The 66,769-nt window shown below is 31.5% G+C and overlaps 8 protein-coding genes across 12 annotated transcripts in view; 6 read left to right on the top strand and 2 right to left on the bottom strand.

Annotated features, from left to right (window-relative positions):
• Positions 1-11,508: 11,508 nt before the first annotated feature.
• On the top strand, positions 11,509-15,777 carry LOC101220707 (polygalacturonase). Its single transcript, XM_011653471.2, has 9 exons — positions 11,509-12,179; positions 12,363-12,491; positions 12,592-12,762; positions 12,865-12,885; positions 12,974-13,181; positions 13,262-13,343; positions 13,454-13,562; positions 15,129-15,245; positions 15,362-15,777. The coding sequence occupies exons 1-9, from the start codon at positions 11,889-11,891 to the stop codon at positions 15,578-15,580; spliced, it is 1,347 nt and encodes a 448-aa protein (XP_011651773.1). The 5' UTR covers positions 11,509-11,888; the 3' UTR covers positions 15,581-15,777.
• A 702-nt stretch (positions 15,778-16,479) lies between these two features.
• Positions 16,480-23,059, bottom strand: LOC101215708 (tRNA-dihydrouridine(20/20a) synthase). 2 transcript variants are annotated; one of them, XM_004149667.3, is made up of 13 exons: positions 22,839-23,059; positions 22,141-22,380; positions 21,920-22,046; positions 20,952-21,079; positions 20,785-20,854; positions 20,579-20,681; positions 19,644-19,761; positions 19,425-19,506; positions 18,970-19,031; positions 18,241-18,313; positions 18,072-18,152; positions 17,107-17,187; positions 16,480-16,821 (listed from the first exon to the last, which is right to left on the bottom strand). In XM_004149667.3, exons 2-13 carry the CDS (start codon positions 22,341-22,343, stop codon positions 16,654-16,656), a joined length of 1,296 nt encoding a protein of 431 aa, XP_004149715.1. In that variant the 5' UTR covers positions 22,344-22,380; positions 22,839-23,059; the 3' UTR covers positions 16,480-16,653. The 2 variants fall into 2 exon arrangements, with proteins under 2 accessions (XP_004149715.1, XP_011651772.1); XM_011653470.2 differs by having other exon boundaries at positions 22,141-22,312; positions 22,839-23,044.
• A 1,241-nt stretch (positions 23,060-24,300) lies between these two features.
• On the top strand, positions 24,301-29,018 carry LOC101216683 (DNA-directed RNA polymerases II, IV and V subunit 11). 3 transcript variants are annotated; one of them, XR_004215200.1, is made up of 7 exons: positions 24,304-24,467; positions 24,548-24,637; positions 24,727-24,805; positions 26,485-26,580; positions 28,084-28,158; positions 28,450-28,519; positions 28,790-29,018. XR_004215200.1 is itself a non-coding variant. In XM_011653469.2 (6 exons), exons 1-5 carry the CDS (start codon positions 24,415-24,417, stop codon positions 28,114-28,116), a joined length of 351 nt encoding a protein of 116 aa, XP_011651771.1. In that variant the 5' UTR covers positions 24,304-24,414; the 3' UTR covers positions 28,117-28,158; positions 28,450-28,746. The 3 variants fall into 3 exon arrangements, 2 of the variants coding, with proteins under 2 accessions (XP_031738335.1, XP_011651771.1); XM_011653469.2 differs by lacking the exon at positions 28,790-29,018 and having other exon boundaries at positions 28,450-28,746; XM_031882475.1 differs by lacking the exons at positions 28,084-28,158; positions 28,450-28,519; positions 28,790-29,018 and adding an exon at positions 27,947-28,077 and having other exon boundaries at positions 24,301-24,467.
• A 3,307-nt stretch (positions 29,019-32,325) lies between these two features.
• On the top strand, positions 32,326-36,855 carry LOC101216193 (peptidyl-prolyl cis-trans isomerase FKBP42). The gene is made up of 8 exons (XM_004149669.3): positions 32,326-32,521; positions 32,898-32,971; positions 34,195-34,377; positions 34,890-34,979; positions 35,065-35,249; positions 35,355-35,477; positions 35,585-35,737; positions 36,279-36,855. Exons 2-8 carry the CDS (start codon positions 32,935-32,937, stop codon positions 36,615-36,617), a joined length of 1,110 nt encoding a protein of 369 aa, XP_004149717.1. The 5' UTR covers positions 32,326-32,521; positions 32,898-32,934; the 3' UTR covers positions 36,618-36,855.
• Positions 36,856-38,430: 1,575 nt separating this feature from the next.
• Positions 38,431-45,609, bottom strand: LOC101215950 (DNA topoisomerase 2). Its single transcript, XM_011653467.2, has 19 exons — positions 44,919-45,609; positions 44,104-44,396; positions 43,948-44,014; positions 43,592-43,862; positions 43,299-43,501; positions 42,999-43,208; positions 42,781-42,894; positions 42,585-42,695; positions 42,305-42,469; positions 41,864-42,205; positions 41,652-41,785; positions 41,131-41,512; positions 40,852-41,038; positions 40,714-40,763; positions 40,201-40,623; positions 39,926-40,115; positions 39,754-39,818; positions 39,536-39,647; positions 38,431-39,363 (listed from the first exon to the last, which is right to left on the bottom strand). The coding sequence occupies exons 1-19, from the start codon at positions 45,483-45,485 to the stop codon at positions 38,753-38,755; spliced, it is 4,497 nt and encodes a 1,498-aa protein (XP_011651769.2). The 5' UTR covers positions 45,486-45,609; the 3' UTR covers positions 38,431-38,752.
• A 9,023-nt stretch (positions 45,610-54,632) lies between these two features.
• On the top strand, positions 54,633-57,380 carry LOC101216438. Its single transcript, XM_004149670.3, has 3 exons — positions 54,633-54,858; positions 55,509-56,006; positions 56,507-57,380. Exons 1-3 carry the CDS (start codon positions 54,771-54,773, stop codon positions 57,025-57,027), a joined length of 1,107 nt encoding a protein of 368 aa, XP_004149718.1. The 5' UTR covers positions 54,633-54,770; the 3' UTR covers positions 57,028-57,380.
• Positions 57,381-59,425: 2,045 nt separating this feature from the next.
• LOC101216913 lies at positions 59,426-62,101 on the top strand. The gene is made up of 2 exons (XM_004149672.3): positions 59,426-59,941; positions 61,705-62,101. Exons 1-2 carry the CDS (start codon positions 59,640-59,642, stop codon positions 61,712-61,714), a joined length of 312 nt encoding a protein of 103 aa, XP_004149720.1. The 5' UTR covers positions 59,426-59,639; the 3' UTR covers positions 61,715-62,101.
• Positions 62,102-66,357: 4,256 nt separating this feature from the next.
• LOC101217389 (cycloartenol-C-24-methyltransferase) overlaps positions 66,358-66,769 on the top strand; it is an 8,379-nt gene continuing 7,967 nt past the window's right edge. For both annotated transcript variants that reach the window (XM_011653465.2, XM_011653466.2), the window contains exons 1-2: positions 66,358-66,551; positions 66,640-66,736. In XM_011653465.2, the coding sequence (XP_011651767.1) occupies positions 66,654-66,736 (83 nt within the window). In that variant the 5' untranslated portion in view covers positions 66,358-66,551; positions 66,640-66,653. The remainder of the gene's footprint in view (positions 66,552-66,639; positions 66,737-66,769) is intronic.

Raw genomic sequence — 66,769 nt, 5'->3', positions numbered from 1 at the left:
GACATGCATTGGGAACTTCTCTATATTTTGCAGGGGATAAAACCACGCACGTTGGAAGAGTTGGCGACTCGTGCCCATGATATGGAACTAAGTATCACACACAGAGGAGCAAACGATTTCTTGGTTCCAAAAATTAGGAGTGACAAGAATGAAATTGATGACACTAAAATGATTGCAAATAGTGTCAAAAACGAGTCTATGATTGTTCATACAATCACGTAAATACATTTCATAAAATAGGCTTTTAGCGACTCATTCAATAAAACATAAATCACACATTAGCCTTTCATATTCCTTTAACAAAGAACATGAACCATTCCCACACATAGACTACAATGATGACCTTTTCATCAACAACATCCCTTAGAGGATTTCTCGGTTCTTTTTTCATTGCTCAAGCTCCTAACTCAATACACATTGGTTAGCTTCTTACGACCATGTGGTCATTTCACCCCATGGTTATCTTGACTCAGTATGTGCAGATAATATCTAGCTTATTAATCGGCATAAGATTAGTGGTTTAGTCACACAAGAAACTCATACATTCAACAAACATGAAACTTTTACTTAAAGATTTCCTTATAAACAATGTTTTCTCATAAACATCAATCAGTTTGTACATGTGTTAAACATTAATATAACAATAAAAACTTAGAAAAAAAGCTTTTGAAATTCTGTTTTAACTTTAGGAACATCAAACACTACACTAAGTTTCCTTCCTCTCTCTGAACGCCTAATCCAAACCTTCGTCTCACTTGATAGCAACACAACACATTAACTTTTTCTCTTAACAAAATCTCATAATAACCTTATTCTCTTTTGTCCTCTTTTCCTATTTATACTAATCCCAATTTGGGATTAGTCACTCCTCAAATATATAATGTGATTAATGGAATATTATTCCACTTATTTTATGAGATCATTGTTTCGCATATTGAGTAATATAATTAGGGGTAAAAGAAGACATTAGTTTAAAAATAAATTAAAAATGTTTTCCATTCAAGATTTAAAATTTGACCACCATTTTTCTAAATAGGTGTTGTGGGGTGCTAATACGTTCCTCAAATACAAATGACTTCCGAATTCAACTCTATTTTTTGCAGACCATTTTTTTAAAAAAAAATTGTTTACTTCTCGATTATTTCCTAATAATTGTTGTACTTTACAAGTCACATTAATTTCTTTACCGACAATATCTTGACCTTTAACTATCAAAGCGTTGTAAATATTAGGCATTTTGCCCAGAGGAGAAGCCACATCCTGAACCAATGATTTGATCGATACGTCCCAAGTTGTTTTTTTCAAGCGTGGAAACTTCAGGACTAGAAGTCGTAGGATTTATTCTCATAATAAAATGAACTATGTCGAAATTTTTTTGTTTCGAAAATTATTGAAATCAAAAATAAATGTTCGATGGAAAAGCAAGTTGATCGGTTAATTCAATAAAAAATGAAATGAGAGTAGTGTTAACCTTATAAAATTAGAATTGAGGAGGAAGTAGTGTTAACCTTCGAGGAGCTTATGCTCCCGTATAGGCACAAAGATTAGATTTGAGGACGAAGTAGTGTTCACCTTCGAGAAGCTTATGCTTCCGTGTAGGCACACGAAAAATTCTCACTCAACTTGGTCAATTCGTCATGTATGACTTTGACCAAATTGGGAACCTTTATCATTTATGATCATTTTCGTGCACTTTTTTGTTTTCTTTTTGTTGTTATGTTGTGTGAAATTTTAATAAAGGAGTTGGATTTCTATTTTGATTATGTTGTGCATATTGGTATTTCTTGGTTTACTCTTTTCGCTAAGGATACAGGATCTGGTTCATCCGGGTATGCAAGTTTCATTTGTTGGTCCTTCCATACAAACAAAATTTTCCTTCCAGAGATGAGTGCACATGAAGATTTTGTGGATTTGGATAAAGAAGGTTTTTTTTTTAATGGTCCAGTAGCTGATAAATCGTTTGAGATACGAGAAAATGAAGAAGGATTTTAATCATTGGGGTTCTAATTTGGCTCTGAAGATGCTCCGTTGATTTTAATGCTTTTGAGAAAACTGAAATACCTATTCTTTAACTTGTATACTCATGATTTCGGAATGCTCCCACTTTCTATCTTAAATTAAATTTTAGTTAATTGTGAATGATGCTCAAGTATTCTGTTACTTTGTTTAATGTGATATATCCATTAGTTTCTTTATTATGATTTGGCCTTGACTTTTACAATTGAGACACCTTTCTTTAAGCTTTTTGACTGTTTGTTGATTGCATTACTCCCTTTTTTTGTGTCAATAGCATAAGTTTCTTTATTTGCTAGGTTGCTCCCTTCTAGACAAGTTAGTATGCTTGCAAATTTTGTAAAATTTCATTCATTCTAGAACTTCTCCATGCTAAATATAATATGTGTTTCGCCCCTTAGCTAGAAAAGGAAAAGAAGAAAGAAGCTGCTTTTTTTATTGTCACAATTGCAAAACGGGACCAGGAGATTGCGGAGTTGAAGGCAAGTTTTGCATTTCTTTCCTTTTAGACTTCATGATTTCAATGTTGTTATCACTCATCTCCTTGTTCAGTATGTTTTCATTTTAGTGTGCATGGTGGAGTGCATAATTCTATTCATCACAAATCTTTAGATGATAGCTACAATAGTTTTAAGATTGAACATATTATTAAACTGTAGGTATGTCCAGTATTTTATATTCTAGATCATGTCCGAGAGATACTAGAAATAACCATAATAACCAAATCCATGGTTCCTTATCCACTCTTGGGCTAATGCTTTTGAGAAATAGAAAACAAATTTGTTCTGGTCAATTTTGTACTGTCTTATGTACTATTTACTCCTATAAAGCTTGATAAATGCTATCACTATATAAGAAAAAATTTCACCCTCAACTAGATGAAAGAGCATATATATTTTTTTGTTTTGAATTAATTCAGTTCTTAATTAACGTTTGAGTTGTTTATTGTAAAAAGAAAAATTAGTTATTGATGAAGATGAAGGTGCTTTGCCAAACGTGATAGTTTACCTTATCTCTTTGCCAAACATGATAGTTTACCTTATCTCTTTACAGAATTGTTCAACCTGATTTAATTTTGAATTTTTGTTGATGATATAATCTTTTCTTCTAGGCTAAAGTTAGTATCCAGCACTTGCAAAAGAAGCAAGAGCAAAATGCATACATGCATCTCGAAAAACCTATATCAACTCATTTGGATGTGGCATCAAATGATTCTGCTGACAACCAAATCGACAGTAGAGACTTTGAAGAAACAATAGAGATTACTAAATGGGAATAATTTTCTAAAATGGTGTTTTCCTCCTTCCAATTTCATTGTTTTGTTCGTGTATTTTTACCCAAAATTAAAAAGTAGATTTTTTACATTGATACAATAATTCTTTATCTTTTTGGTGAAGTGAGAAGTCTTTTCTATTCCATTGTAGATTTGATGTGGATAGCAGAGCAACCATTTTCCATTTATTTCATCAATGGGCCAAAAAGAAGGCATTTCAAGATCTTAAGAGGTTGATTGATAAGGTGATGAATTTTATGAACACATACTCTAAAGTTTGATTGTTTCTAGATTATAGTTAAAAACTCAGGTCATGTTTATCACATTAGTAATTGCTCTAGCTAGTTTGAAACTTGAATAAGCCACCATGTGCAAAATTTGTAATCATTGTCTAGTGAAATTATCAGTGTTAACAAATGCTGATGTGTGAATAAAAGATCATAGCAAGCTCTTGGAATATTGGTCAATGATGTTGTTGTTTGAATATTTCTAAAGAAAGAGAACACTAGAGGGTTTACTTCCTTTCTCGTATTAGAAAACTATGCTTGAACTTAGAGCTTCTACCTTTTTGGTTATGTGTTGTGATGGCTAAATAAGCGTTATAGTTCTAAGGACATTATTGATTTTGGTTTAGGTTTTTTCAATAACATTGGATCAATGGTCTGACGTTGAGATCAATGCAATGAATGATAGATTTTGCCATAATTGTATTAATCTTGAGCGTTTTAATTTCTTTTCGTTTTCACTCTGGTCATGTGATTCTAGTGTACGTGTTGCATAGAACACTAACACAAAGCAAATTCACTTTATTTTTAATAGAGTGTAATTGATTTATTAACGTACTAAAACTTAATATTGAAACCTTAGAGTTTCTTGTTGTTTTTGGGATACCAGTCGAGCCATCCATGGATTGGATTGTCTATTATTGCTTGTTTTAAATCTTGACATGATGTCATGATTTTGTTTTTGTTTATCATTTATATGCTTTGTCATTGAAAGACTTGATGGTGAACATTGATGGAATCCTTAACTCGTACATATAGATAAAATCACTCCAACGAAAAATCCAAAGCTAGAGAATGGAGCTTCGACTTCAACCCATCATAATGAAGGAAAAGAATTGTACGAAGGTTTTGAAACTTACAACTACCGAGTCAAAGAAAGTTGCACTACTACCGTAAAGATTTTTTTTTTTCACTTTTTATTTCATTAGGTAGACAAAATTTTGGTGTTACTCTATCAGTCACTTGTGATAATTATGGGTTGAAATATACTAATTATGGATTGAAATATACATGGGCAAGTAAGCTCATTGAATCGACCATGTTTTCCAATTTTTCAAGTATTAATACTATAGAAAGTCCAAGTATGAAATATACATGGGCAATATTGCATGTCTAGGTCATTAGTTATATGTGACGTTTCTTTTTTAATTTTGTCTAGATCATGATGTTTCTTTTTAAATTTTTATTAGGTGATTGGTATGGGGAGAAACAACATATGATGTGTTTACAACTACAGAAATGCTATAGAAAGTCCATTAATATTAAAATTCATCCTCGTTACGATGAATAATGCTAATAAAAATAAGAAGCTTTCATAACGTATCTAAAATAGTTATAGAACAACCTTTATAACGTTTTTTTTTTATTTCTATAAAAAAATTATAGTACTATGTTTTTAAATATAATGGAATGTTTCTATGGTGCTATTAATAGCTCTACAAAAACGCTATGAAAAGTTGAATACTATCAATAACATTCATTACGACAACATGTACAAAATGCTACAAAATCAAATCTATAGCGTTTTCTCAATATCATTAAAAATACTAAATAAAAATTAAAAAATTTGAAAACGGTAGAATGTCAATCTAATGTTTACTGAGATGCACTTGAAAAACAAAAAAAACAACCAAAACAATCGGAAAATTTTAATATCTTAGGAAAATCGTTGGAGATTGAACAAGAAAAACAATTTTACAAGTTTTAAAAAAAGTGTATTACTTTTAAAAACGAAATTCAAAAGTGTGCTATTTTTGTCAATTTCTCTGTTACCTAATAAATAGGTATAATTACACCATTGTTTTGAATTCTTTTTATTTACTTTTGCCTAAATATTTTAATAGGTTATTATTTTATTGTGTGACCTAATTTATCTTTTAAATGTTCTATTTTTTACAAAGTTAAATATTTTGTTAAATGTTACCATTAACAATGAAAATTCTACCTAAATTAATAAATAACAAAAATAAAGTTAAAATTCGAAGAGGGTGTTAACAAGAAAATAATTAAATATTTCAAAAGTTCATCCATTAGAGATAACGTAAATGATATTTTAACAAATCGTTGTATAACATTAATATCAAAACTAAAAATGATATAAAAATGTTACCAAAATTAAAAGACGAGAGAAAATTTGTCGAAAAGTTGAAAATATCTAAAAGTGTTGCTAAAATCTAATTATCAAATATTTCCAAATTTTAAGTCATTTCTAAAAAATATTAGTTATATACGGATTGATTTTCTAAATTTCAACGATTGTAGCCATATATATCTATACGTATTTAATATTCTATAAGTTTTTTTTTACATCAAAATGTTATAGAGTTAAACATATATTCTACATTTTTTTTCTTGACACCTAAATTTATATTACCGATATTAAAGTTAAAAGTTTGAACCCCACCCAATTAGCATACAAATTCACATGCACATCATAATAAGTAAAATAAAATGACAAAGTCTACTTTCAGATTGAATGCTCTCTTCAAAGTTATTTGAAAATGTTCTAGTTTTAATTCTTCAACTTTCAAAATCCTTATTTGATACAATATTATTTTTTGTTATTTCAAAATCTTTACTTGTTACAATATTATTTTTTATTATTTATTACCACGTTTACTATTTTTTCTCCAAATTGAATTCTAATACATACGGTTATAATTTGACTGTAGTTTTGTTTTTGTTTCGAGGAAAGAAATTTAAATAGCCATATATTGAATGACTTTGTCAAAACTTAGTTATAGTTTAGTTATAATGTGGTTTTTCTTTTTTGGAGAATATAGTTATAAAAGTATGATAAAGTCAAGATTTTGAGGTTGAAATTGAAAGCTAAATGTTCAAAATTTGCTCCGCAAGAGGTGGATGAGAATATTGTTAGGTATTTGGATAAAATGGACAAATAAACCAACAAAAACACAAACCCTCTTTATCCTGAAATTTAACTCAACGGCTACGCTTATAACTTTATAAATCAATTCTCCTTTTTCCTTTCTCCACCATCAACTCCACATTTAATGGCTCATTTCTATGATTTTGTTCAACGTAGGTTTGAGGTTGGTTACGTTAATGCATCCTTTTTGTTATCTTACCTCAAACTCCTCTTCTTCAATTAATCTTCTTCCAAGTTTGAAGTTTGAATCTACAGGTTTCTAAATTTTGAAAAGTGTCTAAATATGTCTATCAACTTTTAATTTTACTTCTAATTTTGTGCTTAATCAATGCATAACCGTATTATAATTAAAGAGGATAAATTATGAAAAATATTTATGTCACAAGTACTTATATGAGTGTTTTTAATATATGTGTGTGTTTTGAGAATAATGGAAGAGGTGGGATCTCAATTATCATAACTAAGTTAGACACATTTTTAGCGTATTTGTCATGCTTCCACTATTCTAATATATTACTAATACCTTTTAATTAAAAAAATTTGAAAAATACCATTAACACTAGTATTCTAATATGAAGTTATATTGTTTGTGATGGAAGATGAAATTCCTTTGTCAGTTATCCTTGTATCTAGTAGATCTTCATTTTCCTATAAAGTATTATCAATCAAAACAAAATTATTTTATTATTGGATACAAATATTTTGATCGTCAAACACATTTATATATCAGTTGAGTTATTCTTATTATAACCCAAATTTTATTTTATTAAAGGTTGATTTTGTAACTAAAAAAACTCCCCTTCTTGTTTAGGAAGATGTCACCATATGTACTAAAAGGCTTCTTTTTTTATTTTTGTTCATTCAATCTATTATGGTATTGATTAGTTATTATATAAATATTAAAATGTATTCAAATATAGTTGCCAATATTTAAATATTAAAATATGTAAAGGTTGGGAATTGGTAGTTAAAAAACAATATTTTGATATTAAAGAAAATATTGTCAATCAAATAAGATTTGCAGATATCATTTCTTTCTAATTAGGGATAGTTGCAAATTTAACAATTAAATTCAAATTAATTAAGTATATAACACAATTTTTAAAAAATTGCAAATATAGCAAAATTTGTCAAATTCTATCAATGATATAAGTCTATCATTAGGTCATGTTGTAAATATTGGTATATCATTGATATACCATATGAAGACTATCATCGATACAAATCTATCAGTAATAATTTTGCTATATTTACAATTTTTTAAAATGTTATTATATCCTTAATTACTATTGCTAAAATAGCCATTCATTCCAATTTTCCTTCTAAATATGACTTCATGATGATTCTTATAGTTAATGGTGGAAAAAGCCTCAACTTTGACAAACTGAAAGAAAAGGAAGAAAAATACACACAATCTAAGTGGGCAAAAAGCCAATATGCCACATTGGAAGAAAAAACATCCACCCTCGTTTCCACTCCAAATATGTATACATATTCATGCTTATTTCAACAACGACAACGTCTAGATGTAACCTAACTTTTCTCTACCACCAAAAAGAATAGAAAAAATTATTCAAAAAAAATGTGCATAATATTTTGTTCATTAGTTGCAACTTCAATTGCAGTTTGATTAGAACTTAAATTTTTTTGGTACCAACTAGTTTAAATGAAAATGGGTTTAGAGTGCAATATACGAGTATTGCCAAACACAACCCTATTTTCTTTTCCTTTGACATATAAAAATCTTGTCCAGACTTTGGTTGATCTAAAAGGAATTATTTATTTCTTTCTTCCTTTGACACCGGCCCGTATATCTTTTGAAGTAAGGATTTAAATTTTTTAATATTTCAATCACCATATATGATTTAACTAGTGAAGTTGCGCTCAAGTTAACAATAAAAATTATTTTTGTCTTATAAATTCTTAAAGTATTTTTGGCAAAGTAATCAAATTCATAAGAGTTTTTGCCAATGTAATCAAGAGTACGTTGTAAATGCTTTATTCATTCCAAAATCGCTTCTTCATTTTACTCCATTTATTTTAAACTTATGCAAAAAGATAATTTGTTTTCATTTATATTTTTTTCTCTACTTTGTTATTTATAGCTAATTTTCACTCTCAAATTTTTGTAAAGGAAACATTTAGTGATTCAAAAAAATTATTTACAAAGTATAGCAAAAAAAAAATTAATACACGGTTAAAAAGTTTGATAGATTTTTCAAAAATAAAACATTTGACAAAATATTTCCACTTTATGTAATTAATTTTGCATTTTAGTTGTTTTTCAAGCATATCAAGTGTATTTAATCAATCAATTGTATAAGTGAAAAATATTAAATGTATCTGCAGTGTATCAGGTGTATCAAACATATGTAGTAATGTTTCAAGTATGTATCAAAAGATATCGAGTGTATCAAAGAGTATCAGGTGTATCAAAGAGTATTAAGTGCATCAAATGTATCAATCAAATACATCAGGTGTATTAAGAAGTAGCAAATGTATCGAGAGATGTATTAAGTGTATCAGACGTGTATAAGGTGTATCAAACGTATATTAGTAACGAAGACATCTGTGACATTTTACCTCTTGATACGTGGGTTGAGCTTTGTTTTTGCCATTTTCGCAAATAATAAAATGTTTATGCCACACGTTTAATTATTATAACTTATTTTATCATTTTTGGAAAGTGCCCTGGTTTTGAACTGTGCTTATCTTCAATGTTAGTCTGATTGCAAATAGCAATCATCCGTTTTATTTCTCTATCTTTAATTTCTCCTAATTTTTTCTCTTTTTATAACTTTTTTTCCCAAATAATTATAGTTTCATTCCCCATGTAGTATCCATTTTTGTAATTCGAAGACATTCTATCTATGAAAATACTTTACAATCAAACATAATTTACAAAAATAACTATAATCAATATGTTTGTGTTAATGTTTACTTTCAAGTCAAACGCTTCTATTAAGCATGTATTTAATCGTTTTAAGATTCATTTGGTTTGATGTTATACATATAGAGTTGTTTTTAAATATAGCAAAATATCAAAATTTATTTGAGCAAAATATCAAAATCTATTTATGATGGATCACGATAGATCACTATCATTTGGGTAGAGACAATTGTTTTAAATGATAGAAATGTTGTAAATATTTTTATGCCACTTTTATTAATGATAAACATGGATATCTATCTATAGTTAGCTCGTGAGATTAACTTCAGAAATATTATATAATTATTAAAATGTGTTGATCAATCAAACAATCAAAATTGATTTTAAAATCAAATAAAAATTGTGATATATTCAAATTGATTTCTGTGGTTCAAAACTTAATTTAGAGTTATCCCGTTAATTATTATATTTTTTTTATAAATAATTATTTAATTAAATAATTAGGGTAGAGATCTATTTCTATTTTGTTTATTGTTAAATTCTTATCAATTAGTTGGTATATTTTTATACATCCATATTCAAATAAAATTCAAAACATTTAAAATTGTTTGTTTTATTACCAATTTAATGATCAGCCATGTAAATTTTAAAAAAAAATCATAAATGGTTAACCAATAATATTTTACACAAAAATATTATTAAATAACTATCGTGAGAGTGATTGACCGAAAATCACCTATCACACAATTCCTCGAAAACCAATTTAAAATGGTTTTATATTTTTTTAAAATCAATTTTAGTTAAGGTCAAACACCATCATTTGAAAGAAAAGTGATTTCAACCAACTCAAAATCACTCCCAAACACATCCTAAATTTATTTGGTATGATTATAATATTTTTTATTTATAATAAAAACATAAACATCTTCCACATTTTATTGTTTACTATCATCCAAAGATAAAATGTGCTAACTAAAATGGAGTTTTAGCTAACTTTCCTGAACTTTTTTATACATATTTTTTCTTTGAAACTGAATTGACTGCTTTGTAATAGAATGCATTTGAATTTTATTTTATTAAATTTAATAAAAACAAGTGAATGTCACTAATGCTTTTCAAAGCACCCAAAATATCTAATATGTTCTTATGATTTGGAGCAACTCTATATAATCTAAGCTAAAACTCCTTTTAGATGAATCAACAATATTTTAAGACAATTAATGATGATTATATATGTAGAAAATAAATGGGCATGATTTAGTTGATTCTCTAAAAATACACATTTTATTCCCATCATTGTTCCAACACAAATCTTTTCATATATAATAAAAAATAATTCATCCTTTTTCAAACCCTTTTCAATTTAGAAACCAAAAAGGCTCTCCATAACAGCAACCTACAGAACAAAATTTAAATAATACAATAAAAGAAACACAAACAATATATAATACATACTTCACCTTTTAGTTGCTTGTTAGCCTAAAATTATCAAAATGAAACATTGTACATGTAGGAGGGTCGTTGATCTTCCTACTCTCGCTTTTTAAGATTTAAATTATCTCACTCTCAACTCTTTCTATTCTATTTTTCAATTGATTTTTACTTTTAGTCTCGATGTTTTTTAACAATACGTTTTATTCTCGACTCTCACTCTTTGTTTTAAAAGAAAGCGAATAACGAGAGTTCAGAGATTAAAAAGCGAGGGAGAAACGAGAGCAAGAGAAAACAACAATGAAGAGCAGGTAGTGTCAATATTTGAGGGATAGCAAGGGAAGTAGGCACAATAAGGTCATATGTAGATAATTTCCACCAATAATAACCCAAGCAAAAGGTATAAAAGAATAGTAATAATAAAAAGAAAAAAGCTTCCGTTTTAAAAAGTAAGGCAAATTCCATGTTTGGTTAAAAAACTGCAGATGAACAAATGACAAAAACCATTTGAATTTTGCAAGTAAAAAACAAACTAACTCACAAACAGCTGAAAAGAGAAAAGGCACATTCAGTTACAAGAACTCAAAAGCACAGTTTTTCGATCACTGCCATTGATTTGTAAATCAATGGCTCTGATTGAATCTGAAACCGCACCAAACAAGTTTGGAGGATGAAACACGTCTTGAAATGGCGATTTGTACACAAAAAAAACTAAAGCCATCGTGGACCGAAAATGGTGGAAAGAAACCATAGTTTGGCAATCAAGCAATAATAATAAGCTTCATTCAAACAAATTCCAACTGATTTTCTTCAATGTTTCAGTATGAAAATCAAGAGTTTTTGACTGCTGAATTCCCTTTTTTTTCCTTCCATTTCTCACTTTTAGGTGCTTTTGAATCAACCCATAACAAGTATTTTCAAATAAAAAATGCTTTTCAAAGTCAAAATCGTTTCTTTATACACATAAAGATTAAAAAAATTTGGTTCTAGTTCTTCTCTATATATACTCTCTAGTCTCTACCAAAAGACAAAGCAAATTGGAGTTTTAACTTCAGCAGTTCTCTCTTCTTTTGAAACTTTGTGTTTAGAAAGTGAAGAAGAAACAGTATGAAAATGCATCAACAAAACCGTTTGTTCATCTTTTTCATAGCATTTTCTCTGTTTTCTCTCTGTTTTGGCAGTTACCTTGAGGACCCATTTCCTGTTTCTCAATATCATGATCAAATTTATAGTGATTATCCAACACCTGCATCATTATATACTTCTAGGAACACTGATTTTCACAGCTCGATGATGACAAAGAAGAGACCAGATAGAGGAAGCTCGTTTTCAGGATCGACAAAGGTGGTGAATGTGGATGATTTTGGAGCTAAGGGAAATGGACAAGACGATACTAAGGTAGAAACCTCACTGAACATATATTCCAACAAAATATACTTACACTTTCAAAACCAAGTATCTAGCTCTACTTCTTGCATTATTCTGACGACTTACCTTGCTAATCTTCGCGAGCTGTCTTCACCGAAACAAGCTACCATATATGAACTCATTAGTGTTTGTTTCGATGAATGTATGTTTTAGGCATTTGAGCTTGCTTGGAAGGAGGCTTGTTCTTCTAGGAAGGCAACTCTTTTGGTTCCTAAAGGAAGAACATACTATCTTAAGCCAATCATTTTTTCAGGTCCTTGTAGATCTCCTTTAACACTAAAGGTGAGAGTATAAATTAGCATATATTAAAAGTAAATGTTAATTTTCAATATCATGATTTAGGGAAACTTGGCGCTCATTTGTTTGTTATTCTCATTGTTAGATCAATGGAATGATCAAAGCTTCTACAAGAATATCTGATTATGAAAACGATGGTCGTCGACATTGGCTTAAATTCCACGAAGTTGATAACTTTGTTGTAGAAGGCAATGGTATCATCAATGGGAATGGCAGAAAATGGTGGCAAAACTCTTGCAAAGTGAACAAAGGACTTGTAAGTATATATCTCAACTTTGAACAACTATTATTTCATATCTCATTTCCTTGATAAAAACCATTGGCTGATGATTGTTTTTTTTCTTGGATTCTTCTGCAGCCTTGCAAGAGAGCACCAACGGTTCGTTGCCCGTCGCTGTCCTTTTGATCTTCGGAAACTTGTTTGAAGTTCTCTAATCGAAATGTTCATTTGTTTTCTTTGTATGCAGGCTGTAACTTTTTACCAGTGCATCAACTTGGTTGTGTCTAACCTGATGTTCAAAGATGCACAACAAATGCATCTAACTTTTCAGAAATGCACCAATGTCAAAGCTTTGAATCTTAGAGTGGTCGCCCCAGGAAATAGTCCCAACACGGATGGAATTCACATCACAGAAACTCAAAATGCTATAATAAGAAACTGTGTCATTGGAACAGGTATACTTAACAAAGAAAATGAAACAACGTCTATACTTTCTTTACCAAATTGTTTATCCAAAATCTGTTTTTCTTTTAAGGGGATGACTGTATTTCAATTGTAAGTGGATCAAGAAATGTTCAAGCAATGGATATCACTTGTGGGCCAGGTCATGGAATCAGGTATTCTTCAACTAAATTTGAAGCACTTTTTCTACTTTTTACTCCTATTTTGTTTATGACTTTGTTTCATGCCTACAATGTTTTGATATGATTTCTTAATTACAATGAAGCATTGGAAGCTTGGGAGCTGACAACTCAGAAGCTGAAGTTTCAAACATAAGAGTAAATAGAGCATTGATCTCAGGAACAAGCAATGGGGTGAGAATAAAGACTTGGCAGGTATGTGAAGAAGGGTAAAATTCTTTGGGATTTTGATTCAATTTTGTAAAGAAGTTTGAATAAAATGATGTAATTGTCAATGTAAAGCAACAAACTTTATGCTGAACCCAAGTCCACTTAAGGCAGAAAATAATGAAATTTATTCCCCATTTCTTTGACAGTTGAATTCTCAGTATTTGACAGAGAAAAGTTGGCCAGATTTCCAAACTGCCGTTGACCCTTTAAACTCCAATCCTACCATACCAACCCTCTCCACCTGTCAGCTTACACGTTCCTCGATTATTTTCACTCGATAACTCATCCACCCTACACCATTTGGGTGTTACGCATTGAATATTTTAATTTCTAGATAGGTAGTCACCAAGCCCACTTTTTCTTCTTCATTTTTTTTATTTCTTTTTCCGTTTTTACAAACATGTGGTTTAGGAAAATCAAACATTCAACCTCTAAAACTTCATGTTAGTGACATTGAGTTGTACTCATTTTAGAATTTTTGTATTCTTCATCTAGAACCAATAAACTAGGTTACAATTAAATTAGCTAAACTTTGATAGTTGAATTATTATGGACGGATATGAAAAAGTGATATCTCTTGTGTCATTAAAATCATAGCTTCACACCCATGAGTGTTTATGTAGTGTCACTAAATGGGTCCATGACTTGTTTAGTGGGTGTAGCTGAATGGCACTTGACAAATAAGGGTATGAGTTCAAACTTCAAACCAATAAAATAGACAAAATGAAAGAATGACAAAACCAAGTCAATTCAGTTGGTGCAAGGATCACAAGTTAGTTTAATTACTTTGTTAGTCAGAGAAAGAAAAATATTAATAAATGTCACGTTTTTTTGTCTTCTAGAGGTAAACTACCTCTATTCTATAAAATGTCTAATAGATTTATAAACTTTTTTAATAATATCCTCAAAATTTTGAAACTTAGAAAATTAGCTCTATTGGCTAACTATTTTGTTTTTTTTTTCTAATTTAATCTATAGACACTACTTTCACCTCTTTCTTTCTTTTGCGATATATTATTCTACCAAGTACCAATTATTTAAAAAACCAAGCCAAAATTTAAAAACTAAAAAAAGTAGCTTTGGAGAAGTTTTTTTTCTTCTTTCTGTTTTGAAATTTGGCTAAGAATTCAACTGTTGTATTTAAGAAATATGCACGTCATTGTAAGACATGAAAAATAAATATATTTAATTTTTTAAAACAAAATGGTTATCAAACATGATCTTAGTTAACCTATCAAACTTAAATTTGAATGTTGTGTAATGAATCCTAAAACGTTTATTTTGTATTTATTAGATCTACAATTTTTTTTTAAGACAAAAAATGAAACTCAAAACTAAATTTATGATTTTAAAAATTTATGAACCAGATAGACAAAAAAAAAAAATTAGGGACTAAACTTACCCTTGGCATTTCTTTTAATATAACATGGGTATAACTTTTCTTATTGTGATTTATTTACACTTAAAACTCCAAATCATTTGATTTTTCTAGAAAGTTGATTTTGTTTGCCTTTCAAACAAAAGTCTGATAATGAGATGGTAAATGTGCAGGGAGGCTCTGGATATGCTAAAAACATAATGTTTCAAAATGTTGTGATGAGGAATGTGAGCAACCCAATAATTATAGACCAGAATTACTGTGATAAAAAAGAGTCATGTCCAGAACAGGTAAAGAAATTTTGTCAAAATCTTTGATATAGCTCTGAACTGAACAAGATTCATAGAAAGCCAAAGTACAAAAATTGATTGATTTATTTATTTTGTGATTGCTCTTATGGATGCAGAAATCAGCAGTGAAAGTAAGCAATGTGGTGTACAAGAACATTCGAGGAACAAGTGCTTCTGGTGATGCCATAAAATTTGATTGCAGCAAAAGCTTCCCCTGCCAAGGGATTTCTTTGCTTGGAATTCGTATAGTTGGTCAAGGAAATGAAGAAGCTGTTACAGCTTCTTGTGAAAATGTTAGGTGGGAAACTAAATTGAAAGTTTATCCACAGTGTTAGAATATAGCTTTTGAGCCATGTAAATGCATTTCACAACAAATTTTCACTTTATGTTAGACCTTCAATCTTGAAAGTGTCGCTATTGTATTCAAGATCACTATTATCTTAACTATTGAACTATGTTCAGATGGATGATAAGAACATAGATGATAGTTTACACATATAAAAGAAAAAAAAAAGATATTTTTCCTTTTCAATCTGTTCTCCCAGTAATTATGGCCTGTTAGAACAATTAACTTTGATTCCTCACCACCTACCTCAAACCATTATAAACATTATTAAACTTGATGTTTAACTAAAGGGAGGAAAGAAATATACTTTCTTCCCCAAAAGAGGATTGGATCAGCAACTAGATCACAGCATTATCCATGAATTAGAATCAGTAGGTAGAAAGTAGGAGCAACCAATATCTACTCTGGTTGAGACAGATCTTGGCAGTTAGCATGGTCACCACAAACAGTGGAATAGATCTTATTTGCCTCTGGAGATCCCGTTTCTGGCTTTGCCACTGCGACTCCAGCAATGGAGGCAACAGCGGCAGCAAACATAAAATCCCTCATTCCATGGCTGCTCTGTTTCTCAATTATATGCCATTGACCATTGTAATTTCCCCCCAAGAAGCTCTGGTAGCATCTACAACTAGCCTCTGGAGAGTGCTCGAGGGGTGCCTGCTGGCACGGGCTGAAATATCAAGCATTTTAGTGGTCATGTGGATAGGTAGCCACTGGTGCATGGTAACAAAGCTCCCCAGCTTTCTTCCTATAAAGTTTAAACATATAGATGTATGTGCATACTACATATTGTCTAAAAGGTCTTGTATTGTCCATTATCTAATACGAATCAATAACCCTGAGAGAGAGAGAGAGAGAGAGAGAGAGAGAGAGAAGCAACCAGTAGTCTCAAGACAAGAAAAGAGCAAAAACCTCTAATAAACCTTTTCTACTGACAAAGTAAGAAGAATGACCAGTTTACAAGGGCAATATCTTTGATTACCCATCAATGAATATGCAAAGAATAAGTGAAAAATGTATAAAGATTCTTCTGTTATACAAGGTTTAAATAATGATACAAAATTAAGCCTCTAATACTACCTTTTGCTCTCTATCTTCATATGGCGGAGGCATCAAACTAAGCGTATTGGCAAAAAGATCTTCACGTCCAGAGGGAGGTTCTGCTACAGGAGCATCCAATACATAATCTGGAATCGCAACTATTGTTTCCTCGAAAAATGACTTGATGGTCTACAAAGTCCAATAGGTTTGCTTAGAAGCTATGCAACCATGCATTTAAAAGGTGGGAAAATTAAAAGGACAAAAAACCTCCGTAACAATGCAAGCGAAAAATCTCAGTTGGTGATAGAAAAGTGAAATTTTAATACCGGATTAGAATTATTCAAATTTCAGTAGAAGTAAAATCAAAGCAAAAAGTTCACAGTGAAATTATCGAAATTAAGTAGAGAAAAAATGTCAGGCATTCACATCAAAATTCACTGGATGAACTTACTCTCTTCGAGCATATTTTAATACCTTGCAATGCATAAAAGCAGCATCAGCCTTACGCTTCCACGGACCATTTCCAGGATCGGTGTAAAAAAGGTGAAGCAATGGCTGCAGCAAAAAAAGAAGACTGGTAAATGATCACACCAGGTGTTTGTGGTGGGGTGGGAGTGCGTTTTGCTAGACTCCAGTATGTATTGATCATGAGAAAAGCAGCAACTCATATCACACAACTGTTAAAAGGGTTCTAGAACGGTACAAGGCTATAACTGAAAAATCAGCAGGTAAATGAAGACATAGAAGCAAAAGAAGATGATAAATCAGTAGCATGTTGTGCTATAATTAATATATGAAAATTCTTTGATTTTTTCTCCATGAAAGCCATTTATTTCAATTAAAAAAAAACTTGACATATGAAATGGCCAACCTCCAGCTGAAGGAAATACAAAGCATTCCTCCAATTGGCAGTAATCAAAGAGAGTCAAGGTTATAAAAACGCAATAATAGGAAGTAACCATCCTAGGTAGTTGATAGAGAAACCACAGTCTAATCAATCAACTGGAAATCACCATGCCATCTTATGTCCACCATGGAGATCCAAAGTGCACTATTTAACATTATACGTTGCAAATCTTTAACCATTTAATCTACACCGGTCTAATCTAGAACACATATGCTAACCGAACACCTTAACAGTTATAAGGCCTACTCCCTGCAGCCAGCACTCCTCCGTTAATCCCATATATCTCAGATAGTGAGAGAAGAGTATCACGCTCATGTCACATACTTAAAATTACTGAAAATAAGTATAGTTAAATTAAATCCAGACCAATAGAGTAGTTATAAACATGTTCAAGTCTCCACCACACATTTTGGAAAAGAAATAGCTGACACATGAGATACAAAAGAAATAAGACCAACTGAAAACTTACGAGACAAAAATTTGTGTTTAAAAAATTTACCAAAAAGGCTGTACGTCACCAACAAAATCTTACCTTCACAACATCTCGTATATTCGGCTTATTTCCGTATCTACCCAAAACAGAATCCCCATATACTTGATACTGTTCAAGGACCTAGGAAATGGACAAGTATACAACTAAATGAGATAATAGTCAACTTTCAAGTAGAAGCATAATTTCACAGCCAAGTTTACTATTGTACCTGACGACGTGTGATACCACTGCTAGGCGCACCATAAATTGCAGTGTCTACATGTCCTAAAGTACGCCAAGGGCTGTGGAGGATAAATAACAACCATTAGTCAAACTAAGGTGTGGCATAACCAACTTTGATGAAATATCCAGACCAAAATATTGTTGAAAAGTACGAACACTTGACCAAACTAACAACGTTAATGTGATGATTATTCCATCCATAGTAACTTGAGTTTTAACAGTTAAAAAATATATTAAAATAATAAATATTAAAAACAGAAGAATGCTTGTTTTCACTGTAATAACTTCATCTTAAACCCGAGCTCAAATGAATTCAGAGAAACAGAGAAGCCTTTTGTATTTCACTGTTTGAGAAGAAACTGATGAGCCAATTTTGTACAAGGGCAAGAGTATCAAAACGTACACAACAAAATGAGAGAATTTACATGTAACCATATATTGTCTACAACAGTAAGGGGTTGAGAAAAATAAGAATTCCTAACAACCTGTACAGGCAGATACAACCAGATATTATAGAAGAATTCTATTTTTTAAGCATGGAACATAACATGTCGTATTTCAGGTCCTCTCATACTGATAATGGTTGAAACTAGCTGTGACTATAGGACATATCCTATACCTTGAAAAGGAAGCGAAAATTTGACATTTGCTTGTAATAAAAATTAAACAAAAAAGAAAGTAAAGATAGTAATTTCTAGAATGTTCATAAACATACTTCTGGTAAGCAGCTCGGCCCATCATTACACCATGAGCTCCTAGTCTCAGAGCAGCATTAGCCTGTGTAAATTCATTCAAAATAAATAAACATTAATCTATGATGTAGAAAATTTACCAAATGCATGCTGCTAATTTCACAAGGAACTCTCATTCCATCGAAACCAACTCCCAACAAACAAGTTTTGGGTCAATAAGCCACATAAAATATCATTGAATGACTATAGTGCAATGCAAGACATTGAAAAGTTGAAATGCATCCACCACACCTCCTCTTTATATAAATGGAGACAATATCATGTAAAAAGATATATTACAGTACATCCCTTTTAACTACAAGGTGGTTAGCCCCTGCAGTGATTTCAATGCCTATTTTTATGCTTTTCTAGTTTGGGAAAATACAATTTCTGATATGTTAAGACCATTTGCACCTTACAGCAGAGCATAAAAGCTCACCTCATCAACAGTGTTAATGCCCCCATTTATTGTGAATCTCAAGTCTGGAAAGTCACGCATTAGTGCATAGAAATATTCATATCTGTGATCACATCAGAATTATAATCATTAAAGGATATTCTTAGTTATTATTTGTTAAAAATAGTTTACGGTCTTTGTTGAAATACTTCAACAAGAAAACAAGATCTCTTTAAGACAATAGAAGGTAAATAACCATACTTCAAAGGAGGAATAGTTCGATTTTCAGCTGGGCTGATACCATTGAGCAGTGCCTTGCGGGAATGGATTACGAAATGCTTAGTTGGCGACAAGGAAGAAACTTTGTAAATAAAATCACCTGAAATAAAAGGTTCAGGATGTGAGAGAAGAAATAAGCAACTAAGAAGCCACATAATGTAACATCAAACTAGAATGACTTTTCAGAAAGAATATTAAAATCAGGCCTCTCGAAATTGTCATGCACATATTGTCAATAAATATGTTGAAAACTTCAAATTTCAAACATCAAGCATCAATTCAAATGTCATGTGCTTGTGTTGACCAAGCAGAATTCCTGGTCTAAGATGATTTATGATTGTAGCCCAAATGAGTTCCTCCAAAGAAGTTCTCTTCCATCAAAGGCATTTCTTTCCTCTGCCCATTATAAAATGTTGTCTTTCTTTTCTTGGAACAGGGAAGAGATGAAGGTGTGGGTGATCAAAGTCATCGTCCTTTTCTTTTTCTTTAAAAAAATAAACTAGAAATTCTTATTCAAAAGATGAAAAAGTCAGAAAAAAGGAACAAAGAATCACAGCCAAGTGAACAAAAGCTGCTTCAAGAAAGATAACTTTCGCTTTCAAAGATTATATTAAGGGTTCCCAATGAGAGAACATTCCCTTCAAGATTGTACCTATACTTGTACCTTTACCAATCACTTTAATGTGTAGTCAAAGCCACCTTTAAGCACAAGAAAGATAAGTTTCTACAAGAAAGGACACAAGATAAAAGACAGAAATTATTGTGATGATGCCACTTAGAGGAAATAAATTAAAAAAATGCCAAATCATAAAACAACAATACCAACGATCGTCACATCACTGTGTTATATATAACCAAAGAAGTAGTAGTCACTAGTCAGTGCTTTCTAACAAGTGAACAAAGACTAGAAAACTTACAAAGTTCGTTATATGAATCATGGTCATCAACGCCAATTCGACATTTCACGCTTACAGGAGCATCAGTCTTAGCAGCAATTACTGACATGGCTTCGCCAACAAACTTCCCTTGCGAACATGACAAACCTAGGTTAAGACGCATAGCTGAAGAAATAGAATCCACAAAATAACTGAAATCAAAATATAACCAGCACACAGCCAGAAACCTTAGGATCCAGCATAAGGCGAACGCCAAAGCACCCATGTCCTGCCACCTTTGGACTTGGACATCCACAACTGAAAATATTTTTACAAAAATATAGAAATAAGAATTTATGAAGTTATTGTAGAAACTGAGACTGAAAGAATATGAAGAAGATAATCAAAGACACACTTCAAATTAATTTCATCGTAGCCATAAGGATTGGCAAGTTCAATAGCTTTTGCAATGTTATCCAAATTGTTTCCTCCAATTTGCAGGACAATAGGATGTTGATCTGGAGAAAATGCTAAGAACCTGTCCTGTGCAAAATAAATGAAGATTACAAGAAAAAAATGGTCAAAACAAAGATTGTTGATGCATATGGTATGTAACTCAAGTATGATTGTGAATAAAAAAAAAAAAGGAATTTGTCATATGCCTCCAACACTACCAGACCAGATATGCAAGTTACAATAGTAGCAATAAGATGGTAAGTAGGTAATTCTTTTTGAGAAAAATAAAGCACACAAAATTTCTTCACTCTCGCCGATCAAATATTCATCAACAGTCCTAGACCAGTGCATATTTGTCTAATAAAAAAAGTGAGAAAACCCTGGTCCAACTTGGCTGACAAGGAAACAAACAAGATATGAGGTCAGACCAATTTGGAAACTAAGCAGATCCCAGCAATGACAGGTCACTCAAAGTAGTCAACTGTTACAAGGTTCAATTTGATTAGATCATCCACAATCTGAAAAGACCATCACACTGTCACTCTTGGTGACCAAATGTAGGTAAAACCAGAGACCACCATGGTCCAACTCAGACATCAAACATGAAAGTTGTGGTATATTGTAGGATTAAGGGTCAGGATGTTTTTTTGAGGTAACTGGAGGCAAAACTTCTCATAAGGGTGGGGGCAGGGGGCCAAAAATGATCATTCATTAACCCAACCTATTAACATGGAGGCAATGTGTCTTGTGAGGCTGAAAAAAGTTGCATACAATTTTAAAAGCCTCGAGTAAAAAATGGAAAATCAAGAAAATTGCATATATGCCTCTTACAACCATCGTTAATAAATAAACGCAACACTATTGGGTAAAGTTGTAGGCAACATTGATCAATTAATTATTGTCCAAAGGATTCTGCCGCAAACTTACAAGATTATCTTTTTGATAAACAATTGTTTCAGCAGCAAGCATCTCGGTGTACAGCCACGCATGCTTTGATATTAAACGAGCAAGTGTTCTGTAGTGATTATCAGTGCATTCCATCATAGGAGCAACACTGAGAAAGTAAATAAAAATCAATCTCAGTCGATAGACATTAACACTCAAGGTACACAAATAATAAAGATAACACAACAATATAGAAAACTCGCCTAAACCATGGAGGGGAATAACGTCCAGCAACCATTTCTGCTTCTGGACCTTGTCGAAGTATCTGATTTCCAGAAGACCAACTAATTGGTTTAGACAAATTCTTTTGCAATATACTTGATGAAAGCCTGGGATGGCTGTTCTGAATGACAGACTGAACAGGAGTCGAAGAAGCTGTAACAGAACATCCAGCAAACTTCATCATCCCTCAACTCATATCACAGTCCGCTCCTCAGAAAATTCTGATCATGAGCAACTTGAGAAGCTTTAAGAGTGATGGAATACTCAAAAAACGAATCAAAACAACCCTAGATGTTCGATTACTAAACACTGTAAAAACTAGCTAGCAGTCATGACAATCAGGAATGAAGAACTAGCAAACAAGCACAAAAACAAAAGAAAAGCTCCCCACAAAATGAGACAAAAAAAAAAACAGTTAATCTTAAGTTTCAACAAGCACCCTTTTACCAGAGCCAATCATTTGAACAGATAAATAGATAGAATCAAGCACCCTTCAGAGAGCAAACCATTTAAACAGAGAAATACCACAAACATAAACAGAATATTAGAAAAAGAGAACGTTTTTACGCAATTAAGAAAGATGATAGAGTGATTGGCAGTTGGCAGACACAGTTGCAGAGATGAAAACAGGTAACATGGTTAAATATCAGGCTTAAACAAGATGAATGTTAGGGTTTACATGGATATATGATAACCAGGGGGGCGGGAATTTGATGGCCTCCACTTGGGACGGTGGGTGGTGCGGCGGAGTTGAGAGGGACGAAGATTGAGCGGCGGAGAAGAAAGTGGAGAGGAATAGGAGGCGTAGTATTCGGATTTTATGGCCACCTTCAAATCTGCTCGGTTCTTTTTTCTTCTTTCTTTTTTTTTCTTTTTCTTTTTAGCAATTATATTTCTTTTCCTCGCTTTTAAATTTGCTTCATTTTCCTGATACCTGCGTTCCTTGGGTAATCGTAATAAAGGTCAATCATATATCTAACACTTATACGTACATGATTTATAATTCATAGAATTTAACCAATTTTGTTATATTTATAATTATTTTAAATCTAATTTCTAAATTTTTAACAATTCCTCAATTCTAAAACATTTTTTTTCTTTAGTCAAAATTTTAAACTTTTTTTTACTCAGAAAAAGTTCAACATTTAACTTTAAAAGAATTACAGAAAAAAAAAGTCACTGCTTCCATTTAAAAAAAAAAATCAACAGTTAAATCGGTGGTAAATTTGTCATTTCAAGATGTGTATGTAATCCGTGAAAAGCTTTTCCAATAATTTGCAATTAAATAGAATAGTTTTCCTTTTGTCCCATGGTTTGAATTAAAAGATTATTTTTCCATTTAATTTAGAAGATCATTAAAACCACTAAAAAAATCTTCTAATTCAATCCGTGGAACAAAATTAAATGATCTTATTAATTGTCTAAAGAACTTATATTTTGTGATGATTAAAATTATTGGAAAAGCTTTTCGTTAATTATATATATATATTGACAAATTTGTAAACTCTTTCACTTAAAATGGAAGAGTAAAATAGAAACAAAAAGTTTGTCAACATAGAGATTTTTATTTTTTAACAAATTTGGACATTACTGGAATCTTCAAATATATGTGTTTCTTGAGTTTAATAAATGCAATTGGTGTAAGTGTGTTGAGTGGAGAGGTATAATATAAAAAAAAAAAAAAAAATACATGTGTTTGAAAAAAAAACGGTTTGATATTCACAAAAGAAAAATATTTTGACAAAATAACTAATAGAGAAAAGTAAGACAAGATAAGAAAAAAAAAGATAAAGATAAATTTTAGTTATTTTAATAATGTATTGTTTTGTTTTCCTCATGACATAAAATCCTATTCATATTTCATAATCAATATGGATAAATTTGATATTCACATTTACTATATTTATAAGAAAAAAAATTAGAAAGTGAAAACTTTTTTTCTTCTTAAAATGTTATTTCGTTTAAAGATAATTCGTCTTAACATTTTTTTTCATTTCAACCAATAATATTCGGACACTCTCTTTTTAATTTATTTTTTTTACCTTTAAATAAATATTATTTTCAAATTATTAGGTACCAAAAGACAAGGCAAAATGTTGTTGACTTAAACGACGTCGTTAAAAGGGGAAGTTGAAATAACTCAACCTCCTTTGTTCTTCCTCTCCATTTTCCTCTTTCAAGAAGGCAGCTTTTCTTCTTCCATTACTGCAAAACCCAAAGCTCAAAGAGCAGCTTCACAAAGGACACCAAAAGCCATGAATGCTCCCGACCGATACGAGCGCTTCGTCGTTCCAGAGGGTACCAAAAAGTAGCTTCACAACCTCTACTTCTTTCTTTCTATTCAAACCAATTTTCACAGTTTCTAACTTTTTTTTCCTTCCTATCTAGGGTCTCATACGAGAGAGACACGAAGATCATTAATGCGGCGTCGTTTACTATTGAAAGAGAGGAACATACCATTGGAAACATCTTGCGGATGTAATGACCCTTTTGAAAAATTTTAGATTACTGCTTGATATTTGTTTAAGTGGAGTTAGTTACCGGGTTTTGTTTTTTTCGACGAACAGGCAGCTGCATAGAGATGAAAATGTGTTGTTTGCTGGATATAAGCTTCCTCACCCTTTGCAGTATAAAATTATTGTCCGGGTCAGTTCATTTTCCACTTGTTTTTGGGTTTTGTAATTTGAAATAGGGCTTTAAGGGGGCTTTTGAGATTCTGGGTTTTATTACCCTGTTCTGTTTCTTAGTGCTTGTTTTGATTGGATGAAGGATTTTAGGATTCTGCTTAAGTTTAAGCTGTTGGATTTAGTAGTAGCCGGTTTTATGTTCAAATTATTTCATTCATATTTCATCCCCGATGAGGGTTAATATTCCACTTGTTGAATCCTGTGCTTATCGATGACCTGACATGGAAGAGTATTAAACATGTGTTTAATCAAGCTTTTGAGTTCAGGAGTGATTTAACAAATATTCTCATTTCAACCTATGTTCTTTTTCTTGGTTTGTAATCTATTGAAGTTAGAAATCACTTGGCTTTGGTTCAAACGGGCTGAAGCTCGAGCTAAAAAAGCTATGTAACTTGGTTTACCATTGCCCTTAGGACCACCATGAGGATAATTGTTATTTGTTAGTAATAAGCCATTGAGCTTGTCAGTAGGAGTTTATCTTAAATAGAGTGAGTGGGGAGGAAGGAGGCAAAGATTTAGTTCGCATAGGCTTGGCCGCTTGGGTGAGAGTATTCAAGAGGGGAGGTCCCAAATACGTTGAGTATTAGGGGAGTCATTGTGGTTCATCACCCTTTATATATATTTCAATATCATTTTAGTACTTTGGTTAACTTTTTGAGGGAGACGAGGATAACTGTTTTCAAAAGACCATGTCCCATAACTTAACTGTGCCTGTTCTTCTATTGAGAACATGGTTCAATGGGGTTTCAACAAGATTATGTTGACCGACTTTTCTTATAGTGAGAAGTAGCTTCTTAAATTCTTTCAATTAATTAGAAAATGCTTTTGGTTCTGGTGCAAAAATGTTATTTCGTATATCTCAAATTTTAGAGACGGTTTTTCATGTTGTTTGGAACCATTAGGATATCAAAATCTGGAAAATGAGACATTTGAAGTTGATGAGCTTCTTGGTTTTTTATGATTGTAGTGTTTTTTCTTGCCTCAAGTTAATCTAACCTATCTTACTGGATTGGCTACTTACAATCTTCGTACGAAGAGAATGTTTGGTACCCTATACTGGTCCTACTAAATATTACCTACGGATGGAATTGATCAGTCTCTGATCTGTTGCATATCATACGTACAACAAAGGAACCTGAAGTGTCGTTTAAGCAAGGAGACAAGACGATGAATTTAACACGTCCAGCCCATCTACCTTACATGTTTGATGGGGTTCTTTATCGTATGATGGATAAATGATTTAATGTGGCCCTATAACCATTTTGTTCGCCTGTTTCTTACCTCCGTATAAACATGCATTTACGTTCTTGGACCCATATTTTACTGTTTCAAGATATTTTGTTTAACTTTAACTTAATGTGATTTTATGTGTCTTTTGGTTTCATTATAAATTTTCAGTGAACTACCAACAGGTTGGTTTTTTGCCTTCTTGATATTTTAGTACAAAAGTGCACCTGTATATGGTACACCATGAACAGAAGTTGCATTTGAATGATTTCTCATAAACATACAGAGAATGGTTTTTTTTTTTCTTTTTCATTCTTAATACTCATCCGGACATCTTTTTCCTGTTCCTGTTGGTTTGATATGTATATATTGGGGTTTGTCTTCCACAAACTAATTATTACTACTCTTCAGATCCATACTACTAGCCAATCGTCGCCGATGCAAGCATATAATCAAGCCATCAATGATTTGGACAAGGAGCTTGATCATTTGAAAAATGCATTTGAGGTTTGAATTTGCCACTCTGTCTTTAAACTTAGTTTCAAAATCATGCAATTTAGCTAGTAAACATTCTCGGTGAAAAGTAAAGTGCTGTTGAAATCGATACCAAATCTCTTATCGAAAAAGGGAAAATAATTGATAGCAAGTCAAAAGAGGTTCGGAGTGATAGTGAGTTTGGATGAATTTGAAGAAAATGCTATTAAGTGAAGACACTTTTTCTATAAGCCCTTTTGAAAATAGCACTAATTAATTACTTCTCTCAAAAGAACTTAGTGTTTAGAAATACTTTTAATATATTCTTTATCTAATCAGACTCAAACTTTAAGGAGTGATTTTAACGAGTTAAAAACACTTTTCACCCTATTGAAAGTCATCTCATATTCATTGTACCCATTTGCAAAAATTGATGGTATTAAGGGAGGGAGGTAACTTCATTTGGTTAAAGGTCATGATGGTAACCTGTTTAAAATTTAATATACAATTAGTTTTCTTGACAGTGAAATGTAGTAGCTTAGGTGGTTGTCTATGAGAGACTGAGAATATAATTTTCTTTTTTTTCTTATGATATACATGAGTGTTCAAGTTAGCTTATGTGCACCTCGACTAATCTCACAAGACAACCCGATTGGCTACAACGTTTGGGTGTCAAATAAACTTGGAGGAAATTAATTCCTAGGTAGGTGGCAATTCTGGATTGAACCCATGACCTCTTAATTTGTTATTAAGACTATTGGCCAACCTATGATGGTTCACTCACAAATATAAAAATTAAAATTAAAATAAAAGCTCAACTAAATGAAGTCTATTGTGGATGACAGTGGAAGTGGAGGTGGAGTGATGAGGTTACTAAAATTTCAACTGAGTCTGCATAACAAGTCTTGTTTGAGTTTTGACTGCATTTGGTTTTTGAGAAATGTGCCTGTTCTCTCATTCTCTCTCTACAATGGTTTTCATCTTTCCCAAAAACAAGTTTTCTATAAATTACTTTTTTTAGTTTTCAAAACTTGTTTTGGATTAGGAAAACACTCTTTAAAAGTAGACTACTTAACAAATAAACCAATATGTGGAATCGGTGCTAAAATCCCAAAATTGATATCAAACGTGACCTTAACAAATGATGCTTGGATTCTCATTCCCACATTTCCAATTCCATCCTTTTGCCCCCTGAATGTCATCAATTGGCCATAGGTACTTAACAGTTTGATATTTAGATCAAGAATGATTACTGATGTTTACATAATTATGATACTGTAAATAATGATATGGACTGTCTTCACTCTTACAAGTCAATCAACATCTGTGCTTTAAAACACTGTAAATCTCTCGACAACCTCAAAACCTGATTGATTGGCTTGTTGGGGTGCAACTTCAGACTTCTCGAAGTTAGGGACATTAAACTGAGGCATTAAAGCTTCGAAACTTCTGCAACCTTATTGAGCAGGATCTGTCTTCTATGTTGTTCAACGGTATCCTTGAGTTATGAAATGATTTGAAACTTCTTCCCCGCAGGCTGAGTTTGCTAAGTTCTCAAGGGACTATTGATTTGATTTTGGAAAACTTGTTGGAGCTCAATTCAAAATGCAGGTACAAGACAATGAGTTACTGACATGAAATGAATTTCCAAGAACTTTGTTTTGTTTTCTTTTAAGGTTTCTGAAACCATCTTGTAACTTGCTCAACTTTTGTTGTATGACAATGCTTCTAAATTATATATATTATTTGTCTTAGCACACTTCATGTTTGTGTTGATAGATATCCTTTTGAAAGTTTCAGTTTGATAGGTGTACTTACTCAAATTTAGTAATATTACGTTTTGATGGGTGTTAGATCTCTAATATATCAAGCAGGTGATTTTTTTTCTTCCTTTCATTTCAGGTAGTAGAAAGACATAATTATACCTTATTTGAATAGAATGATGGTGTTTTGTTGTCTTTTTACCAAGAAGGTAAAATAATCCTTGAGGCTTCAACCAACTTTGATACTCTTTTCGTTTTGCCACATTCAACATTTTCGTTGCTCTTAATATTTGGGGAAAAAAGAACTCGAGTGTTTAAGGAGAAATAAAAATTATTGTGTTTATTGGGTTATTACATATATCTATATGTGTGTGCACTTGCTTTGAAAGCTATTTTGAATGGTTGGTGAATTGATTGTCTAAAAAATCTAATGTCATTCACACGTCTTTCTTTCTCTACGTCTTCTTCTTCTCCAATAGGACCAACACGATGGGTCCACGAGCTGCTTTGTGGAGACTAACTTTGGTGAAGAGAGAAATTGAGTGAGAGTGAGTGCAGTGATTTGTTAGTGAGAAAGAGAATGAGAGCGAGACTATGATTCTTTTCCACATGTATTCATATATTTTGGTTATTTCACCATAGTTTTACGTCAACTATGGTCATTTGACATAGGTCATCCATTGGGCCAATTGTGGTTGCTTTCTTAAACACTCTAGTTTTCATTTTAAAAAAGAAAAAAATAAGGTGATTTAGAAAGAAAAAAAGGGTTAATAAATGATGGCGCTCAAATTGTACTTATATTTGAAAAATTGCATCATGTGACCAAATAAATTTAGAAAAAAGCATTCCATAGCCGTTCTTTTTCGAGTATATCAAATATGACAAGTAATTAGATATATTCACGACTATCAATTTTAAACTTTTGCTATCTAAAAAATGTAATGACATGGATCATATTATTATAATTTTATTTACGCCTTTTAAATTTTACATTTACAATAATTTTATCTTTATGCCTTTTAATTTTCTAACAATTTATTCCCTTCGGTAAAAAAGTTCATCAAAGTAAAATGTTGACTTTTATTACACTTTGTAGCTTAAAAATGTAATAAGTTTCTAATTAGTTTATTTATCTACTAAGGTCAACTTCGTTAAATCTACGATAATTTTCATTATAAGCACACTTACATGTACATCTTACATATTTAACCTCAAAATTATTAGCCACAAAAAATCAATCACCAAAATTGTTGTAAATTTAAGAAAGATTTAGATAAATCGTCCCTTCCTTCCATATTTCACAAACGTCTTAAATTCTCAATTATTATCTTAGGTAATAAATCGTGATATTTTAGACAATTTTAATTTTCATATAATTATTTAATAATAATGATTTTTAAAAAATTTAAACAATATTTTTCATAATTATAAAATATCATATTTATTATATCAATTGTAACTTTGTTGATGGTTAGTACATATGTATTTGTATTTAATAGAATATTTATTACATTCCCAATAATTTAAATATGTTATAGATTATTATCTTACACGATAATAATATTTTTAATTATCCTACAAAATAATTAGTTTCAATTTCATGTCCAAACTAGAAGCTTTTTTTCTCACAATCATCAATTTCAACACGAATTTTCTTCTTCCATTTATATTTTAAAAAATTGTTTTCTTCTTCTTTTTCGATTTGCTATAGAATATATGATTAGTCTTTTTTCCCTTTTATTTGTCGTTTCATATATTATTTCTTATTCCGTTTCGTAGTATATATTTTGGTCACGTTCCTCCTATTTTGTTTAATTTTTTATTGTCTTAGTTCATCTTCTTGTCATATTCGACATATAATTTTTATTAAATGTCTCGTCATTCGTATATGCTAGGGTATACCACTAAATAATAAATTTTATGTTATGTGATTTGTCATATATATACTGCATATATTCAATAATACATGCATATTATTTTTCATGTTGTGGTTTTTTCTCACGGCGTATATATCAATATATACATAAATTATATATATATTCAGTATTTTTTTTATTTCTTACATATATGTTTTTGAATAATTCATTTATGTTTTATGATTTATTACATTCCATAAATTCAACAATACATACACATGTTTTTTTTATGTTATGTGATTTTTTCTTCCTATATATATATATTACTGAATATAACATGAATTATGTTTCATTTTTTAAAATTCTTACATATATATTACTGCATAATACATATTTCTTATGTATACTACTTCATATGTTCAATAATACATAAATGATGTTATCTTCAATATAGTCAATATATCATAATGTATTTCGAATACGAAATATAAATTCTTACTAACATTAAATGAAAAATATATATTATAATATATTTGTAATCACTGTTGTTTCAAACATAACTTATTATTTATTACATTAATATAAATATTTGAAATAAAATACATAAACCTTAACAAATTGATATCATAACATTTCATTCATAAAATGTACAATGTATTGTTTCATATATACTTTTCATAAACCAATTTAACATTCAACCATTTTTTTCATACAATTATCTAGATCTTCAATGCATTCATCAAAGTCTCTACGTTGCAAACATATTCAATTTTTCTCAACATTACATGTATCATATAACAACCAATGTTTTAATGGCTTCTATTACATATACTAATCATAATTTTTTCTCATTCATGTTCTTGTAAACATAAACAACTTTCATACATAATCACTATTATTTCAAACATAACGAATTATTTATTAGGTAAGATATGAATATTTAAATAAAATACATAAACAAATTGATATAAGAACATTTCATTAATAAAATATACACCGTATTATTCAATATATACTATAATTATGTGAAATATATGAAAAATAAAGCAAAACGAAAGAATAATGGACATAGAAAGAAATTGGAAAGTGAGAGAAATCGGGAGGGAAGAATTTTTGAACAAAATCACAAAAAAAAAAAAAAATTAAAGGACAATTTTTATTATAATATTACCTCAGTATAATTAATCATTTACCGCATTACATGTGATAGCTAATAAATATAAATCTTAATCACAGTCCACTTCTTTTTTTCATTTTTTAATTTTTTAAATATATTATTAATAATAAAGATGGGTAAATTGGTCATTTCGACCATATATTTGTAAAAAAATATTAATCAATTTATAACAATTCTAAAAATTAAAGAAATTTGGGTCAATGTGATGTAGTATACAATTTCACGCCATCTTAGTTAAAACCTTAAATTTAAAAGAATAAAATTTAAAGATATATTTGATAAGTGATGTTGATTCTATTGTATATTTTTGAATGAATAGGATTAGCAAACAGAGAGTTAGAGTTGGGTTGTTAGGCATACAATCAAGATAGTTTTTCTAAACTTATATCTAATGTTACGTGCACCAAAACTATTTTATATTGTTTAGATTTGGACAGTCAAATATAAAACTAAATCTAAACTATTATATTAGCCAAATCTAAATAATTGATTTTTTTTTTTTTTTGAAAATTTCTCCTTTTTCCTTTTTCGAAATATTTTACCTTATATTTTTTTTCTAAAAAGTCCATATAATTTATTTTAAATTAGATGATATTTCAAAATAAGAACTTTAAAACATTTTCACAAATTAATTAATAGCGATATATATTCAACTCAATATTTGCAACTGGTTTTATTATAAGAGGCCTCAAGTTTGCGAATCAACCAAATGATAAGTGTCGTTTTTGAGGCATTTTTTGAAAGATGTTTGAGATCGTTTTATATCTTTTTAGAACTACCAATTTCATCGGATCGAAAATGAAAAAAAATATTTAGAATATTTATAAAATATACTAAAATTTCAAAATTGATGGGTTTAAATCTTTTTATTTGATTTCTTATTTTTGGATGGTTAGCATTAGTAAGGTAAAAAATGTATTTTAAAAAAGAAAAAGGAAAACGTGCGTGTGCATTACACGCTCCGAGGAAAGAGCGTGGGCGGAACAGGTGCAATCACAGTCTACTTCGTGACCTTCGCTCTCGCTATTAATTTGAGCACAAAAAAAAATAAAAACACGAACTTGTTCTTTAGAAAATCGAATTTGGAGACCCTCTTTCTCTAGAATCTTCTTCGACCTTTGAAAATACAAACTGAAATCCATCCACCCACTGACCAAAAAGGGCGATTTTGACTCGCAGTAAGCTCTCGGGTCCCTCTCTGCAACCTCAATTTCTCTTCTTTTTCATTTTTTCTTCTGTGTAATTTGTCTCTCTTTGTATCTGCATCTTGTAAGAAAATCTGATGGATACATTTTAATCAACTTATTTTGTTCTATTTGGTAGTTTTCTTATAAACTCAGCTCAGTGTGAAATTTTTGTTTCACTTGATCAGCTCAAGAAAAAAAAATTAATTCTTTGAAGTGGACCGCATGAGCTATGCTATGCAATTCACTTATGAGCTTCATTTTTTTTTTTTTTTGTTGGGGGGGGGGGGGGGGGGGGTCAACTAATTGGATTTTAATCTTCTTTTCTCTGGTTAGTTGTAATTTTACTTGTCAACTGTCTTCAATGCAGACAATTTGGAGTGTCTTCTTGGTTATCAGGTGAAGAAATGGATGGAGAGCAGGAGCAACAGACCCATAATCCTGGTTATTTCTTGAACTTTATTTTTTCCTGTGTATGATTCAATGTTTTGTGTATTACTTTTAAACCTCTTAACTGAATGACTAATTAAGTTGGAATAAGAAAAGTTTGTCAAGTCGTTAGTTACAAGCTAAAGAAGCATGGATACGGATACGAGACATAGACATGACATAAGGCAGACATGGTTACTCAGACACAACTAGGACATGTTCATTGAAACATACATTTTTTAGATATACACATATATATATTTGAAAAGAAGGAAGTTCAAAATCAATGAGTTTATATATTTATCTGAAAAAATTAGTTTGATGTATTTTGCTCTCAGTTTTTATTATTTTTGCCATATATGTGTCTATTTTAGTATAGGAGTGATTAATGCATGTCGAACAAATGTTGGTCCACTTTTTACTATGTCAAGTAATGTATGATTGCTGTAAGGTTTCTTTTTCTGGTAAAGCAAACATGGCTGGTTTCCATAGATAAAATTCTAATGTGGTAAGCTGAGGATTAATGCCATGGTTATCGGGATAATTTCTGACAAATTCATTCAATACTCTGTCCTTGAACATTCTTGATTCGACTTTCAATGCATTTCATTTTGATCATAGGATCCATCATTTTCCTCCCATTACATTTTGATTTCATTTTTTCTTATCAAAATTCGAAAGTTTGATGGACTTCTTTTTGTACCAATATATGTAATGCCAAAACATCATTACTATTTGTTTGACAATGCATGGAGTGTGAGACTCACTCAGTTTCATCACCTCCACCATCTCCTTCCAATACTGGATTTTTCACATTTCTCTCATCTCTTTCCACTCTTGCATTTTTCTATGAAGAGATAGATTAAGCTAATTTTGGTTTCTTAGAGTTAATGGGGAAAATTATGCCAGTTTGTTATTCTTGGTTTCAAATGGGTTGTTTTTTGGGAGCTGAGTGCTAAGTATCATTTTAAACATCCCTTCAGTGTATTTCTTCTTGATGAAAATTCTGATTTATAATCCATGGCATTTCTTTAAGTTGGTGCTTCGCATAATTCTAGACTTATACTACATGTACAAGCAATCAATGTCTCAATTTGAGAACATCTAATATGTCAATACGATGCAGAAGATCAAAAGTTTCTTCAATGTTTCTCAGTAGTATGATTGGTTCATGTCAAGGAAATGCAATTGACATAAATGAACCTACTAATCACATGTATGACATGTATGACATGTAGGTCAAGATGATGAAAATGAAATAGTAGCTGAAGGTGCTTCTGTTGTGCATGGGGAACCTCCAAGCGATGACAATGGCCCTCCCAAAGTTGATTCTGAAGTAGAAGTTCTTCAGGAGAAAGTCACAAAACAGATTATGAAGGAAGGTCATGGTCAAATACCGTCTAAATATTCAACGTGTTTTTGTAAGTACAATACACGCTTATGCCTAAATTTGACATCTTGCCAGTATCTTGATGTTGTTGTTCTACAGTTTTTCATGTGTGGGAGATGTAGATTCATGATATTTTCAAGTTGAAAACTATCAGTAGTCTCACTTATTGCAAAGTTGACTCTTGTAGCTTCTTTAATCAAAATTTATGATTATATGATAAGGTTTCCTGATGGTGATTGATGGTTTAAAGATTTTCTTATGCATCTAATGAACTCCTTGTTCTAATGTAGGAATTCTGAATCTCAACTCAAGATTTTGATATAATGCATCTGACATCCTATTATTGGCTTGTTGAAACTCTTGGATTAATTAGGATGCTGTAGTATTTTTGCTCAAGCCATTATTTTATCGTATTAGAACTTTAGAAGTGTAAATCTTCAACATCCCTGGCCTTCTTAAAAGCTTTTATTATTTTTATCACATTCGTCGAATCTTTTAGCCATTGATGCAATGGATATATGAGTGACTTGGCATATCTGTCAGTGCATTATCGGGCGTGGACTGAAAGCACTCGGCACAAATTTGAGGACACGTGGAATGAACTACGACCCCTTGAACTTGTATTAGGGAAAGGTATTTATGTACTTAGGCCTGTAATTATTGAAACACCAAACGTATGTACGTTTATTCTGATATCCTCCTAATACTTACGTAACAGAAAAAAAAGAAATGACTGGCTTGAGTATTGGTGTTGCCAGTATGAAATCTGGTGAGCGTGCCCTGTTGCACGTGGGATGGGAATTAGCTTATGGAAAGGAAGGAAACTTTTCCTTCCCTAACGTTCCACCGATGTCAGATGTATTATATGAAGTCGAGCTCATTGGGTTTGACGAGACCAAAGAAGTAAGATTTGTTGTAGTTTCCAGTTGTTGCTATCTTCAATCTCATTGGTACACTCCAACAGTAGCCAAATGTTCTGACTGTTACAATCTCCTATATGTTTTTCAGGGAAAAGCTCGAAGTGATATGACTGTTGAAGAAAGAATTGGTGCAGCAGATCGCAGAAAGATGGATGGCAATGTTTTATTCAAGGAGGAAAAACTGGAAGAGGCCATGCAACAGTATGAAATGGTTACATGCTTCTCTTATTTTACGTTTACCATTTAAATTTCAAGTCACATACATTCCAGAAGATAATTTTCATCTTCTTGACAAGTTTTTCAATGGTTTCTTTATAGGCCATAGCATATATGGGTGACGATTTCATGTTCCAGTTGTTTGGGAAGTACCGTGACATGGCTTTGGCTGTTAAGAATCCATGCCATCTTAACATGTCGGCTTGTCTCATAAAGCTCAAGCGCTATGAGGAAGCCATCGCTCAGTGTAGCATGGTAAGATACAATTATTTATAGGTGAAGAGAAATTGTTTCTCATGTTCTATGGATATGGTTCAGTATATATACTTCAAAGATAGCTCTAGTAAGAGGTTATGATTCATAATGCCTTCGAGGAATTTAATATTATGAGCTTTTCATCCATCACATGTTATAAGATCAGCATATGGAGGACGGAGGTTAGAGGACTTCTTAGTAGTAGATCAGACACATCGGAAAGAAATCAAGGTGTTGTGCACATGTTATAAGATAGCTCAATCTATTTTGACAGATTTTTCTCTTTCTGTGTTGTGCAAATCACGTTTTCTTCTCCATCACTACAACTATGTCTGAATTCATAGCTCACCATTTGTATAAGCTGATTTGATGAAGCTTGGAATTTAGACATTTCGTGTTTGGATTATGCTAAGAAATAGGTTTATAAGGTGTATAGAGGCTTGAATTTGAGTAACATGTATGATTGGTAACAATTAATTTAGTTTGAGGTTTGTGGAATATGGAGGTTCTAAAAGTTCAAACCCGCTTTAATGTCTAACAGGTATTGGCAGAGGATGAAAGCAATGCCAAGGCCTTGTTCAGACGGGGAAAGGCTAGAGCAGAACTTGGGCAAACTGATGCAGCTCGGGAAGACTTGCTAAAAGCACGCAAATACGCACCTGAAGACAAGGCAATCGGAAGGGAGCTAAAATTGCTTGCTGAACATGACAAGGCTGTTTATCAGAAGCAAAAGGAGATCTACAAAGGAATTTTTGGTCCGAGACCTGAGCCAAAACCGAAGCATGGTGTAATCGTGACTCAGCTAATCCTTATTTGGCAATGGCTGATATCGTTTTTCTACCGTCTCTTCAAGCGCGAAGAAAAACACCATGGTGACTAGTTACGCCTTTGAAGAACTGGGTTGAGAACTGCATATGATGTTAGATTAGAAAACTAAACTCTGAGCTAATTTTTTCTATTTATCTTCTGGTCTTGAATTTTCACACCAGTTGTCAACACAAAGGTTTTCAATGGCTGAGTTGAACATTTGTGACAATGCATTTCACTTCTTCCTTCTTAACCAATTTGTCTAAATGCATCTTGAAAATGAATCAATAGATGTTTAAATGTGGACCGTACCATCCTGAATTTGCCAGTGATAAATAAAAGACTGAATTGAATTTAGTAGAGCAAGTTATGTTGCTGCAAGATTAGTTGAGTTGCATGTCAAACACTTAACAAGAAGTAACTTTTACGATTTTATTGCATATATTCAACAAATAAGTAATCAAATTACATTAGAATTCTAAGAAAGAGCAAACTTTAATCATACACAAATTTCAATCGCCAAGTATAGAACAACAACAGAGAGAGATTCTTTGAAATACATGATCTTCTACCACAGTGGTTTAGGCATTGTCATCCAAAGAAAATAAGCACAAACAATCTTCTGAGATATATATACATAAACAGCAAATGAAAGGCTCATCAATGTCAAATCCTTCCAATCCCCTTTTCTCTGTGGACTCAATTTCTCCTTCAGTTGAATTCCCATCTTCTCAAATCTTTGGACAAACCCGTGAACCATCTCTTTCCTTTCTTGGCTTTTCTTCTTCGTTTTTTCTTCTGAACAATCTGTAGGATCTGAAGGATCTTGGTTATGGAGGCAGAGGACGGAGATCGATCTGGGGCTGATGCTTCTGTTTCTGAACAGCAGGGTGGCGCTGCCACTTTGGCTGTAGAAGAAATGGCGGTGACCGGCGGAGAGGGCTGCCATGGAAATGGGCCGCGAGTTTGGAAGAAAATGGAGGTTGGGAGATATTTTTGTGGGGATAGTTTCAATTTAAGGAATGGGGAATTCTAATAAATTGGGAAAAAGGAATGGATAATTTTTTGGTTATGTGTAGACAAAAATAAAGTTAGGAATAAGCAAATTTTGCAAGTTTCTTATGAGGATTTTTCAGTTGCCTTTTGGACTCATTTACATCTACAAATATCTCAACAAAGTTTTCTAACACATCAAATTACAAACTTTGGCTCAAATAGATCAAGACGCCCCAGGTTACTCGTACAAAAGTTCGATGAAAGAACAGAAGAAACAAAATTATTTTTAACGATAAAATTACTGAAAATATTTACCCATATTAACAGTTTAGGGTTTAGAAAATAGTTGAAAAAATCTTCTTGGAATAGATATATTTTAACAATTTGTTGTTGATGGTATTTTAATGTAAAAATGTTATAAAATGAAAAACAAGGTTCTAGTTGATGAAATTACAAGTTTCATTTTCCAAACAAAAATTAAGGGTAAATTAATACTGTTTAGTATTTATTTATGCAGTATTTCAATGGAATCGACCTACAAAATTTAGAATTAGATTACTTTTCTCAAGATTTTGTATTGATGACTCAAATTTGATTTGAAATTATCCAAAATTTAAGAAAACAAAAATTAATATTTTACTTACGGTATGTGATATAAAGACAACATTAAATTGTCCCTTCCGTTCACATGACTACATCGTGAATGAATGAGAACACACGCATGATTTTGCGTTCGAGAATTTGTTATTTGTAATTTTAAACATGAGCAAGAATTTGTTATTTGTAATTTTAAACATGAGCAAGAATTTGTAATTTTACAAAAATCGCGATGCAAACTTGAAATCATCATTCGGGTCACATCAGTTTAAGGTTCTTAGGAGAATTTAATATTGATGGATACTTGGTTTTTATTGCAAACTATGCTTTTCAGCTTTACAAAACTCTTCGTTTTCTTCCATAGGAATGAATATTATTTACCCTCCAAAGTATGGGTAGAATTCTGTTCTTTTTTTGTTCTGAATGTCAACGTTACATAGAAAAGTTACATCAAATGCCAAATCTTCATAAGATGGCGATCCCCCAATAACAACACTGACCGCTTAAATTCTAGCAAATACTGTTACACCAATAGAAGACATAAGAGTCAGGAAGATCTTAATTTTTTTCACCGGAAAGAAGTTATCTATATACATACAAAGGAGATTTCTTCAGTCAATCTTCATCAAGGCTGGCTTCGTCTTCATCGAAGTCTGAATCCTGAGAAGCTACCTCACCATCTGAATCACTAAGCACATACCTGACCTGTGTTGTTCTGTTTGCTCTCCGAGATCTCCCTCTCGCCAGCTGAACTTCTTCACTAGTCTCGAAAGAAGCAGAACCCATCAACTTCCCTTCATCGTCGTTTTCATCCTCTTCTTCTTCCCCTATTGTTCTTCCCAATAAAGAGCCACTTTTCTTGTTGAAAGGTGATGCTCTTATCTTCCTCACTTTTTTCTCTGGTGAGATGCCGGAGTTCTCTGCCGCTGGTTCTAGCATTTGAGTTATCAGTTTCTGCCCCAACTTCGCTCCTGCAGCAGGGGGCTTGGTTGTTTTGCTATTTCCTGCAGCTGCCTTTCTTCCTCCTCCTCCTCTTCCTCCTCCCTTCTTGGCTGCCGGAGGGTCTACTTCCTTTATTTCGAAATCTCCGTCGTTGTCGTCGTCGCTAATGGAGATCTGAGCTGACTTTGCAGTAGTTTTCTTCTTGGCAGGTGCTCTCTTGCTAGGTTCTTTCTTCTTGGCCGCTTGTTGTTGTACTTCCTGCACTTCAGTTTCCATGGCTGAAACTGAAAAGTTAAAAAAGAAGTTATGATCATCACAGCATACATCTTCTTTAGTGCTGTTAAGGGCATCTCATTATAACTTTTGGGATTAGTGTTAAATCTAAATCTAACAGGATAAAGGACTTAAGTTCAAACTTGAAAGTAAATTTTCAACAGTGAGTACTATTAATTAAACCTTCTGATGGTTCAGGAGATGACTCAATTTTATAGGCAGCAAGACGATCTTTAAGCTCGAGGACTTCGTCATCTTCGTCATCTTCGTCATCGTCAAGAACTGCTGCTTTACCCTGTAGTTTGTTTCCGCAGCAGAACAAAGTCAATTTATTTCGGAAGGGCCAAATTGATGGTGGGAGTTTCTCAAGAACAACTAAAATGAATGAGCCAAAATGTTACCTTCTTTTTAGCAGGAGCTTTTCTTGGAGCTGCTTTGCCTTTCGGCTTCACCACCGGGTTATTTGCTGTTAAGTAAAAATCATTGAGATTAATACTTAAAACATATGCAAAGAAAATAAAACCAAAAAACAAACATTTGGAGTATCTGAAGAGGGGTGAATAATGAACCTACCAACTTCAGTTGTTGTAGAACTATATGTTGTGTCCATACTTTCGGTGACAGTTTCCACATTGCTGGTTTTCTTACTGTTACGTGGAGCTTTTGGTGCATTTCTTGACACTTTTGGCTTTAAATCGATATTTGCTTTCTCTCGCTGTTGTTTTCTTAACTCCATTGTCTGAGCATCATTTCTATCCATCTCCTGTATAACAATCAAAATCTTAAGCAAAATGTAAAGCCGATAACAAGTATATGAAATGTGAAAGAAACTATTATTTGCATCTTACATCAAGCTCTTTCTCAAGATAATCAAGGTCATTCAGCCACAAAGACTTGGGGGTTGCCTTCCTCAAATCGTCCACTTCTCCTTTCAGCTTGTCTCTATCACTACATAGCTCCTGAACCTTCTCGATGGTCAAGGTTCCAATTGGCAGAGCTAGTAGATACTCATAATCACTAATTCGTTCCCCTTTTACCACTTCCGGGCTCTCCTCTGCTTCATCAGTTTCATTAGATGCCCCAGCAATCTCCGGCTCAACAGATTTAGTCTTCTTTGGAAAGGGTGTAAAGCCTTTCGCTTGAAGCTCGTGGAACAAATCAACCTTTTTTCTATTGCTTACTTTTATCTCTTCATTCACAACAGCAAGAATGAACCTCACCTTGTTTTCCAGTTTAAGCAACTCCATTTCAAGGTTATCCAAAAGAATTCTCTGCATTCAAAAGTCAACAATTTTGTCAAATCATTGACTCTCTCTCTCAACCTTTCAGATGAATAAGGGAAAAAAATACAAGTAGTTCACCTTTCTTTTCTCGTAGAATTCAAGTCTAAGGGGGAAAAATTCCTCAAGAACTGCAAAGTAGTTAAATTTTTTTTATATTAGATCACAGAGCTCTAACAGCATAACTATAAGCTAAGTAAAAATCTCAACACAGCATACTTTGTTCTGGGGTGTCATATTTCTTAATGACGCCATTTGCATCAAACAGGTGCATGTTGCTAGTGCTGACAGTTGTAGTTAGTTTGAATTTCTTCTTCAAACCTTCCTGGATGGCCAATAACATGTTTTCCTCTGTTAAGTGAACATCAATGGAAACAATTTTGTCATCGCTGTGGTGATCAGCTTGCTGCATATCACAAGGAAAGAAGAATTTCTTAGCACAGTGAAAAAGAAGAATGCAAGAGAGAAGCTTTTACTGAGATGTAATCATTTCTGTACCTCAATAAAAGGATCTTTTGCTGCTTTTTCTTTATCTTTGTCATGCTTTGATGCAACTCTTGTGACAGAGTCAAGAAAGTCCTTGTAGTCACTAGTCCATCGGCGGACTGGCAATTCAACTATTCTCAACGTCGTATCGCTGACTTCCTCTATAATTCCACTAACAGTGTAAGTAGTACCTCCTTCTTTAGTGGCAGTTTTCTCTATAGTTCCTGAAAAACCTCTATACCACGGATCCATTGGCAACATCGTTTCTCCCTCCAACATGCGTCTGACATTTCTAATGATGTCTCTAGGATTATAGTTTGGAACGTATGAACTCCAACCAGTTCCAATTCCTTCACTTCCATTGACAAGAACGGTTGGGATGATAGGCATATACCTAAGAGGCACAAAAGAAAAAGATTAAAAACACAACGCTAAGCCTTATGCAAACTTAATTTTCTTAAAATGAATGAAGAAAAACGCACTAAAGTGGGGCAGTGAAAAGGAAGAGAAGCACAAGACAGGAAGAGATTTACCAGGTTGGTTCAATCGACTGGCCATCTTCATTTAAGTAGTTAAGAAGCTTGTCATCATCTCTCGGGAAAAGGAACCGTGTGACATTTGAAAGTTTAGTGTAAATGTACCTAGAACTTGCATGATCTTTGCCTCCCTGGAGAAAAAATGCACAGAATAAATCAACGACTAGAATTAACTTCATAAATGTTTAAAGAAATGAGGGAATATCTACATGGTTCCGTGTGCCAAACTGTCCATTTGGTAGAAGAAGATTAATGTTGTTACTGCCAACAAAGTCCTGTGCCATTCCAATGATGGTACTAGCAAGACTCTGCTCACCATGATGATAAGCAGAGTGCTCAGATACGTAACCGGAAAATTGTGAAACCTTTGCTTCTTTGATAAAGTTCCTCTTGAAAGAACAGAAAAGGATCTTCCTTTGGCCAGGCTTAAGGCCATCAACCATTGACGGAATAGACCTTTGTAAATCAGCCATTGAAAATAATATAAGCTCCTTGTTAACGAAGTCACTGTATTTTATCAATTTTCCAGTCTGATCTAGATGGGTACCAGGCTGCAATGTGTTTATTGAAGAGAGTGACATTAGTAAGACAATTTAACTTCTTGCAAAGGCATTAATACATGGGTAGTTAATTGATCATACTTCTCTTACCTCAAATTGACGGAGCCAATTCTTTCTATCTTCAATCTTCTTCTTACTGAAAGCAAGCTCAATGGCCTCCCCGTCATTATCATCTTGCCAAATAAAATCTTTCTTGTGCTTTGTCAGCTGTTCAAAGTACTCTCTTCCTTCTTTTGATGTGCTTGTTCCCAACCCCTGCATAATTAGGATAACAAATTAATGGATTGCAACATTAATATCTTTCAAATATAATTTGAAGAAATACAACTTACACAAAGAAGTTCCTATTCTTAAGTCTTAGAAGACCGACCTTATAGTACTTGATTGACCAGCCACTTGCATTGCCCCTCAAGCTCTCTTTCCAGGCTTCGTACTCGGGCATGGTATAGAAAGATAAAACAGTTCCATTCTTATGAGTAGCCTGCAGACGTCAAAAGAATGTGTGAGAAGCAGTGCCTCTTTTAGCAAACTTATCAATGAGGACCAATCAACGAAGCATAACCAACCTTGACAATTGGCGTTATGAATTCAACCAAGAACGATGGCACTCTTAGGAGAGAAGGCCAAAAAGAATGAATAAAGTTGATCAAGAGTCCTTTAATGTGTGAGCCATCGTGGTCCTATATATAGGCATTGATGTTAACCCCATGTTGTAGACAGAAACGAGTAGAAATAACACACAAGTGAAAACATAAATGAACATGAAAAACATAAGCCATCAGACCTGATCGGTCATAATCATCAAATGACCGTATCTCAAAGCCCTAGCATTGTTGTATTCCTTCCCTTGCTGAAGTCCAAGAATTTGCTTGATGTACTGAATTTCTTTATTCTCTGTGATTTGTTTACTACTTGCTTCCCTCACATTGAGCAATTTACCTCTGAGTGGGAATACACCATAAAAGTCTCGTCCTACTACACCGAGCCCAGCCATCTATTGGCACAGCAACAAAGTTATAAGCCATCTAGGGAGAGAGAGATAGTAACAAACATCAATTCATAAGTGTGAAAAATGAGAACTTACTGCAAGGGCCTTAGCCGAATCTCCTTCCGTCAAAATTAAGGTACATTTTTCTGAGTTCTTCCCTCCAGCACAATTGGCGTCCTCCAACTTTTCGATACCACTAATCTTTTCTGTTTTTGCTCCATCCGTTTTCTTCAAATCTTTGCTTTGCTTGAAATTAACCCATGAGAGAACGCTGTCCATAATTCCAGATTTTGTGGCCACTGGTTGCAATATTTGCAATTAATCAGTATCTTACATTTGAAATAATAAACCAATATTATAAATAACGTTTGTGATTAATGCGTGCATACCATTCTTCAAAAAATCTGGCGTAAGTTCACATGCAGAACCGAAACTGTTTGCACGTTTTGTCAAAGTTTCCTTGGTTTGGGAGTCGAAGGATGGATTATCAATGAGAGCATTGATAAAAACCCACAAATAGCTCTTCACATTATGAGCCTTCACGTTAGCATTTTTGTTCTTCTTATTTACAGCAGTCATCACAAAATTTGCTATTTGATTAGTGATGTATTCAACATGAGTCCCACCCTTGATTGTTGCAATCCCGTTCACAAAGCTGACCTGTTCAATAAAACACAGTTACTAACTTTAAAAACTTCAAATATTCAGTAGTTGCATTAAACACATTCATTTAAAAGATAGATACCTGTTGGAACTGGCCCTCACTTAAGGTCACCACAATTTCCCATCTCTCATTAGGCCTAATGTGATACCTAAACAAGATTCACAAACCCTTTACCATATCCTCAAAACGCAATATAAACTCTGAATTTTTGCAAACAAAAGTTTCACCAGCCTCTACCTTTTGGGAGGTTCCGCCTGGATTGAGGATGCTGATTTGAGGTAGAGATCTACATAATCTTGAAATGATCTTACAGGGACCCTTTGTCCATTCAGCTCAACCTTCACGGTTTTACCAAGGCATCCAGCCAAATCCAAGACTCTCTTTTTCATCAGTGCAACAACATCATCTTCAAGATGGGTCATGTTAAATTTTTCCAGGTCTGGTTTAAAAGTTACTCTGGTCCAATTGTCACCCGCCTTGCACTTTGTTATAATCGGCTCTGATTTTTTACCCATGTTATCATTGAATACCTTCCATATGCAAAATAAACACATTAGTTAGTTTCCAGCTCTGGCTAAAAGAACATATTAGATTGTCATACGAAAAGAAAGCTAACCTCAATGAATATAAAAAATCTTATATGGGAACAGAAAGTTACATTCATGAGATGGTGAAATGACATGGAAAGAGTAATTTTTCAAATGAGGCTCAGCGAAAGAGCGTGAATCAAACATAGAAGATAACAGCAAACAGAATTTGCAAAAAATATATTCTTTACAGTTCTTGAAGCACAAATAGAAGAGAAACTTGAAAGGAAAAACAAAAACGTTCACAGCATTATGAACCTGTCACCCGATCAGTTCAAAGCCTACTAAACACTTGGTACATCGCTAACCATTTCCTTCTTAAACATAACATTCGAGTCATTTCCCAAACTCGAACCAGATAAATAAATTTACCAAATCAGTGTACAGATCTAAAAAATTACCTGATTGCAACCAAACAAAGTAAGAAAAAATATTTAATCTTCACGAAGTATGCACTAATTATACCTGCTTATACTTCTTCAGGCGCCTTCCATCAGCCGTTTCGATCACAAATTCAGAAGAAAAAATATTGGTAAGTTTCGCACCATACCCATTCCGTCCACCAGTGGTTTTCTTTTCGGTATCATCGTAGTTACTACTAGTCAACAAATGTCCAAAGATCAACTCAGGCACATAAACCTTCTCTTCCTGATGAATTTCAACCGGAACTCCATCTCCATTGTTGAAAACACTGATACAGTTCTGTTCGACATCAATATTGACCTTGACAGAATCCATGGAAGGGTCTCTCTGCTTGTTATCTGCGGCATTGACCAAGATTTCATCAAAGATCTTGTAAAGACCAGGCACGTAAGAGATTGATCGGTGGACCATTTTTTCATTCTCGTAAACCCAGAGGTTTTGGGTATGCTTTTCAATAGATCCGACATAGGTATCGGGCCTGAGAAGAATGTGCTCAAGCTGAGACTTCTTTTGGTACATTTCTTCGATTGTTTTCTTTGGACCTGCCGGATTGGAGTCGACATTGGCGGCGTTGCTGTTCTGAAGTGGCCGTTTCTTTTCGACAACCATGGTGGTCGGAAGAACCTGTTCTAGAGAGAGCGAGAGAGAGAAAAGACAGAGAGAAAGAGAGAGAGAGAGAGAAGACACAGAGATGGTGTCTGAAATTGAAAGATTGGAAGATGAAAGAGGGGTGAGAGAAAGAAAAGAGGATTTTATAGAAGTTAGGGTTCCGATTGGAAATTTGAATTCGAATTTGAATTTGGGCGCTCTTCTTTTACCACACAACACCAACGGCTAGCTTTACAATCCTGGTTTTGTATTGGATCTCACGGCTCGGCTTCCCATGAAACCCACCCATCCGGTTAACCTTTTTTCAGTTTTTTATTTTATATTCTATAAACAATCATAAGAAAAGAAGACCAATTCTTAAAACTATTTTAAAAATTATAACGAAATTCATCCAATTTTTTTTAAAAGTATGTGTAAGTCTTTTATATATATATATATATATTCTGTAATAATTACCTAAAAAAACGTTTGATTATGATTGATGTGTTCTTTAAATTAAGGACTAAGTTATTACAAATATAAAAATATATAAGTATTAAACCAATGAAGTTACTTATTATAGTCTTGAATTATAATGATTTTTGTTTTTATTTTAATGTAAATTATTTTAATTTGGATTATAATAGTATATATTTGAACTATTTTAGTTAGAGAATAAAATAATAAATATTGTAGTAAGAATAAAAAACAGAATGAATATAAAATAATAAAATTTTTAATAAATAGTAGACATCACAGTAAATTGAGAGTTTTAATAGTATTTGTCTTATCAAGATGTGGTTGTTATAGTTTTATGTAGTTTTTGCCTCAAATGTCTTTTAAATTGTTACATGCTAAAGTTAGTGGACTAAACTTTGTATTTAGTAATAAAAAGTACACAGTTGCATACCAAAATTCAGGAACAAGTTTGTTTAGGGACCAAAATTAGTTTTAACCAAACTTTTTTTCTTTTGCTTACAAAGTTGTGCCCTATTGTATTATATATACTAAAAAAACAGAATGGGTGAAGAACATTTTTGTTAATAATAGAAATTGGGGGAGTTGGAACCAGAGATGACCTTGATTCCACCATTGAGTACACTAGAAATGTTTTGTGTATATATAAAAAGTATGACAACAAAAAAAAACACTGTCTTATATTTGTTTACATCGTCCACATTGAGCGTTCTTCAACAAAGCAACACTGACATTCAACTTCCAGCAGCAACTCTCTATTGCCAATGACAAACAAGTGGACTGATGCTCCAATTGATCCCTGAAGAGCAGGAAATCCCTTGAGCTTTTTCCACAACAAGTTTGATAGCGTGAGGGATTGGAGGGGTGTCATTAAAGTGAATTGTGTATTAGAATATTACCAAACACCCCCTTATGGATACAATTTCTTTTTCGAATCTTGTTTGTTGTTGGAGTGTTGCATAGACAGTTCCAATCCTTTGTTAGCTTTCAACAACCTTTGCTCAAATCTGGCATATCAAACTTTAGAAAGAAAATAATAATTGCATAAGTTCTTAGCCATTATGCATTTCCAAATCAAATGACTAGTGGTTTCAAAGTGAGTAGTCGAAGTTAGTTGATATTATGTTTTTTTATTAAATTGTAAGTAGTAGGGAGAATATCCATCCTAACTCATCAATCTTAAATCTTTACACTGTAAAGCTAAAGTTACACATGAAATTTGAATAAAATTGGTAATAGAAACAAAATGATATTGACAATTAGTCAAAATCAAGAAAATAAGAAAAAGGTTTTACAAAAGTGATTGGGAGAGTGGGCCTGAGTGCACATGGGGAAAATGGGGGCCCATAATGAGCCCATTAGCATTAAATTAGTCTTTGATTAAAGCAAATCTTTGTTGTGTGGTTTCCCATCCACCTCACTCAAGGCTCAACTCAATAATGCCACGTGCACTTTTCATTATTTAACTTTCAAATATATTAATTTCTCATTTATTATATACTTTAAATACACAATTGAAAGCTTGTATACTTATTAAGCAATTTCGTTCTTTTCTTTTTAAATTCAAGCATCCACCCGACACAAGCATGACTGTTTGAGAATTTGTATTATAATTCAATTCATTAAAAGTTAAAATTTATGTTTATTTTTAAATTTAGAAAAATTGACTAAAATCTTTACTAAATATTATGATTTATTTGCTATGAAATGGATGATGGTAGACTATGAGTTATTTACTAAATATATATCATGATACAAACAAATAGTCATCTACCTTTATTGAATAATTATAAGTTTGGTTATTTAAAAAGAATACAACTGTGTGTATTGAATAAGTTTACATATTTTTGTTTTTTAAAAAAGCTTTCTATTTTTTTGAGAAAATAAAAATATGTTTCTACACTTTGAATATTCTAAATTTATATTTAATAGTCTTTAAAAAAAGTTTAACCTTGACCATTATGAATTAACAAATTAGATAAACAACATATTTTAACAATTTATCTAGTTTAACTTTTAAAATTATTAAATATTTAATTTTTACAAACTAATTAAGTTTTTAATTTACTTTTTATTTGTTTGTCTCAACCAATATAAAACAACTCGTAATTTACTATAGTATTTTTTTTAAAAAAAGAACCAAACCAGATATTGTATTACTAAATACATTTTTATCACAAATTTGCTATTATATTATAGATTAAATGATAAAATAAATATTTTATGTAAGAATTTTCAATTAAAACACTCAAAATATTTTCAACTCTACAAAATATTGTAATTCTAATTTTAACGTTTATACATCTTTTCTTCAAATGAACTTTTTTTCTTTCCATTATTTTTATTAAAAAAAAACGTTTATTTGATATTTTAAAACATTTTATATACGCCACAAATCTTTTCTTTCTACTTTATTCAAAAAGTTAATGATAATTTTTTTAATATCAATCAGAGATCTTACGACATCACCCTAAATTAAAAATATAAAAATTATCTATTTTATTATTGAAAGAAAGTGACAAAAGGTACCGATGTACATTTATTAGTTGAGCACATATGACAATAAATTTAATCAATAAAAAAAATAAACCTAAAATTTATAATGAAAATGAAATGAATTGGATGTAGTAATTGATTACGGAAAAGATTTGAAAAACTAACTAACCAAATATACATAACTATCAGATCAAACTGGATAACAAAATTTCAAGTTAAATTTACCACAACAATCTTTTTTTTTTGTTCTCATCTTGATGAAAAAAATATATTATGTTGGTGACCATAGAAACTCGAAGAAGAAATATTGTGTTGATAACTATAGAAACTTGTGGAAGAAACCAAATGATACAACAAAGATACGAGAGAGAATTGTGACCCTATTCATATATAAAACAAAAAAATTTACTCTAAAAATGTTTTGAAAAGCATTCTCAAAATCAAGAAGGGAAGAAGAAAAATATATATTAACTGAAACATAATAGTTTTAAAATACCTAAAGCCAAAATGAAAAGTGGAAAATTCTCCACTTATATCCCCATCTAATATAGTAGAAATTTTAAAAACTATAGTAATTTTTGGAAATTTTTTTCTTAAATATTTATTTGGAAAGATAATAAGGTATACAATACATAACGTACATTTTTTTCTATAATCTAATATAAAAATTGAATTCTTAATTAAATTTTAATAGAAAATAAAAAATAAAAAAATAAAAAATAGCAAATATTGCACGTTGTTTTAAAATTTTACAAATATAACAAAATTTTCATTTATAAAAAACTATCTAAGTTGAATTTGTTATTATTATTAAAATACCTTTCAATAACTTATTTCCCCAACTTTTTAAAGTTCTAATTATTTATTTATTTTTATACGAAAAAATTATTTGTTTTTTTTTTTTTTTTTTTGTCTTCATCTTGATTTTAAAACATCAGTAGTACAATAATTGCAATATGAAATATAATGGTTGTTGATTATAGTAATTTAACTTAATTAAATGATTGTTTTTTTTTACTTTTTTCGACGTGTGTTTTGAGTTAAATTTTATTTCAAACGATTTTGTTTTATTTTCGTACATTGATTTTTTGTTCTGGTTTTACTTTTTCTAAGTTTTTTATACCAGTGTTGTGATATATTTATATTATATACATTAGTTAGTCGATATACTTACAACATGATTTTCATTTTTTTTCAAATTTTATGTACTTCCTTGTAGTATTATTAAGTATATGAATGATATAACTCAGTGTATCATTATCAAGTATATCAAAAATATATTGTTAAAGCATATCAGTAAAATGAATTATTATCACGTATATGAATCAAGTTTACAAGTGTATATCAATAGTGTATCAAGAGTATAAGTAGGACTTCAAGCATATCAAGTGTACTTAATCAATCAAATGTATTAGTGAATAATACTAAGTATATTTGCACAGTGCATCGGGTGTATCAAACATATCATGTACATCAAATGTATCAAATTTTTTTAGTGTACCAATGAAGCATGAAAAGTTTATTACCGGTGTATCAAGTTTATCAAACTTATAAGTGAAGTCTTTAAGTATATCAAACTAATCAAGTATATAAAGGCCTAAGGGATATCAAGTGTATCGAGAAAAATCAAGTGTAACAAGGAGTAGTATGTGTATCGAGATGTTTCATGAGTGTATCAAAAGGTATCGAGTATATCAAATAGTATCAGGTGCATCAAGTGTATCTATCAAATATATCAAAAACTGTCAAGTATATCAAGGGATATTAAGTGTATGAGACAGATATAAGGTGTATCAAATGTATATTAGTAATGGGCATTTGTGATATTTAACGTTTTGATGTTGGGATGAGTTTTGTTTTTGTCATTTTCGCAAATCATAAAATATATGTGCTGTAAACTTAATTATTATAACTTGTTTTGCCATTTTTTGAAGTGTCCGTGCAAATTTACCTTATAAGTTCAAATTCTTTTTTTTTCCTTACAAAAATAATATCAAAATAAAAAAAAGTAAAAAACATGTTAGTAATCTATATTTTAAAAAACTAAATAGTTATGGAATAAAACTTTCTCCTCTAATGTTAGTTTTTTTTTAATTAATAATACATAGCTTTAATCTCTAAATTTATTGGGTTTATTATTTGATTTTATATTAATTTATCCTAGAAAAAATTAACAAAAGTATTACAGTTTTGTGAATAAAATTATATTAATTAAAAAAGAAAATCAAATATGTGAATATTTGGTCTATTACATTAAAAGACAAAAAGAACTAAAATTTCACATATGTATTAAACATTTCTGAATAATTTAGAAATAAAATTAAAAATAGATTGAGACAAAGCCAAATTTAAAAATGTAAGAAAATAAAACTTGTAAATTAAAATTTCTATTTCTTTTTTCCTATTTTCTTCAACCGACCGACAAATGGACAATGCATGTGGATTCTGAACGTGTAAAGCGACACCTATGCCTGCGCATGTTAGCCTTAGGATTTGATAGCCTACGCATCCCTCGCCCTTATTTATAATTTAATATCGCTGAATTATTAGTATTATTTTATCATTTTCAAATGAAAACATCAATTGTATCTAAATTTTTTATTGGATTTTTTAAGCGGTATAAAAAAGATTTGAAAACGGAAAAAGTGTACAAACTCAAAACGAAAAATATCAAAATTACCCATTTCAACAACACCCCTAATATATTTTGATACATGATCTTTTGCTAATATTGATTTGACCAACATGATTGTTTAGTTTTTTTATCTAACGATTTGACTATTTCTATAGTTTAGATTTGATTGTTTAAATTTGGGTATTCAAATGTAAATAATTTTCTTCATGATTTTTTGTTACGCAATCGTTTATATTTGATATATGATGAGTTTTTAAAAGATTATTTGATACACAATATTTGACGATTTTCTCAATATATTTATATTTGACACACGATTTTGAACAACCAAATAACAATTTGAAAAAAGTTTCAAAAGAAAAAGAGAAAAACACGATAGAAAAGAAAAGAAAAATGGCATAAGAAAAAGAACAATAAATCCAGATTATGTTCAAAAAATTATTGACTTTATGAAATTTTTTATTCCGTTAAACATAACATAAATAAATATTGTAGTGTTTTGCTATATTTGTATGCATAATAACGTTAATACACTATTTTGACACTTATTTTTTATTAATACACCTTGTGATCTTGTTTCGTTATCTATTTTAAATTTTTTTAAAAATATATAATTAGTGTTAATAAATGTTTGAGTATGAGGTTTGATTCAGAACCTAAGTCGACGTTTAATAAATTTTATATTAATTTACTATAGAAAAATCTATGATAAAATGGTTCATGTCAGTACATTTTATAAATTGCAAGAGTAGCAAATTTAAAAATCAGTAATTCTCTAATAGCCAATTTGATAGTTGTCTGATATCATTAATTACTTGTCATATTCACATGTGAAATATGTCTGTAAAAAAATGTCATGATATGTTTTTTTTTTAAATATCTTTGTTATATGATACAACTTTTCTCTATTAAAAGTTACAAATTTTTTAATAACAAAACTAATTAAAACATAGTAAAAATTCACTGTATATCAATAATAGATGAATGTAGTCTATTAATGCAACCAATTTGTATTAGGATGTATCACTTATATACAAATATATTTTACTATATTTGTGAATATTGAATTCATTTTCTATATTTTAAAGGGATCTTTTATCAAAATTGATTAAACCTAGACAATAATTTCTACACAACAGGAATTCTAAAATTCATAAGATGAATGCCAATAATTAATAAAATATTATTGAAAAAAATAACGATAATAAACTAAACCTGAAAACAGATTAAGAAAAAAAAATATTTTTTTTCTCTAACAAAGAGAAAAAATTGCATTTCTATTTAGACGTCAAGAAAAATAAATAAATAAATAAAAAGCTTTTGGGTGTGACAATTCCTCGTTAAAGGGACCTTATCCTCTCATTGATAGGATCCCCAATTTAATTTAATATTATGTCAGAACTTAGCCAATGAAAATTTGCCTCCTATAATATATTTGGACCAATATAAGACCATAGTCACCATGAGATTAAATAATTAATGTGACCCTATGGTAAAATATTTCTATATATGTTTTTCTTATATTTTTTTAATCAGCTCCCTTTGTTTCTTTAGTGTGAACTATGATCCTTTTTGGGAAAATTGTAATAAAAATAATTTTCTTTTGGGTAGATTTAGTTGTCGTCTTCATGGGACAATTGAATCCAACTTGGTTGGTGAAAAAGATACCACCGTCAACAACTTCCATATATAAGTATTATTCACAAATAGACATTCCTATAAGATAATAGAGTGGGGTGGAGTTGAAGATGCACATCATCCTCTTGGTGATCATTCTCCAATTCGAGAGATTTTAGATTGAAATAGATCGATAGAGACTTAATCAAGTGTATTTTTTATTTTTATTTTTTGATTTCATGCTCTTTCCACTACAAAAGAATGTCAGGATGCCTACTAGAAGTTGGCATAAAGAACACTAGTATGTGGCCAAAATTTTACTTTTATTGTACGTAAGAGGAAGATTTAAATGATAAATAACACAATAACTTTTTCAATGGTATAATGCTGTTGGGTGAGCAAAACCACAGGAAACTACAAGGGCTTACACTCAAGGCAGATAATGTCTAACTGTTATGGATATATTGAAGTGTTGTTGGACCTTAACTAAGATCTTTATCAAAAGTAGCCGTCGATGCATGCTTATACACTAAGCCATTTCAAGCTTCATCTTCGTTGTTGTAAGCTTCATTTTTAACACCAAACTTTTTAGTAGGACATTTTAGAGAATGATGACCAATTTTACTAGATCAATTCAAGGTGAGTGATATTACCAAAAAGAAAAAGACACATGAGAAGGCTAAGTTGTAAAGAAATTAAGTTTAAAGAGTGTCTTTACCATCTGGTTGTCCAAACACATTTATAATATTGGCTCGATTGGAAAAATTAGTTATTCATACCTAGACAACTTTTAGCATTGGTTTTATGTATAAATGAATAGACCAATGTACATTATTCATATATAGATATATCTATACTAATTTAAAATATTTGATTGTTCTACCAATATAAATTATGACAAAGGGTGGACCATACATTATAATTTTAGGAACATCCAAAAAGTAAATAAATAAAATAAAATAAAGTAAAGTAATCATCAATTATGAATGAAATAAGTGGAGGTAGATCTCCAATTTCACATGGGGAGAATCCAATTCCATGAGATTTGAAAACACACGTTATTAAACTTTAGTGAATCAACAACACCTCCATATAATTAGATTCTTAAGTGTTTTGTCTTCTAACAATACAATATGACTCTCCCTCAGTTAATTAATCTCATTCTAAACCTCAAATAACCATAGTTACTTTGTTCAATTCAATTTTAGTTTATTTTGATCTATATACTTTTTAAGTTTTCCTTTATTTCTTATACTTCTAGAGAGCAACAAATTTAATCCATTAATTTCTATTATATTTTATTTTCAAATACTAAAAATAGTTATTTAAGAAAATTAAAAGAATTCAAATTAATTAAAGTTAATTTTTTAATAAGCTAAATTTAATTTTGTTTAAATAAGCTAATGAAATGGAAGTTTCCTAGTATCTTGGATAGAGTGAAGTTTATTTTGATACATAAATTAAATTACATTAAGAGACAGCATCTGACATGTGTTCAATAATGCATAAAAACTATTGTTTTCCAAATTAATTAAGCACAACAAAAGAAAGGTTGCTAATTAATTTCACCCACTTCTATTTCATTCATTACTTATTTCTTCACCCAAATCCATTCATTACAAGTAAATTTTGATAACTTAGAAATTGGAAAAAGTGCTCCCAATTATTTCTGTTAGCGATTATTTATAAGAAATTTAAGAAACTATAAAAACAAAATTGGAAGTTGGTGGGAGAAAAATATGAAAGAAAACAAAAATGAAAATAGAGAAAGAAATGAAATGACAAGTTTGGCAACCTTGAAGTCCATGAATCATGGAGCAAAAATCGGTCTCGAAATGGAAGCAAGCAGACAAATTCACAAGCAATGTTTCGTATTTCAAAATTTGTTTTTTCTTTCTTTCTTCCCATCGTTGCACTACATTTCATCTCTCACTTAAACGCGGCATTTCTACTAATCTTATTATTCTCTTTCCTCCTCGCTTCTTTAATCATTCTTCTCTCACTATAAATTCTATCTCCATATCCCACTTCATCTCCCATCCATTCTTTACCCTTTTCCTCTGTAACCCCAAAACGCAAAAATGCCTTCTCCTCCATCTTCATCACTCCCATTCCTCACATTCTTCTTGCTTCTGGCTTCTTCTGCCCTTGCTGGGACGATTTTAGAAGGTATAATGCTCCTCTTCAAAACCCCCATTTCCCTAATTTCTGATTTGGGTTTGTTGTTTGTCTGTTTCTGCTCCCATTTTGCATTTTACTTCAAGATGTACTTATATTTGCTTGTGGGCTTTTTAGTTTTTTGCTCCTTTTGAAATGGGGTTCTTGTTTTTGTTTATAGTAAGTACTGTTTTGGGTTTTCTTTGTTGGATTTGAACTGTCTTAATGTGTTGTCATTTTTTTGCTTTCTTGTTTCCTCTATTGAATCTTTTGCTGCTGAAGAGCTTCTATCTTTTCTTCTGCTACTTTCATTTTTTAGCGCTTACTTCTGTCCAACTTCATTCTGCTTACTTGGGAGTTTCATCCCTTTAGATCTACCATTTATTGAGTTTGTTTTACCATTTAGACCAGTTTTAGACTTTGAATTTGGTGTTTGGGATGCTAATAAAAGAGGAAGATCCATAATATATAAGTAAAGGCCATATGTTAATCGGTAAACTTATGGGGAATTTGTTGTTGTCCTAGCAGTTGAAAGTTGGATCTTTCACTTTCTTCCACACCTTTAGAGCTTTAAGTTTAACTATAGAGAGAAAGACAGAGCAAAGTATGTTGTTCGTATTTTTCATTTCTAGATATTGAACCCTGCTTCTTTACTCACACAGGACTTCTAGCAAATGGAAACTTTGAGGAGCCACCAGCACAAACCAACTTGAAGAAAACAGTAATAATAGGCAAAAACTCTCTGCCAAGCTGGGAAATCAATGGCTTCGTTGAGTACATCTCAGGTGGGCCTCAACCTGGAGGGATGTTCTTCCCCGTAGCTCACGGTGTCCACGCTGTAAGACTCGGCAATGAAGCTTCGATCTCTCAGATCATAAATGTGAAAAAGGGATCTCTTTATGCTCTAACATTTGGAGCTTCAAGAACATGTGCGCAAGATGAAGTTTTGTCTGTGTTGGTGCCTCCCCAGAATGGAAGTTTGCCTCTACAAACTCTTTACAGCAGCGATGGAGGTGATGTCTATGCCTACGGGTTTGTAGCTCAGTCGGATTTGGTTAAGGTGACATTCCACAATCCTGGAGTTCAAGAAGATCCTGCTTGTGGACCTCTGTTGGATGCTGTTGCCATCAAAGAGCTTGCTCGTCCATTGCCAACAAGAGGTAAAGCCATCCCCTATTCCCCGACATGGTTACCGGTCCTTTTAAGATCTAGACCCTTGGTCCATTTGATAACCTTGTGAGTGTGGTTATGTTTGTGTTATGAAATTGACAAATAAAGAAAGTGAGAAAAACGTAAGCAGGAAAGATGAACACAAGCTATAAGTGGTTCACTAAACCATGGCCACAAGTATAGGAAAAGGTCAATTTATTTTTAGAGAGAAATATAGAGGTGTTAGTAGAGTTAAGAGAATTTATATCTAACACACTCCTCTAACCCCCTAGAATCAAAATCGTAAGTAACATGAATATGGATACAATTTAGAAGCACCAAATAACATATTCAAGGTATGTTAACAGTTTGATATTCTTCTAATAATCATAAAAAGAATATTCTCAAAATGTAAGGTTTAAGAGAAAATACAAGGTAATATCATGGTTCTTGCCATTTCTCCTGGATTTGCCTTAATATTGATGAATGCTTGTTATTGGCAATCTTGCAGATAACTTGGTGAGAAACCCGAGCTTCGAGGTCGGTCCTCATCGGTTGGTAAACTCCACCAATGGAGTTCTTCTTCCTCCAAGACAAGAGGATGTTACATCTCCACTTCCAGGCTGGATCATAGAGTCCCTCAAGGCTGTAAAATTCATTGATTCAAAGCATTTCAATGTTCCTGTTGGACTGGCAGCAATCGAGCTAGTAGCAGGTAGAGAAAGTGCCGTCGCTCAGATTATCAGAACCATCCCCAACAAAGTTTACTCTCTAACGTTCAAAGTTGGTGATGCCAAAAATGGATGCCATGGATCAATGATGGTGGAAGCATTTGCTGCTAAAGAGACTGTCAAAGTTCCTTTCCAGTCTCAAGGAAAAGGTCTTTACAAAAATGCCATTCTGAAGTTCAAAGCAACCTCACGTAGGACCAGAATCACATTCTTCAGTTCATACTACCACACTAGAACAGACGACTTCGGATCCCTCTGTGGTCCCGTGCTCGACGATGTTCGTGTTATTTCTACAAATTAGAGATAATATTTCCATTGCCCCCAGTCGACCATTGAAGTATTGATTCTTAAAAATGTAGACGTTGCAACGGCTGCTTGATCTATACCCTTCTTTTGTAATTAACACCTTTGATGAGGCTTAGCTGTGTTGAACTATTTGCAATTATTCTCGTCTCAGAAAGTTTTTACTGGTTTTCTTGTAGCCTATTTCATACTATTAATGATCCTAGTTTGAATGTTGGTCATTAATATTTACATGGCTATGTGTATTTTTCTCCAATATTGGAGAGGGAATAGTAAGATTTCATTATATAAACTCACTTTTTAGAGATCACTGTGAGTGATTTTAGTTTGAATATTATTCATGTCAGTCAATTGAGGTCTTCAAGATTCAAAATTTTTCATTTTTGTCAGTAGTTTTGTTTTTGTTTTGACTTAATAGATTATTTGGGTATTTATGTCCTAAAGAGTCGTGAGGTCGAATCTTGTTTGGTCCAAGGATTCTATTACTAAAAATATGTCAATTTTACGTCTTATTAACTATTTACACCGTCGTTTTAGGAGTTCACATCTCATTTTTCAGCTCAAACACTTTCTTGCTAACTAAATTTTTTCCGCCGTAGAAGAGAAACTTCAATAATGTCTTATGTAAAAGGCAAATTTGTCAAAAACAATCCTACAAAGTTTTATTCTTTTACAATTAACACATATTTTGTCAATTCATTATAATAGTTTTTCTCGATACTTTTTAATCTAGATTTGCCCTCACAGAATTCTTTTTGCTTATTAGAATTTCTTTTTTTCGCTTATTAGAATTTCTAGATCTAAAAAGGACCAAGAAAAACTAGCTATGAAAATATTTTTTAAAATTGACATTAAAGAACATATTGATTTTAGGGGAAAATACAAGGTTGGTATATGAAGTTTGAGTTTGATACTTATTTATTATTTAAACAATAAATAAAGATAAAAACAGAGGCAGAAGTAGTTTGTTATGTAAATCATTTAACAACTCCATTAAATACTCATACACCTTGTTATCTCTAATAATCATGTAAATATCTAAAATTTATATACTGAATATAAAAGATAGCAAAATAAAATAAATTATATTTCAAACTTTCACTTCACACTCTTGGACATTTCAATTATAAAAGACCATTAAATTTTGTCATATAAATTCAAAGAGAACACTCAACCTTAAGAGAACATTTAATGTTGAACAAATACTGAAGTTGCAGCAAAGAGTTGATCAAACTCCGGCCAAAAATAATGACAATTGTTTACTGGAGTAACTTTCTGAGCAACAAAGTAGTTTTCATTCTCATATTATCTTTCAGTTATTTACTGAAAACCTCAGTAGTTCCAATACTCAGTGGGATTAGTTTTGATGCTCAAAATATATGTAACCATAGAGAACAGTAAAGACACTAAAAGATCACAAAAGTATTAATAACTTAATCGAACACGTTTCAACTGCTACCATGAAGACTCAAAGTAAAAAGTTTAACCCAAATGCTTAATAACTAAAAGTATGTACATGGTGTCCATTGGCCACAGACACACCATTCTTCACTTCTACCACACCCAATTGTGTCCATTTTCAAAATTCAAATTTAAACATATCATACCTTAGGGTGAAATTAGATATATTAAATCCTAAACTTACCCATTTAAACTTGTTTTAGACTGAATTTTCTTTAAACATTATCTTGTATACATCTACTTTTTAGTTGTTTACTTCTCTAATATTGATGTAATGCATATGAAATCTTGTATCTATTATTTTTAAATAGTAATTCTTTAACATATAATAAATAATAGGATGGAGTTCATTTTTTGTCTTTGAAGTTGATGTCTATTTGATTTATAAGGTTCTAAAACATACATTTTAGTTCTTCCAAAGTACTTTTAAATGGTCAATGAGTTGATTTTTAGTTAACATAACGGTTACTAGACAGTGTTAGTGATTATGTGGATGCTAATATGCATGTATTTATTTTTCTTTGTTCTAAAAAAGTATTTATTTTCTTCTGCACATACACTGGAAAAATTGAAACACTCATTCAATGTGTGTTGTGCACCCACCTAGAACCATAAAAGTAACATCTATTACATTTTATTTTAAAAAGTTGCATTCTACTAACATCTAATGTACTTATTCAACCTACAACTTTACTTTTTAAAAACACCTACACACGAAAAGTCACAACTATGCAACAATACAAATATGAAATTTCAAAAAATGTAATTATAAATATAACAATTGTATTCAAAATAATTAATATATATATATATCAACATTTTAAAAAATTGGTAAATATAACTACGTCAGTGGTAAGGATGTTAAAAATATTAATTTTACTGTATTTATAATTTTAAAAAATAGGTAACTATTATTACTAAATTTACTAAATTACCTTTAGGGGCTAGAGAGCCCGAAACAGTTTCTGTTTCACGCCGTCGAACCCTATCTCTCTTCCCAACCTTTCTTCTTTGTTCTTCCTTCCAAGTCTCGACCGTCTTTCACCGCCACCTTCCATCGCCGCCGCCTCATGTATTTGGAATAACCACCACCTATCCGCCATCAACGTAGCCCACTACATCTCCTGTGAGAACGAAAAACAGAGGGAAATGAACTCGTTGGCGCGGAACATTTCGTGCTCCATCAGATCTTCGATTCCCACCAATTGTCTACAGCACCAGCAATGGAGGGGGATCCGAGTGAAGGTGTTGAGAGGGGGTCTAGAGCGGGCACTGACAGTTCTGCAAAGGAAGATGCAATCGAGTGGAATCGAGCGACTGATTAAGCGTGAACAAGTTCATCATATCAAGAATTCCGAGAAACGGGTTTTGGCCAGAAAGACTTTAGAGCGCAAAATTCAATCCAAGGACCTCGCTCGCAAACTCAAAGCCATCCTTATAAAGAAAGTCAGGTATATATGTATATATATATATATATAACTCTTTTCTTTCAACAGTAAGCTTTTGAATAGTGATGCAAGCGTTCGAATGGATTCTGCATAGTGGCCTGATCATACGGTTCTTCTAGCTTTGCTTATAACCTGCTTGCTAATTTTAGCGACTAGGGATTGCATAGTACCTGAAGTGTATACTTAGTGTTATCAAATGCAACAAGTTTCTGCCCGTTGAACTATTGGAAAATTAGACTTCCTGCCTAAAGCATCAACAACTCTATTTATTGCCAGCACGATATCTATAGTTCAGAGTAAAGTTTAAATGTTGAACGTTTCATGTATTCTACTGAGATTCTTTTAGGAATTGTTGAGTTGGTGATACTAGCAATCTGTAAAAATCACAAGCTTTCTGTTCTTATCAATTTAGTGATTAACCGAGCTTTCATTGAGAAGAAATTAAAGAATACATGATCATATTGAAAAGTGGGAAAACTATAAGACGGTTCTCTTCCAAGAGAAATAAAACTTGAGGACAAATAGTATAGCGATTTGTAATTGAAGCCTACCGGGATGCATAGAATCTAACGAAGAACAAGACTTCACTTAGGTAACTCTTGAGCCCTCAAAAAATTATATTTTTCTTCTCATCCCATGACCCCTTAAAATGGCATTGCCACAAAAAAACTTCCCTTCTTACGAGTTACAAAAGGGAGGATGTAGACAAAATTCCTCCATTATCTCCCTTGAGCCCTGTTGCCTGGCTAAAGCTAGTTTTTTTTTTTTCTGTGACAAGAAACAGAAACATGTATTCTTAGAAGAACAAAACTAAAGCTAGATCAAACTCCTCTAACTGATTCCAGACTGCATATGCAAAATCACCTGTCTGGCTTAGATTTTCTTTTGATTAAAGACGATGGAACTAAGATTATGATTTCTTAAAAAATTATTTCCTCACATCGTTAGCTCAAAGCAGTTGTATCTTTCAAGCGCTACGGGGAGGTTGCTTCTCGTTCTTCTAATTAAGCCGCTCCTTGTTTTCTCAAGTCAAGAGGAAAAATTGTTTTGGACTGAACTTGAACAAAACTCACTCACATTTCTCTTGAGCCCTTAAAAGGTTTAATTGTTCTTCTCATCCCAGTGAGCCCTAAAATGGAACACACTTCAGTTTGCCACAAAAAAAAAAATCCTTCTCACAAAAGGGAGGATTTAGAAGAAGAAGAAAAAATAAAAAAAAAAAGGGAGGATATAAAATAAATTTCGCTACTATTTCTCTGGATCCTCTATGCTGGCCATACATTGTATAGACCAAACTCCTCAAAAAGTTTCGAGACTGTAAGCAAAATCACTTGCCTGTCTAAGATTTTATTTTGTTTAAAGAGAATAGAACCAGAGATTTCTAGATATGTTTAGAATATCTCAGGAGGATTATTTAGCATCTTTAAAAATCTTTTAAAATAATATCCTCCCTGGCATCTTTAGCTTAAGAAAAATTGTATCTTTCAAGCGCTACTTGGAGTTTTACTTCTCCTTCTAATTAAGCAGCTTATTGTTTTATCAAGTCAAGAGGAGAAAAATTGGTTTGGTCTATACTTGGACAGGGAATTATTCAGTATATACATTATTTACATGATCAAGTGAGGTAAGATGACTTCGATTAACTTGACATAGAGAAAGGATTGAGGTGATCTTTTGAAGATAAGTGCGGTATTTGCTTTTGGATTTCCCTCTGATTTCTTTGGAGCTTTCTCCTAACTCCAATTTTGTAATCTGATTTGTTACAGGGGTCTGTAAACATCTGACTTTTGTAGTATGGTTGGTTTCTTGCTCCTTTTTCTTTGGATCCCTACTTTAACTCTGGATTGGCTACCTCTTAGAAGTGCAATTGAAGCTCCTTTATTCAGCAGGATGGCTCCAGTGAGTTCTTTTTTATTTTTATTTTTTTAATCTACATTGCTTTCTATCAATTCTGTTTTCTCCTATATTGTGAGCTATTTTTCATGCCCGCTATGGATGCTTCTCAAATCACTCTGTCTTCCTCTTTGATCATTTTCTACCACCTGCACTTTTGTTGGTTTTCTCTGTAACTTCATATTTTGAAATACTATGAATGATGTAATGGGTCCATATAGCTCATGAGCATAATAAAAAGGTTAAAAATAACTGCTCTATTTAATTTGAGGCTGTTTGTTTGTAAGAAGAGAGGAGAATGATGGAACAATTAAGATTTAAGTTTATTAATAAGATTGTAAATAGTTGAATGTGAGTTGATAATTTTAGATTACATACACATAAGGAGGGACACATTGAGAATTTGGGTTTGAAGAGGTAAGGGAATACAAATAATGAATATGAAGAAGTGTCAGGTCATAAAGTGGAGTAGAGGAGAGAGCTAATTAAATCGAAGAGGGATGATGATATACATAAATTTATGGATGGTAATGATATTTTTATTTATTTATTTTAAAAAAAGGTTAGGGGGATTTACATAAAGTTATGGATGGTAATGATATTTTTATTTTATTTTGAAAAAGGTTTAGGAGTATGATTGCAACTTTTAAAAATTCACTTCTTCTGAATGAAATTATTGAAAGTTTATGGGTATTTTTTATTAGAAGGTTAAGGCGCTAATTTGGCTAATTTGATTATTATGGTTGATGTTAATTGTAGCTTATAATAATTAGAAACACAACTATTAAAATTGAAGTCCCATACCCCACTCTACCAACCTTAATTTGGTGACCTTAAGATCCTCTTGGTTATAATGGTTTGTGTTTGGGTATAAAATATTAGATAAGGTAATAAATGATGAAATTAAAAGACTAATATGCAAGTTAATTGTAATATTAATTTGTTCTTTTTTTTTTTTTTTTTTCGTTTAAGTGAATATGAAGTGTAGCTTTAGAAAGGGAGTTTAATCATGCTTTTTCAGGAAGGGATATTAATGAAACTTTTGGAAATTACAAATTTAAAGGTCATATATTTTCTATAGTTTAACCCCTTTTTTGTGATTATACTTTTTAATTGACTACGAATCATTAGTAGAGCCCCGATGTGGTTGAGGTCTATGGGCAGCAGAATGGCTGTCCCACATGTATGTATGTGCTTACTATTTGCTAAGTACCTATATGGTTGTTCAAATTTAAGTAATGGCTATGCGACTAGTTGGGTAGTGGTTCAACACTTTGAAGAGTTTAAAGAGAGCTCATGACATTGATGGGGCCTGTGCTTCAATTACGTAGGATTAAGACCTGCATAAGCAATGCAAATTATATGTCAAATGAATGTTACTCAGTTTTTTTCTTTTTGTCAAGCTATTTACGAATTCAATACTGAACTTTAATGTTAGAATGTGTGGTTGATGTCACTTTGGTACCGCGTTCATAAAAACAATAGACTTGACTAACTTTGAGGGAAAATTGTTATAAATAATTTTTAATTTTGGGAAATTCTACACTTTTTTGCATCAAATTTTAACTATTTTTTTTTTATCCTTGCAAAAATAATTGTGGATTTCGGACTTTCTTGATACAATTACAATTTTTATCCAATAAATTGAGATCAACCAAACTAAATATTTTACATTATAATTTGGTGAAATTTTATATAAAGTTGTTCTTGTAAATAGGATTTCTAGGGTATTCTTGTCAACCTAAATACTTTTATGAAATTGTATAAAAAATTTAGATCGGGAGTAGTTAAGATTGAGAAAGATTATAGAAGAAAATTTAGTTATTTTCAAACTTTAAAATTTGACGTAAATCTATGTTTTCAAATTTTAAATATATATAAAAACATTTAATGGATGGACTGTTCAAATGATTTTTCAGAAAAGGTGCTTGAAACAAAACCTATTTAAAATTATTTATGATAGTTTCCAAAGTTTGAAGTATTACAATTATTGTAATAAATTCGAAAAGGATTACTATTGTACATTCTATTATTTTCAAATATTTGACGTGAGGAATCAATAAGCATCATATACAAAGTTACATATTTAGAGGATATCCCATGATTAAAAAAAGGTTTTTTATTTACAAATATCTAATTTTGCTTTTATGTTTAACATAAATAATAATAATGTTACTTGGGTCGGTAATTAATTTCAAGTCGAGTTCATCCTCTCTCGAATTTGAATTTGTAAAATTAAAAAGTAGATTTGTGCTTTCAAACTCTTGAAAAAATTAAATCAAAATGAAAACAACTTGTCTTAAACTTTTAATTTCATATTTAATAAATTTCAAACAAGTTAAAAGTTTAATAGATATAAAGTGTTTAGTTTAAATTTCATATTTAATAAATTTCAAACAAGTTATAAATTAAGGTGTTAAAAAAGAATAAACACGTTTCAAATTTAGGGAGTTATTAGATAAGATTTTGAGGATTATTTTAGATATTGAAGTAATAATTTAACACAGGACAGTACTAATTCATTTTGTGTGTTGGTTAAATAAGGAAAAGTTGGAAGAAGACAAGTTGAATGGGCCATAATAACTATGCGACATGTGACTATATAGTATAGTTCTTCTCACGGAACTAGTGTTATGTAATTTTGTCTTCTAATCTCTAAATCTAAGTAGTAATTTATGACCGATTGACAATATAAATAGTAATATTTTATAAAACTTAATTAGGAAAAATATTGTGTATGAATGAATTGAAAAGGACAAATTGAAAGGAATATATCCTTAACATCATCACATGAGCAGTTCTAAAATGAATAATAGTGTTATTACATTGTCTGTTTTTTTCTGTTAAAAAAAGTTTATAATTATGTGATGTTTCTTATGTGAAAACTTTGCATCAATGTAACACATAGGTTAAAATATAAATCTGGCCTCTATAGTTATAGTAAACAAGAATTTAGTAGAATTAAGTTACTTTTTAATATGTATGATAATAATAATACATATGTATCATTTGTAAGGTATGAAGAATTGAGCATAGAATTGAAAGATATATATATATATATATATATAGAGAGAGAGAGAGAGAGAGAGAGGTGAAGTAAATGAGGTAGAAAATGAAATAGAAATAATTGAAGAGAAATGATGAGGTGGATGTAAGGGAAAGCTATGTTGTTTTAGAAAATCAGAAGTTTGGCTTCTGACAGTCTGGCAAAACTAAAAGGTTGGACCCCTACTATTCCCTCTCTTCCTATTGTTTTGCATTGTCCACATCACATATCCCTCACTTTATTATTCATTTCTGCGATATCAGTGACTCTTCTCTCTTCATTTCTCATCCATCCTACTTTACTTTTCATTAATCTTTTATATTGTTTCTTACATTTACTTACCTAAATATGTGTATTTAGAAACAAGCTTCCAAATTCTTAAGATTCAACTTTAATATGTAATATGTATCTTAGGTTATATAACTCATATTTATTTCTAAGAGCATGCCAGTAGGACCACAATCCAGCTTGCAACCATTGAGTTTCATCCTACCTTCAAACACTTTTCTTTTTCCATCCACCTTTTTACACCAAAAATGTCTAATTTTAGTCTTTGTATTTCTAGGATTTATCAATCACAGACTACTTTCTCTACTGCTATTCCATTTAAAATAATTTAGTTGTTATAAACTTACACCTTTACAAAAGAAACAAAGAGAGAGTATACATCAAAAGGTTTTTACTACTTGCCCTAAATGCCCCTCAAAAACACATCAATCAATTAATAGTTTTAGGGTATGTTTAGATTGCTTATAAAACAAAATGTTTTTTTTATGAAATACATTTTTTTAAAAACTTTTTTTTTTTTTTTTTTATATAAAATGAGTTTAAAATCTAAACACTTGGTTTGTTCTATATCTACTATGTTTATACTTAGGTGAAATTAAGATAAAATACTATTAAACATTATAAATTAGTTTCATAAAGAAATAGAATCATTTTTTTCATAAATATATTTTAAAATGAATCATGAGTTATTTTGAAATTATTAATTTTTTTAGTTACTTGAAACAAAACATTAATTTTATTATTATTATTATTATTATTGGACAATTTGATTTTTTATAAGCACAAATATCTTGAAATGTAAATACATAACCATAAAAAAACAATTGATCTCCAATATGGATAAAATATAAATAAGAACAATAATTTTTCCAAATTAAACAATATAATATCAAACAATAAGGTGTGTAATTTTCTCATTCATCTTCATTTCGTGAACTAACGAAATAGATTTGGTTGAGAGAGAAACATGTGTAAATACCTGAAGAAATATTCAAGAAAATGGAAGGAATTTTTAGTTAAACACCAAATAGACGTTTGTTATAAAATTTAGTTGCATGTGTTTTATTTTATAATCTCATTTTCTAAAAAGTTATTTTAAATCAATATTAAACACTTACATTTATTTACCTTAAAATGAATTATTTTAAAATTCAAACACCTAAAAAAAATCAATCAAAAACATATTGTTAGTTTTAGAAATAGTTTTTAGGCCACCAGAGAAAGAAGATAGAAAAGGAGAGGCTGTCAATTCTTATGAGAGGGAGTGAGAGAAGTGAGAGCATTATTCCTATTTTTCCTTTCTCTCCAACTCACCCTGCTTCCTCCTCCTCCTCCTCCTCCTTCTTCTCTCCTCTCTAGATTCCTGTCCCTCTCTGCTTTCTCCACGTAATGTGCTTCATCTCTTTCTCATTCCAAACCCTAAACTCATAAGCTGATCTATTTTTTTAAAAAAATATTTTTGTTAATTGTTCAGGTTGTTACAGAGAAATGTCGAAGGAAGGAGCTTTCGATCTTGCCTCCGGCGTCGGCGGGAAGATGAGCAAAGCCGATGTACTCTGCGCCGTTGAAAAGTACTCTCGCTTTTTCCTTCTTTCTTCTTCCTA

This window comes from Cucumis sativus, chromosome 3 (genome assembly GCF_000004075.3).
Source record: "Cucumis sativus cultivar 9930 chromosome 3, Cucumber_9930_V3, whole genome shotgun sequence".
In the NCBI taxonomy this organism is placed as follows: Eukaryota; Viridiplantae; Streptophyta; class Magnoliopsida; order Cucurbitales; family Cucurbitaceae; genus Cucumis; species Cucumis sativus.
Note: the sequence above shows the minus strand (reverse complement) of the source record. Positions and strands in the feature narration are given on the sequence as shown.

Coding starts and splice junctions, on each gene's coding strand:
- LOC101216913 (XM_004149672.3), top strand. CDS start 59,640: ATGAACTCGTTGGCGCGGAACATTTCGTGCTCCATCAGATCTTCGATT.
- LOC101215708 (XM_004149667.3), bottom strand. CDS start 22,343: ATGATGAAGTTTGCTGGATGTTCTGTTACAGCTTCTTCGACTCCTGTT. Junction 19,762..20,578: donor TGATTCATATAACGAACTTT/GTAAGTTTTCTA, acceptor CTTTTATTTCAG/GTGATTTTATTTACAAAGTT. Junction 19,507..19,643: donor CGAACTATTCCTCCTTTGAA/GTATGGTTATTT, acceptor ATGTGATCACAG/ATATGAATATTTCTATGCAC.
- LOC101220707 (XM_011653471.2), top strand. CDS start 11,889: ATGAAAATGCATCAACAAAACCGTTTGTTCATCTTTTTCATAGCATTT. Junction 12,763..12,864: donor GCAAAGTGAACAAAGGACTT/GTAAGTATATAT, acceptor ATTCTTCTGCAG/CCTTGCAAGAGAGCACCAAC. Junction 15,246..15,361: donor AAGAGTCATGTCCAGAACAG/GTAAAGAAATTT, acceptor TTATGGATGCAG/AAATCAGCAGTGAAAGTAAG.
- LOC101215950 (XM_011653467.2), bottom strand. CDS start 45,485: ATGGTTGTCGAAAAGAAACGGCCACTTCAGAACAGCAACGCCGCCAAT. Junction 44,015..44,103: donor CAGGCGGAACCTCCCAAAAG/GTAGAGGCTGGT, acceptor AATCTTGTTTAG/GTATCACATTAGGCCTAATG. Junction 41,786..41,863: donor AGTTTGGCACACGGAACCAT/GTAGATATTCCC, acceptor TTTTTTCTCCAG/GGAGGCAAAGATCATGCAAG.
- LOC101216438 (XM_004149670.3), top strand. CDS start 54,771: ATGCCTTCTCCTCCATCTTCATCACTCCCATTCCTCACATTCTTCTTG. Junction 54,859..55,508: donor TGCTGGGACGATTTTAGAAG/GTATAATGCTCC, acceptor TTACTCACACAG/GACTTCTAGCAAATGGAAAC. Junction 56,007..56,506: donor TCGTCCATTGCCAACAAGAG/GTAAAGCCATCC, acceptor GCAATCTTGCAG/ATAACTTGGTGAGAAACCCG.
- LOC101216683 (XM_011653469.2), top strand. CDS start 24,415: ATGAATGCTCCCGACCGATACGAGCGCTTCGTCGTTCCAGAGGGTACC. Junction 24,806..26,484: donor AGTATAAAATTATTGTCCGG/GTCAGTTCATTT, acceptor ACTACTCTTCAG/ATCCATACTACTAGCCAATC. Junction 26,581..28,083: donor ATTTGAAAAATGCATTTGAG/GTTTGAATTTGC, acceptor TCTTCCCCGCAG/GCTGAGTTTGCTAAGTTCTC.
- LOC101216193 (XM_004149669.3), top strand. CDS start 32,935: ATGGATGGAGAGCAGGAGCAACAGACCCATAATCCTG. Junction 32,972..34,194: donor GCAACAGACCCATAATCCTG/GTTATTTCTTGA, acceptor TATGACATGTAG/GTCAAGATGATGAAAATGAA. Junction 35,738..36,278: donor CCATCGCTCAGTGTAGCATG/GTAAGATACAAT, acceptor AATGTCTAACAG/GTATTGGCAGAGGATGAAAG.